The sequence below is a fragment of the Dermochelys coriacea genome, chromosome 12 (assembly GCF_009764565.3).
Source record: "Dermochelys coriacea isolate rDerCor1 chromosome 12, rDerCor1.pri.v4, whole genome shotgun sequence".
Taxonomy (NCBI): domain Eukaryota; kingdom Metazoa; phylum Chordata; order Testudines; family Dermochelyidae; genus Dermochelys; species Dermochelys coriacea.
Window position 1 is genome coordinate 6468824 of NC_050079.1, and position 65221 is coordinate 6534044.

A 65221-nucleotide genomic window follows, 5' to 3' on the forward strand; every position below is an offset into this window, starting at 1 on the left:
AAGCTTTTCCAGTTAGGACCACTTCCCCCAGTTCAAAGGTTTCTTTGTCTTTCAAACAATCTTGTTGCCTTCAGTGAGGTGTAGGAGGAGAGGTGAGGTAGTGATGTCATTGCCCCTTATTTTATCATCTCCTCCAGGTGCTGGAAAGATCCTTGCTGTGTCATGAGGGCTAGGCAGCCTCATGGTGTACATGATCGAGCAACTGTCTTTCATGTGAATTGTAAACCTCTTGTTTACAACTCCCCTGCTGATGAATGGCTGGTGATGGTGGCTAACCCCTGGCTGGATGTTGGTCACCCCTTTGTTGTCACTATAGAGCTAGTCTGTGGGCATTTCTCAGACTCCCAACATGTTTCAGTAACAAAATAAGAGCAAAACTTCATGTACAACAATGTTATGAACATTTTAGCAGGATAATGATGCTCAACAGACTGACTTTCCCAGTGATACCTCACAAGGCATACTTGGTACAAAACATATCGTAATCATATAACAGTCGTGAATATGGGGCTGCTATGTTGAGATACAGTGGGTCACAGATATAACATCATTCCCTCCCCTACGGGTGCACCCTGGGTGACATAGATCCTCCTTACTGAGATGCTCCTGTGGAAGCCCTGAATGAGCATGGAAGCATAAACATTTTCCTTTGGCTCCCAAGTGCATTCCTTTGGGCCACAACCTTCCCAATTGATCAGGTACCATAAATTGCCCCCTTTGATCTTACAGTTGAGGATTTCATGTACAATGTATTCCTCTTGACCCTGTACCAGTGGGTGTGGTGATTGGGCTCTAAGGGGAAATACATTGTCAGTAGAGCTGTCGATTAATCGCAGTTAACTCACAAGATTCACTCAAAAAATTAATTGCGATAAAAAAATTAATTGCTATTAATCACACTGTTAAACAACAGAATACCAATTGAAATTTATTAAATATTTTGGATGTTTTTCTACATTTTCATATATATCTTGTATTCTGTTTTGTAATTGAAATCAAACTGTATATTTTGATTACAAATATTTGCACTGTAAAAATGATAAACAGAAGAAATAATATTTTTCAATTCACCTCATACAAGTACTGCAGTGCAATCTTTGTCCTGAAAGTGCAACTTACAAATGTAGCCCTAATTTTCAGTTTATGATTTCAGACGTGACACATGGAACACAGGGTGGACTCTAAGAGATCTAAGGAGATGAAGCTCGAAGGTGACCAGGTTGAGTTGTCACTGAATATGGTGTGGGCCAAGGAACAGATAGTCTAGTTTCCAGGAGGTTCTGTCCGTGTGTCCATTCACCTCCTCTTTGATTAAATGGATGTGTTCCACTAGGTCTGAGGCAGATGGATTTGGGGAGGATGTTGGTATTTGTAGGTGAAATTGGAGGTGGTACCCATAGTTGATAAAGAACAGGCTGTGGCCTGTGGATGTGTGGTCTGCGTTATTGTATGAGAACTGTGCATATGCTAACAATGAAGACCAGTCCTCCTGATGATGATTGATGTAGCATCATAAGTATTGTTCAAGGATCTGGCTGATTCTTTCCGTCTGGCCATTTTACTGCAGATGGTAGGCAGAGGACAGGTGCACATGGACTCCTAATAAACATAGGGCCTCATGCCAAAAGTGGACAATAAACTGTGGTCTGCAGTCGAAGGTGATATGATCTGGGAGGTCCTGAGGATGGACTACATTTTTTATCCAGTGCCAGACAGTTTCCTCCTCAGAGGATAAACCTGGGCAGGGATAAAAGTGAGCCATTTCAGAAAAATAATCTGCCACTTCTTTCTGGTGGTTTCATCACAGACTCCAAAGAAATGGCTTCCCATGGCTGATATGAGTGTGACAGGTTGGACCCCCCCTTCTGGGATGCCACCTGATGTACTGGGGTTTCACAGAGCCCCGCTTGCTCCATCAGCCTGGATTCCCTCTCCCTGATTGCTGAATTAGGCTCTCCGGCCTCTTGCAGTGCACACACACAGGTAGGACCACACTCAGCTGCAGACACAGACTGAAGTCAGCTCTGTATGAGAGGATTCACTCAGCACTCACGTGCACATCCCCTTTGGGGAATAAACCCAAAATAATACTGTCTTTTGCAGTATAGAAAGATCTACACAGCGCAAGCTCATAAAAATTTGCCCACTCCCTCAATGTGAAGAGAGACATGCACAACTTCTTGCCCCCACCCCCAGTTAGAAATTGCACAAATTGTGTTTAATAATAAACCAAACAAATTTATTAACTATAAAAGGCAGATTTTAAGTGATTATAAGGGATAACAAACAAAATAAAGCAGATTACTGAGCAAATAAAACAAAACACGCATATTAAGCTTAAGATCTTAAAGGGACTAGTTTCAAGAAGTAATTTCTCCCTCTAAATGTTATTTTAAGCAAGTTGTAGAGTTTCTGTTGCTTAGAGTTCCAGTTATTTCTTCTTACAGAGTGGACCCCTGTCTCAGTCTGGACTCACCCCTGCCTTTCCCCTCAGGTTAGTTCCTTTGTCCCTTCAGGTACTTTCACCAGTCCTTCTTCTTGGGTAGGCAATGGAGGAGAGTCCAGATCAATCCCCTCCCCAGCCTTAAAAAGGATTTACCTAAGGTGGGAAACCTTTGTTTGATTCCCATTCCACTACAGAGGAAAAGTACCAGTAGTGTCCAGGGTGGTATATTCCATCAGTGACATTATCACCTGACCTTGTAGTGTCACAGCTATGCCCCAGGACACCTCTCAGGAAGGAGAGAGATTAGTATCTTCACAGTCGTCTTGTTTCTTCCTAATGGCCCCTCAAAGCTGTGATGGCTGGTTGTCTGGTGGGTGTCTCCCAAATACACACACACTTGTAATTGTTACATAGTCAATATTCCTAACGTTAGATACAGAAATGATACATGCATACAAATTGGATAATCACATTCAGTAAATCATAACCTTTCCAATGATACCTTATATGAGCCAACTTGCATAAAGTATATCTTAGTTATGTCAAATTCATAACATAACCATATTTCTATAAAAATATGAAGTGTAATGTCACAATAAGCTGTCCAGAGGCTGGAGGAGACAGTAGGGTTTCTGGTGAGGGATCTTGGTGTAGGAACACACCTGGTAGGAAGGTCTTTATCATGGAGCACAGTCAGGGCCACCAGAAGAAATGGGATGTTCATTGTTGGGTTTTATATCACCCTAAGTGTCCTGCCAAGCTGGTGTCATGCACAGTCAGAGAACATACTTGCAAGCCCAGAGGGGACCATAGATGTGATCCTTCACAAATGTGATTCTGCCCTCTCCCCCGCCCCCCCCGGGTATCATGAAGTTCTTGGTTGACAATGGTCAACTTGTCAGATGGTATTCTGGAGACAGAGACACAGCAGATGAGTTTGAGCAGGTTGTGGCGGTGAGTTGCATTAAGAAAGTTATGTGATTTGAGAACGTCCCTTCAGGTTCCAGACTGGGGCCTCATGGATCAGGGCCATAGCTTTGGAACAAGACATCAGCCTTGCCAAGGACACCATTTAGGGAGGGCAGGGGAAGCAGGAATCCCACACCCCCCACCCCTCCCCATGTTTCATACAGGAAGTATGCAAACTCCTAGCTGGAGCTCTTAACTACAGCACAGCACTAGTGTAAAATGTCAGTTCTGCAGAGGTGAGGTGCCCCTGGGGCAGGGAGTCAGGATTTTGTTTACAAACTGAGGCAGGGTGATTAAAATAAGAAAGGGCTGGAGATTAAATTAAGGATCTGGAAGTAAAACAGGAATTCCTCGGGGAGGGGGTGGGGCAGGAAGGGTTGTTTTAGAGGGAACACAGGGGACTCAGAAAAATACAGTCATGCCCTCTGAGTCAAGGACACATTCGGAAAAGGGGGAAAGTTGGAGGCATAAGTGAAAAGAAGGGGCCAAAACCCAGGGAAGGGCAAGCAGAGGTATGGAGAGGTTCCCACTCTGCCTGTGGCACTTATGTGGCCCCATCACCACAGTATCTGAGCACCTCACAGTATCTAACCAATTTCTCTTCTCAGCCCCTCGGTGAGGTAGAGCAGGGCTGTTATCCCCATTGTACAGGTGGGACACTGAGGCACAGAGAGACTAAAGGGCCAGATTTTCAAAGGTAGGCACCTAGTGGGATTTTCAAAAGCACCTAGCAGGTTAGGTGCTTTGTAAACCCCACTAGATACCTAGCTGCATCTTTCGGTGCCTAAAAGACTTTGAAACTCTGTCTTTAAGGCACTGGCCTGAAGTCATACAGGATGTCCAGGGGTGGGGTAGGGGGAAGTAGAATGCAGGTCTCTCAGGGCCAGCTTCTTATCCAGGGGACCAGCCTCTCTCTCTGCTGCATGCTGGGGAAAAAAGAGACTGTTAGATGGTATAGAGGGCGGTCAGTTCTCGGAGACTCCAGCAAACGGTCCAGGAGGCTGGGATGGCTGTCACGATCGACAGCATGAAAAGCAGCACAGAAGTTGGGAAGGCTGGAGAATGAGAGGCAGATTAGAGGACATCACATAACTCCCCGTGGGGACAGGTTCTGCCCCAGGCTGGGTCATAGAGCAATGGCTGTTGGACAATTTTCATTTTAACGGAAAACTATTTTGTTTTGTCATTTTTTTTGTTCTGTGTTTGAGAAAAGGAAGGAATGAGACAGTGTCATATAAGTATCCGATGTGTTTGTGACTCAAATTTTTAGGATTTCAGCTGTATCCAGGCCAATTCCAGAACAAAGAACAGAAATTGAATCCAGAATCCATAAAGTCGACGATTATTGTCATGATTTGTATTGATTTGTATTATTCACTGGGCACCATCTGTGTGCACAGCACTGTTCAGAATATGTCAGAAACTGTAGTCCCTGAGCTAATGTGTATAAAATGTAAATCCCTGGATAAGATGGTTCAGATAGTTAAGCATGAAGTTTATAGTTATTAAGCACATGTTAATATCTATGAGTGGAGGCACTGATGGCAATAAAAGTTTTACTGAATTAAGGACTAGAAGACCAGCCAACTTTCTTTCAAGAGGAAGAGCTGCCCAGAGCTGTTGTGCCTGTTCATTTTCCTTCCCTGCCTGCAGTGACCCTGAGATACCTCAGACGGCTCAACTTTTTTCTCAATTTTAAATTGAGGAATTTTCTTGGTGTTTGGTTTTAAATAGTCTCCTGTGAGAACTGCAACTCAATCACTGTAGTGTTGTGTTTTAAGAGCCTTCTGGAAAGTAACTAGAAGTAAAAGTAATGTTGCCAACTCTCATGATTTCGTCACGAGTCTCATGATAATTATTGTTTTCCTTAAAGCCCCAGCTCCTGGAGTCAAGTGGAGATGTGGTGATTTCAGCCTTCCTTCTTATAGAAAAATGAAGTTTTTAGCCCTCGTGGCTGTGGAGAAAGCTTCAAAATGTGATCGCAGTGCATCCTAAAGGCTCAAAAAGCAGAAGGCAAATAAAAAGAACACCCAATCTATTATTTTTACATAATCTCATGATTTTTGGTGAGCCTGGTTCATAATTTTTTTAACATTTGGGGTTAGCAACCCTGTGAAAGTGACCTGAAAGTGTCATATCTCAGGGCCTCTCCTTCTGCCCCTCCTTCTGCCCCTCCACCCCCAAGAACATGATACAGTTCTGTGGTGACCTAGAATCCTATTTTTGATGTCTCTGACTCAAGGAATATTTCCAACACACCTCTGACCAACATATTAACTCACAGAGACCTTCCTACCAACACTACAAAAAGAAGGATTCTGGGTGGACTCCTCCTGAAGGTCGAAACATCAGCCTGGATTTCTACATAGAGTGCTTCCGCCGACGTGCACGAGCTGAAATTGTGGAAAAGCAGCATCACTTGTCCCATAACCACAGCCATGCAGAACACAATGCCATCCACAGCCTCAGAAACAACTCTGACATCATAATCAAAAAGGCTGACAAAGGAGGTGCTGTCGTCATCATGAATAGGTCGGAATATGAACAAGAGGCTACTAGACAGCTCTCCAACACCACTTTCTACAAGCCATTACCCTCTGATGCCGCTGAGGGTTACCAAAAGAAAATACATCATTTGCTCAAGAAACTCCCTGAAAAAGCACAAGAACAAATCCACCTTGTCACACCCCTGGAACCCCGACCTGGGGTATTCTATCTGCTACTCAAGATCCATAAACCTGGATGCCCCATCATCTCAGGCATTGGCACCCTGACGGCAGGATTGTCTGGCTATGTAGACTCCCTCCTCAGGCCCTACGCTACCAGCACTCCCAGCTATCTTTGAGACACCATTGACTTCCTGAGGAAACTACAGTCCATCAGTGATCTTCCTGAAAGCACCATCCTGGCCACTATGGATGTAGAAGCCTCTACAGCAACATTCCACACAAAGATGGACTACAAGCCATCAGGAACAGTATCCCTGATAATGTCACGGCTAACCTGGTGGCTGAACTTTGTGACTTAGTCCTCACCCATAACTATTTCACATTTGGTGACGATGTATACTTTCAAATCAGCGGCACTACGATGGGTACCCGCATGGCCCCACAGTATGCCAACATTTTTATGGCTGACTTAGAACAACGCTTCCTCAGCTCTCGTCCCCTAATGCCCCTACTCTACTTGCGCTACACTGATGACATCTTCATCATCTGGACCCATGGAAAAGAAGACCTTGAGGAACTCCACCATGATTTCAACAATTTCCATCCCACCATCAACCTCAGCCTGGACCAGTCCACACAAGAGATCCACTTCCTGAACACTATGGTGCTAATAAGCGATGATCACATAAACACCACCCTATACCGGAAATCTACTGACCTCTATTCCTACCTACATGCCTCCAGCTTTCATCCAGACCACACTACATGATCCATTGTCTACAGCCAAACTCTACAATACAACCGCATTTGCTCCAACCCCTCAGACAGAGACAAACACCTACAAGATCTCTATCAAGCATTCTTACAACTACAATACCCACCTGCTGAAGTGAAGAAACAGATTGGCAGAGCCAGAAGAGTACCCAGAAGTCACCTACTACAGGACAGGCCCAACAAAGAAAATAACAGAACGCCACTAGCCATCACCTTCAGCCCCCAACTAAAACCTCTCCAACGTATCATCAAGGATCTACAACCTATCCTGAAGCACGACCCATCACTCTCACAGATCTTGGGAGACAGGCCAGTCTTTGCTTACAGACAGCCCTCCAACCTGAAGCAAATACTCACCAGCAACCACACATCACACAACAGAACCACTAACCCAGGAACCTATCCTTGCAACAAAGCCCGTTGCCAACTGTGTCCACATATCTATTCAGGGGACACCATCACAGGGCCTAATCACATCAGCCACACTATCAGAGGCTCGTTCACCTGCACATCTACCAATGTGATATATGCCATCATGTGCCAGCAATGCCCCTCTGCCATGTACATTGGCCAAACTGGACAGTCTCTACAAAAAAGAATAAATGGACACAAATCAGACGTCAAGAATTATAACATTCAAAAACCAGTTGGAGAACACTTCAATCTCTCTGGTCACTCAATTACAGATCTAAAAGTGGCAATTCTTCAACAAAAAAACTTCAGAAACAGACTCCAACGAGAGACTGCTGAATTGGAATTAATATGCAAACTGGATACAATTAATTTAGGCTTGAATAGAGACTGGGAGTGAATGGGTCATTACACAAAGTAAAACTATTTCCCCATGTTTATTCCCCCACCCCCCACTGTTCCTCAGACATTCTTGTCAACTGCTGGAAATGGCCCACCTTGATTATCACTACAAAAGCTTCCCACCCCCACTCTCCTGCTGATAATAGCTCACCTTAAGTGATCAGTCTCCTTACAGTGTGTATGATAACACCCATTGTTTCATGTTCTCTGTGAATATAAATCATCTCCCCACTGTATTTTCCACTGAATACATCCGATGAAGTGAGCTGTAGCTCACGAAAGCTTATGCTCAAATAAATTTGTTAGTCTCTAAGACGCCACAAGCACTCCTTTTCTTTTTGCGAATACAGACTAACATGGCTGCTACTCTGAAACTTGAAAGTGTCAATTTCACTCATGTTTAAGCTCAGTTTCTAGTCTATTATTTGTAGGGAAGAAACACTCCTAGAGTCCCAGGCAGGTCCTCTATAAACTCATGGGGCCTTTCTAGTAGGATGTTTCCAAAGTTAAATGATCTATTCCAACCATGGTGAACTGCAAAAAAGTGACAGTCATCTAGATTTTTCTAAAAAGAAAAAGAGTACTTGTGGCACCTTAGAGACTAACAAATTTATTAGAGCATAAGCTTTCGTGAGCTACAGCTCACTTCATCGGATGCATTTGGTGGAAAAAACAGAGGAGAGATTTATATATACACACACACACACACACACACAGAGAGAGAGAGAGAGAGAGAGAGAGAGAGAGAGAGAGAGAGAGAGAGAGAGAGAGAGAACATGAAACAATGGGTTTATCATACAGCTGTAAGGAGAGTGATCACTTAAGATAAGCCATCACCAGCAGCAGGGGGGGGAAAGGAGGAAAACCTTTCATGGTGACAAGCAAGGTACGCTAATTCCAGCAGTTAACAAGAATATCAGAGGAACGGTGGGGGGTGGGGTGGGGGGGGAGAAATACCATGGGGAAATAGTTTTACTTTGTGTAATGACTCATCCATTCCCAGTCTCTATTCAAGCCTAAGTTAATTGTATCCAGTTTGCAAATTAATTCCAATTCAGCAGTCTCTCGTTGGAGTCTGTTTGTTTTTGAAGCTTTTTTGTTGAAGGATAGCCACTCTTAGGTCTGTGATCGAGTGACCAGAGAGATTGAAGTGTTCTCCAACTGGTTTTTGAATGTTATAATTCTTGACGTCTGATTTGTATCCATTCATTCTTTTACGTAGAGACTGTCCAGTTTGGCCAATGTACATGGCAGAGGGGCATTGCTGGCACATGATGGCATATATCACATTGGTAGATGCGCAGGTGAACGAGCCTCTGATAGTGTGGCTGATGTGATTAGGCCCTATGATGGTATCCCCTGAATAGATATGTGGACAGAGTTGGCAACGGGCTTTGTTGCAAGGATAGGTTCCTGGGTTAGTGGTTCTGTTATGTGGTGTGTGGTTGCTGGAGAGTATTTGCTTCAGATTGGGGGGCTGTCTGTAAGCAAGGACTGGCCTGTCTCCCAAGATCTGTGAGAGTGATGGGTCGTCCTTCAGGATAGGTTGTAGATCCTTGATGATGCGTTGGAGAGGTTTTAGTTGGGGGCTGAAGGTGATGGCTAGTGGCGTTCTGTTATTTTCTTTGTTGGGCCTGTCCTGTAGTAGGTGACTTCTGGGTACTCTTCTGGCTCTGTCAATCTGTTTCTTCACTTCAGCAAGTGGGTATTGTAGTTGTAGGAATGCATGAGAGAGATCTTGTAGGTGTTTGTCTGAGGGATTGGAGCAAATGCGGTTATATCGTAGCGCTTGGCTGTAGACAATGGATCGAGTGGTATGATCTGGATGAAAGCTAGAGGCATGTAGGTAGGAATAGCGGTCAGTAGGTTTCCGATATAGGGTGGTGTTTATGTGACCATCGCTTATTAGCACCGTGGTGTCCAGGAAGTGGATCTCTTGTGTGGACTGGTCCAGGCTGAGGTTGATGGTGGGATGGAAATTGTTGAAATCATGGTGGAATTCCTCAAGAGCTTCTTTTCCATGGGTCCAGATGATGAAGATGTCATCAGTGTAGTGCAAGTAGAGTAGGGGCATTAGGGGATGAGAGCTGAGGAAGCGTTGTTCTAAGTCAGCCATAAAAATGTTGGCGTACTGTGGGGCCATGCGGGTACCCATCGCAGTGCCGCTGATTTGAAGGTATACATTGTCCCCAAATGTGAAATAGTTATGGGTGAGGACAAAGTCACTAAGTTGAGCCACCAGGTTAGCCGTGACAGTATCGGGGTTACTGTTCCTGACGGCTTGTAGTCCATCTTTGTGTGGAATGTTGGTGTAGAGGCTTCTACATCCATAGTGGCTAGGATGGTGTTTTTAGGAAGATCACCAATGGACTGTAGTTTCCTCAGGAAGTCAGTGGTGTCTCGAAGATAGCTGGGAGTGCTGGTAATGAAGGGCCTGAGGAGGGAGTCTACATAGCCAGACAATCCTGTTGTCAGGGTGCCAATGCCTGAGATGATGGGGCGTCCAGGATTTCCAGGTTTATGGATCTTGGGTAGCAGATAGAATACCCCAGGTCGGGGTTCTAGGGGTGTGTCTGTGCGGATTTGTTCTTGTGCTTTTTCAGGGAGTTTCTTGAGCAAATGCTGTAGTTTCTTTTGGTAACTCTCAGTGGGATCAGAGGGTAATGGCTTGTAGAAAGTGGTGTTGGAGAGCTGCCTAGTAGCCTCTTGTTCATACTCCGACCTATTCATGATGACGACAGCACCTCCTTTGTCAGCCTTTTTGATTATGATGTCAGAGTTGTTTCTGAGGCTGTGGATGGCACTGTGTTCTGCATGGCTGAGGTTATGGGGTAAGCGATGCTGCTTTTCCACAATTTCAGCTCGTGCACGTCGGCGGAAGCACTCTATGTAGAAATCCAGGCTGCTGTTTCGACCTTCAGGAGGAGTCCACCCAGAATCCTTCTTTTTGTAGTGTTGGTAGGAAGGTCTCTGTGGGTTAATATGTTGGTCAGAGGTGTGTTGGAAATATTCCTTGAGTCTGAGACGTCGAAAATAGGATTCTAGGTCACCACAGAACTGTATCATGTTCGTGGGGGTGGAGGGGCAAAAGGAGAGGCCCCGAGATAGGACAGATTCTTCTGCTGGACTAAGAATATAGTTGGATAGATTAACAATATTGCTGGGTGGGTTACGGGAACCATTGTTGTGGCCCCTTGTGGCATATAGTAGTTTAGATAGCTTAGTGTCCTTTTTCTTTTGTAGAGAAGCAAAGTGTGTTTTGTAAATGGCTTGTCTAGTTTTTGTAAAGTCCAGCCACGAGGAAGTTTGTGTGGAAGGTTGGTTCTTTATGAGAGTATCCAGTTTTGAGAGCTCATTCTTAATCTTTCCCTGTTTGCTGTAGAGGATGTTGATCAGGTGGTTCCGCAGTTTCTTTGAGAGTGTGTGGCACAAGCTGTCAGCATAGTCTGTGTGGTATGTAGATTGTAATGGATTTTTTACCTTCAGTCCTTTCGGTATGATGTCCATCTGTTTGCATTTGGAGAGGAAGATGATGTCTGTCTGTATCTGTGCGAGTTTTTTTCATGAAGTTGACAGATTTCCACTCTATACGGCTAAATTCAGTGCCTTGCATAATGACAGGTTTCAGAGTAGCAGCCGTGTTAGTCTGTATTCGCAAAAAGATTTTTCTACAATTTTTTCAATTGTTGTATTCAAGAGTTAGTAACAAAGTAAGAATATAAATTAAAATTTTAAACCTAACCAGTGTCCCTTAAGTGACTTGACACAAGATGTGAAAACATGTTAGTATTAGAGCTGAGTGGATCTACTGTTTATTTAATTTTTTTTATATAGGAATTAGGTACAGTGGTCCTATCCGCTAATTTCTAAGTTATTATCTACAAAAAAAACCTAGAGTTTTCAGGTGCCTAAATAGCCCCTGGAATCATGGTTAAATTTGACCCCTCCTCCCCCCAAAATCTGAAATGGTGCCCCTGGGCCTTGTCTTTCCTGGTTCCAGGGCTGTAGGTCAGGGTAAAGTAGAAGCAGGAGAAGAATAGGGCCCATTGGAGCTGTCATTATTTCAGGGCCTTAACCTCACCAGGTACTCCACGTTCTTGTGATCTATAAATACTTGGACCAAATGACAGGATCTTTCAAGTAGTGTTACTATTCTTCAAAGGCCATCTTAACTGCCAGGTGCTCCTTGTCCAGGATCTCAGAGTTTCACTCAGCAGGTGTGAGCTTCCTTGAGTAGTAGGCAATGGGATGCAGTATTTGCTTAGGTCCAGGCCTCTGGGAGAGGACTTCACCACTCACTGTACTAGAGGCATCGGCTTCCACAACGAAAGCTTGCGCCATGTCAGGGTGGGCCACTCCTGGATCAGTGGTGAAGGCAAGTTTCAATTGCTCAAATACGTGCTGGACCTCAGGCAACCAATGGAATTTGGCATTTTTTCAGAGTAGGGCAGCGAGGGGCTCGTGCATTGCGATGAGATGCCCAGTCACTGACAGCCTGGATCTTGTGCAGATCCATCTTGATGCCTTCTATGGATAGGAAGAAACCCAGGAATTCTGTTGAGGTATAATCAAATGCTCACTTCTCTATTTTAGCTTACAGATCGTGTTCTCGTAGTCTCTCCAGGACTGTGCGGCCATAAGTGGTGTGTTGGTCCAGGTCATCCAAGAACATCAATATGTCATCTAAGTACACTACCACAAACTGGTCCAGTAGTTCTCATAGCACATCATTAGTGAAATGCTGGAATGTTGCTGGAGCATTAGTCAGTCCTAATGGCATAACTAAATATTTGAAGTGGCCATAGTGGGTCTGCAAGGTGGTCTTTCATTTGTCACCTTCTCGGGTACAGATGAGATTGTAAACTCCATGAAAATCTAGTTTTGGGCATATGCAGGCAGCACCCATGTGGTCCAACAACTCAAGGATCAGTGGTAGCAGGTAGTGGTTCTGGATTGTGATCTGATTTAGGGAGTTCAATAATTGACACAGAGGTGGAGGCTTCCATCCTTTTTTTTTTTTTTTTTTTTTTTTTTTTTTTTATGGAAAGCACCAGGTGCTGACTGGTGAAGTCAATTTGCAGATGAACCCCCAGACCAGGCTCTCTCAGAGATATTCACACAATGCTGCCAGTTTGGGCATGACGTTTGTATTTGTCCAAATTGTATCTTTGCCCCTGGCTGAAGTTCTCTGGGACAGTTGTAGTCTCGATGTAGGGGGTGGTTTTCTGCTTTCTTCTTCTCAAAGGTGTCAGTGTAGTCACAGTGCTTGGGGGAAAGTTCCGTAATTCCCCCAGTAGATGTTTCAATGCAGGCAACTACCCCTACTCCAGCCTTCTTGTCTCTGAGTGCAATGTTCATTGGTCCCTGGCCATGCTGTTGGCAGAATTCTGATGAAAAGGTGAATTTCTGTTCTCTCCAGTGAATGAGGGTGTCATGAAGGATCAGCCAAGAGATGCCAAGGATGAGGGGAGAATGCAGGGAATGGATCACACCGAATTGTGTCATTTCTCTGTGTCCCTGAATAACGGCCTTCAGGGGGACAGTCTCCTTCACAACTGGACCTGAGGACAGTGGGGAGCCCTCAATCGTTTTGACTGTGTCAGGCATGGCCTTGCACAGCAGGACAATCTGTAGGATCTGAGCTGCTGCTGCATCCGTGAAATTCTCCACTGCTTCAGAATCAATGAGGGCCTGTTGGAGGGGAATCTGTCGGGGTCCCACAGGCTGCACATCTGGATAGGCACCTGCAAATGAGAAGCCTGTGATGGGGTTCAGGGTGCAGCTCAGTGAGAACTAGGATACAGGGAAGTTTCCTTCTCTCAAGTTCCAGTCGTATTCCCCCACTGGACCTGGGTCAACTTGTTTCCCCATGCTCTTCAGAGTGGGCGGGTGAAAGATGGCCTGGCCAGTTTCATCACCGTAGAAGCAGAGAGAGTGCTTTTCTTCAGATGTGAGTTGCTGGCGAGCCAGATTGGCTTGCTTGGGTTTGGCAGGTGGTACAGAAGCTGGAGACCTGGTACGTGGCCAGAGAGGCTGCAGGCCCTTTCTTCTCCCTTCATTCTAGCCTCGTCTAACGCATCCCCTATCAGCAGGCCAATTACCAGGGCCGCTTTGACCTGGTCAGAGGACACATCAGAACACATAGATTGGAGGACACATCAGAAATAGAAGATGGCATTGGTTCATGGACCCCCAGAATTGCCGGCATGTCCTGTCAAACCATTGGGGCAATGGTATTGAAAGCCCCTGCTTGGGATCAGGCACTGCATGCTTGGTTCACAGCAGAGGATTCGCAATGTTAAACCACCTCACTTGCTCCTGCAGTCATTGGTTGTCTGAGGTCAGCTGCACAACAGTGCTTAATTAGCCACCTGATAGAGGAGGGCCCATCTGGGTGAGTCTGGTGCTTCTAAGTTACCAAACTCTTAAATATTGACCTTTTACAAGGGCAATGGACCTGTAATATCTGAACTGTCCAGAAGAGGGCTGGACAGTGCAGAACACACGTTTTGGGAAAAAATTGGGACTGGGAGTGTGTTGAGGTCTCCCTGCCATTAGTAACCCAGGCTGGTGGAAGCCAGAGAGTGACTGGAGTGTTGCGAACAGGCTGCAGCTCTACACAGACACTCAGGGTGTTACCTGCATGCTTGTAGGTGGTTTTTAAGCAGCTCAGGTTAGAAGCTACAACAGCAAAGCATTATGAGGCACTCAAGGTTGCACAGCCCCTCGGTGGTCTGGATTGCACCCCAGAATGTGATAATAATGCAACCACAAGAAACCTGACATGGCACAAAAAATTGCACTTCCATATAATGCAGCAGACAGGGCACAATTCTTATGTTATCTTCCACCAGACATTAGGAGACTTTCACTGCACCTTTGTAAATGTCCAGCTCTCACTTGTATCCAGATTGCTAGAAGTTCAAGCTGAGGTAGATGGAAGCATGTTTCCCTTTGCCTGACTCATCAATTCATCCAAAAATTACAGCAGTCCCAAGGCAAGTGGAGGCCACAGAAGAGATGCAGAACCAGCAGCAGGCAAGGGAAAAGGTGAGATACACATTACCACTGCCCAAATAAGCAGGAAAGCCAGGTCTTTGCTTGGGTACTTGTTTTCAACATTACCAAACTTCTACTGGTCATTCTCTGTAAATAAACCCTTCTCATGTACATCCAGCCTCTGTGATTCTTACAAGGGGACAAAAGTGCACTTTGGGAATTGATCCACCCTTCTCTGTTTGTCCTGGGTGCACCCTGCTTAGCTTGGAGGGGTGCCACAGGTCGGTGGTGGGAAGAATATGAGCCCAAAGTCCTAGGCAAGTGCTCCCAAGTGCCAGGGATGCCTCAGGTGGTTTTGGAGATCGGGGTCTCCTTTGGAGGAAATTGATGTGGGGGGGTGTCAACACCTGCTCCCCTGCTCTAATTCCCTCTCAGGCTTGGCTAGGCATGGGTGGCAACTGGTAGCTTTGAAGTGGCTCTCTGTAGCTCTGGTGGGGAAGATGGGGTCCTAGGGCTACCAGACCTTTCCCCCCCAAGTGCCACGGATACCTCAAGTTGATTCTGTGGGTATGTTTCAGGTGATCCAGAGAACAGATGCTACCTTATGTAGACACTCCCTTCCTCCTTCATTCTGGCCAGCCTGGCTGGGACCTCTGACCTCACCCTGCCTGTGGAGCCAGGGGCTCAGGATGGAAGCTGAGTTATCCAGGGATCCAGGCCTGCTTCCCCAGGTGCATCCCTGTACTCCTGGTCAAATTGGTGAGACACAGGTATCAGCTGTGGTGGGCCGAGGGGAGACGGGGGGAAAGAAAAAAGCAAAAAGAACAATTGCAACAGGAAGAAAGAATTATAAAGAAAATCTGCCTATATCTCCTGGGATTCCCAGATGTTCTCCCAACTAAGTACTAGCCAGGCCCACTAGAGTTCAGCTTCCGCCGTCAGACAAGACTGGGCGCATTCAGCCTGGTATAGCTGTAGGCACCTGTCTCCTTGCCAGCTTTCCTGTACTGACACACAAGCCTGCAAAAACCAAAACCAAACCAAACCCCACACGCCCTGCCATGCTTGGAGGGTGGGATTGGCGCCCCCTTCAGTTCTTCAAATTGGCTTCTCTCATTCTCCCCAGGAAGCTAGGTGTGGTGGCTGTGGGAGAAAATACAGACTTCCAGGGGCCCGATCCTGGCTGAGAAAGAGGCTTCCCGTCGCTACTGCTGGGGAGGGAGAGCCCTAGACAGCTTGTTGGGTGGCAGGCAGCCTGTCCCAGTGGGCTTGATCTTTTTTCCCCTTTGAGTTCTGGGGCTCCCTTGGCTAGTTCATCAGTTTGGACTGGATCCTCCCCACACCGTCAGGCCAAGTCCCGCCAGCCAACAGGTCAACTGCAGAAAAAGTTGGAAACATTTTCTAAGTTTAACTGGCCATCAGGTCAACCCCATTCTAGTCAATTGGTTGATGTAACGGCTGGTAATATCACAGCTGTCCACAGGAGGCCACTAAATTCTGTTTGTCACCTGTTCAAACCGCACAGGCAGATTCGTCCCCCTGCACAGCTCGACTGATGGGGCCTGGTGCCTTCCCATTAACTCCTGTGCAAAAAGTCCATGGAGACTTGGTGGACAAGGTTTTCAGCACCTGGTGAGAATAGAGCTGAGGCCAGGGGCTCAATCCCAGTGTTGTTCCTGACCTATATGAGGGGAAGGCAGACATTTAAAGGTGGGAATCAGCCCTCCGCTGCTCCTTCCAGTCGGTGCCGTTTTCCCCGGCTCATGGTCTCTGATGACCCTGGAGCCATCCCAGTGGCCCAGACTCGAGATCAGACAGTGGGTGGCCTTGCCTGGGAGGGCCGTCCATGCATTGGCGCTGCTCCCAGGATGCCAGTGCACAGGTGGGATGGGGTCATCTTCCTTTTCTCCTGCCAGACCCCAGGACAACGACTCTGTCCTCGGGGAATGGGCATGGGTGCCCCTCGGGGAATGGATTTGGGTGCATGCCTTGGCTCCTACCCCTCTCTCCATCTGACCATTCACTGGAGTGACAGGGAGGGCCCTTCATGGGCCAGCATCTCTCCCAGGGTGCCAGTGTTGAAGCAGATTGGGACCACTGGTCCCTCTAAGTTGTGCGCGTGTGCGCGCACACACAGATCCTAAACCCCACGCACAACAAAACACCACACACCAATCATTTGCACAGAAGAATTTTTTTTATGCACATGGCCTGTCAAAAATTAGAGGGAACACTGATTGGGACCCTCCTCCTTTTTGTGTACCACACCCGGGGGGGGGGGGGGGGACAACCGAGGATCTCCTGAGGGAAGAGGGTCTGGGTACAGGCCCTCCCCTTCGGGGGACTGGCTGATCTCTGCCAAGTGAGGCTGAGTTGCTCTGTGAGCCCATCCAGGGATCAGCTACGTCCCAGAGATGTGAGTGTCGGCAGGGCAAAGCAGTTGCAAAAGTGAGTAGGGGCATGCTGTGGAGCCCACCACATACGATGGCTCACCCTTGTGCAGGTTGGGGTGGTCCCCTCCCCCTTGGTGGGACCCTCATAGCCCCCTCTTGCCGGAGCTCCAGTCTCCCCTGCTGCCAGCCCGGTCTCTGTTGCTGCTATCTTCTCTACAGTTGCCTCGAAGGCATGCATGGGCCCCATGCCAGCTAGCCATGTTGTCTCAAAGGGCCCTTGGGCAACAGGGAGAAGAGGCTCTCCATACCCCAGCCTATATTCTGCTGTCCTTTGCTGATGTGACTCAGGGAACTGAGGGAAATGGGGAGAAGGGGTGGGGGTCTTGATGGCTGTCCCTCTCTTCTGCCATCCTACCCTGCTGTGACCCAGACCAGTCATGGGGGAACTGCCATCCCTATCGGTCCACGTGTTGCTCTGCGGACCCTTTTCCTTCCTTCTGGGGAAGCCTGGTGGGACCTGCCAGGGCTGCCCCCTGTCCTTAAGGTGCAGCCTGTACTCTCCTTCCTAAGCATTGCTACCTGGTTGTTCCTGTCAATAGCATATGGTTGTCTCAAAGATTAAGCCAGGTATGTCTAAGTACACATGGCCGGTACTCTGAAACTGTGAATGGCTCATTAAATCAGTTACGGTTCCTTTGGTCACTGTACCCATTACCTGGAGAACTGTGGTAATTCCAGACATGCCAATGAGCTCTGATCTCAGGTAATGTGTGCATTTATCAGACCAAAATCAACCCACTCATCTGCTTTCGTGATTCTAGATAACCTTGGGCCATGCACACGACCCTGTGCTGAGATGATGCAACAATGTCTGTCCTATCAACTTTTGATGGTATTTCATGTACCTAAGATGGTGACCATGGGTAACAGGAAATCAGGGTTCAATTCCAGAGACGGAGCCTGGGAAACAGCTACCGCATCTGAGGAAGGCGGCAGGCATCCACATTACCCACACTCAACCTGGGGAGGTAGTTATTGAAAAACAGCAATATGGGACTCTTTTGAGGCCCTGTGATTGGAATGAGTACACTTTAAATCCTTTAACGAGACTCCATTGGAGTGTAAGTCTGGTGCCAGCAGCTGTGGTAATTCCAGCTCAAACAGGGTATATTTAAATTGCTGCAATTAAAAAGCTTGTAGATGGATACTGGCATAGGTATCAAGCTCCTCTCTACCCGAGGGTGCCCGCCCACCCCCTCCAAAAGCCTGCCCCCACTTCACTCCTTCTTCCAAGCTCCCACCCCTGCCTGCCTGCCTCTTCCTGCCGCCCCTCTGCCCCAGATCCCACCCTCACTCCACCCCTTCCCCCATGGCCCCACCTCTGCCCTACCTTTTCCCAGCCCTGCTCTGCCCCATCCCTGCCTCTTCTCTCCCACTAGAGTACCCCATTCCAGCTCCTCCCCCTCCCTCCCAGAGCCTCCTGCATGCCGCTGAACAGCTGTTCCACAGTATGGAGGAGCTGGGAGGTTAGGGGAGGAGTTGATCAGCAGGGCTGCTAGCAGGTGGACGGATGGCACTGGGGGGGGAGGGAAGCTTGGCTGCTCGTGGGTGCTAAGCCCTGGAGCACCCACAGAGTCGGAGTGTGTGGATCTTGGGATCGACCTTGCAGTCTGCAGTGAGGCGAGCTTCTGCTTCTGCCAGCCCCTGCCTCTCAGTGCTCCCTCGATACTCTTACCTGAGTGTCCTGGGGGTCTGAGGCATTTATTTTGAAAAAATTACAGTGTTCAGAGCAAGTCAGTAGCCAGAATACTCCAGCTCGGGATAACGGAGCAGGACCTCAGTTCTATTGTGTTAGGTTTTGGACTGGGGCCATGATTAAGGGAGATGGCCGGGGCAATCATCTTGTGTCAATGGAGGTGAAATGCTTGGACCAGCACAACACAAACCAAAGAGAAAACAGTTGCCAAGAATATTTTAATTAATCAAGAACAAAAGTTGGAGGACAAAGATGTTAAAATACCACTGTAGTTCCGCCTATAAATGATTCTGACTGGCAAGCCAGTGGCATTATTCCAATGACCTACCGGGCAGCTTATGGGAAGCCAGAGTCTTTGGGGAAAGGATGGTTGCAAAGCTAAAACTTAAGGTAACTGATCAAAGGGCACCACCAGGAGCGCAGCCTACAGCTTAATTTGACTCATCACAGGAAACCTCCCCGAATCCAGAGCTGGAAAGGATTGTCAGATTAGTAACTCTTTCTTGTTCCAGCAGGTGCTGGTGGATGGTTGTTCTTAGTTGGTGGAGTGACTTGCTGGTTAATTCGGATAATGAACAAGACTCTGGCATGCTAACTACTTATGTGATCTCTGAGCAGTCAGCTTCCAACTTCTGAGTGGGACAAGTGGCGTTCAGCCACCCAAGGCTGAGCAATAAGGATACTCTTAGCTGTCCATGAACATTACAGAGGTTAGCCTAGGCTGTGTCTACCCTAGGCTAAAAGGTGTAGGTAACTTACTGAACTCCATTCATGATGGGGATTGGGGATTGCAATTATTCCCCATGAATGAGGCATTCCTAGTAGGTGCAGATCATAAGCTAGTGTTACGTCCCTGCTCGTTGTACACACCACTCGTCACTACTACTGACTGAACGGTTTAGTAAGGTCCTTGGATTGGCCCTCCTGGGATTGGTCAATGGCCCTGGCAGAGTGCCGAGAAGATGGTCAAACTTGACTATCTAGAGGAAGTAAAAGTCATTACAACGTTTCCATAGGTGAAGCTGCAGCAGGATCATTCATGGGGCTGCATGTGCTAGCTCAGTCCCCACCCCCGCCAGCAGCACAGCAGTGGTGGAGCTACACTGAAAGCCTTGGATGCCTCTCCATCCATGTGCACGGTGGGATGCCAGGCATGGGGATGTTCTGGCAGCCCCCTCACTGGTTGTCCTGTCCCCCCCATCCCCATGCCTGGGGGGGGAAGAGTGAGGCTATTCAAGGGGGTTTCTTCCATCAGTGCTGGTCCACCACAGGGTCACCTTAAAGTCTTCCTCCATGCATGTATCTGAGCTGCCCCCTGAGTGACACTGTGCTTCTGTCTGTTCCTGTTGCCTGGGCCATCCTCCCCAACTGCATGATGTTTCGGCAAGCGTGAGTGCTAGGACCAGGATGGGAGGGGGTTGGCAGGCATCTGACCATGGGTCAGGAACACTCAAAGCAGGTAGAAGCCATGATGGTGCATAGGTGTTGGTTGTGAGGTGGCCCTGTCCCATGTCTGCCTCCCCGGCAAGCTGGGAAAAAAGGAAACCCTGGATCCCTTGGAGATGGTGAGGCTATGGCGGTGGTTCATGAGAGCACCTTCTGGGATGATGCCCCCCCAAGGCACACATAGACAGCTCACAGGTGCTGTTAACCACTTCATGTTCCATCCATCATACCCACCTCGCTGAAGGCGGACCATGATGGATGGTGGTGGGCGACACCCCAGAGGGATGAGAACTGTTTCCTTCACCCAGAGCCCTCTTGCTGTCCATGAGCCTGATGGCCCAGTGAGATGGTGGTTCAAAGACTTGCATTGCCTGAGGCAGCCTGGGGACACCCATGCGGGATGCCAAGCAGGGACTACCAGAGCCTGCCACATTTAAATTTAGAGTCCAGGATTTCATGAACTACCTATTCCTGATGCCCTGTACCTGTACCAGTGAAGGAGGTGGCGGGGTCCTGTGCAGGAAAGGGTTTTCTGGGTAGAGTTTAAAAAGTGAGATGTGAAACACTGGCTGAATCTTCAGAGGGCCAATTAGAAGGAATTCAAAAGCAAAGGGATTAACCTGTTACAGGATCTTAAAAGGGCCAAGGAACCAGAAGTCCAGCTTGTGAGAGGGTCTGTCTGGGTGGAGATGATCCATGGAGAACCATCCTTTTGCTTCACTGTGTAGGTGGGGTGTTGCTGTTGATGCTGGTCTGCATACTGCTTATAGTTTGCTCTTGCCTTTTCCAGGTGCTCCTTCACTTCTTCCTGAGCCCAACAAATCTACTGTACTAGGTCTGAGGTGGCCGGGTTGGGAGACAATGCAGATACTTGCAGGTGGAATCTGGGGTGGTCCCCATAATTGGAAAAAAGAGACTTTGACCCATAGATATATAGTCTGCATTGTTGCAGGCAAATTCTGCATAAAGGAGAAGTGAGGACTCCCAGCAGCACAGGGCCTCCCGCCAACACCAGGCATGAACTGAGACCCCCAATCAGAGGTTATGTGCTCCAGAAGGCCACGGAGGCAGACTACATGGCTGGGATATCTCTTTAGTGGAGCCTTTTACCCAGGGATGAAAGTAACTTAAAGGATTTACCGGTACTCTGGAGTCCTGAGCAGGGGGTCTGGCCTCGACCAGAAGAGGCATGGCCTCAACCGGAAGAAGCAGGGCCTTTAAATACACAGCCAGCTGGGAGCCCCGGGACAATTTAAAGGGCCCCAGGCAGCAGAGCTCCGGGCCCTTTAAATCACCACCGGAGCCCTGCCACCACTACCCCGGGGCTTGGGTGATGCTTTAAAGAACTTGGGGGCTCCAGCCATTGCAAGGAGCCCCGGGGTTTCGGGGGGAGGTGCTTTAAAGGGCTCGGGGCTCCCCACAGTGGCCGAAGCCCCAAGCCCTTTAAATCAGCGCTGGAGCCCTGCCACTGCTACCCCGGGGCTCCAGCAGCGGGGCTCGGGGAGTGCTTTAAAGGGCCCGGGGCTCCCCACAGCAGCCGGAGCCCCTGGCCCTTTAAATCAGCACCGGAGCCCTGCCGCCACTACCCTAGGGCTCCAGCAGTGGGGCTCAGGGGGCTGCGGCTGCTGCGGGGAGCCCTGAGGGCTGCAGCCACTGCAGGGAGCCCCAGGAGCGCTTAAAGCCCCCCACCCGACCCCACAGTGGTCAGGGAAGCCGGTCTGGTCTGGCACAGTGTACTGGCTCTTGCCGGTATGCCGTACTAGACTGGACCTGCTTACTTTCACCTCTGCTTTTACCTCCAGTTAAATGATTCCCAGTTAACTTGAAGCCAGTTAACCGTATCAAGGCCAGTCTGGATGCTGCCTAAACATTTTTTCCAAGCTACAAACATGTAGCTTGCTCCTAGGCGCCAACTCCATGGGTGCTCTGGGGCTGGAGCACCCAGGGGAAAAATTGGTGGGTGCTCTGCACCCACCGGCAGCTCCCCACCCCCCCGGTTCCTGCTCACCTCTGCCTCCACCTCTTCCGCGTGTCCGCTTTTTCCCCCTAGCTCCCAGCGCTTGTGCCACGAAACACCTGTTTTGCGCGGCAAGCACTGGGAGGGAGGGGAGAGGAGGGGGAATGTGGCACACTTGGGGAAGAGGCGGGGCCAGGGCGCGAATTTGGGGAAGGGATCCAATAGGGGCAGGGAGGGGGCAGAGTTGGGGTAGGGACTTTGGAGAAGGAGTTGGAATGGGGGCGGGGCAGGGACGGGGAAAGGGTGGAGTCAGGGCGGGGACAGGAGGTCCCAGCGCTGGGGAAAGTTGGCACCTATGCTTGTGCTGGATGGATCCCCACAGTGAACCACAAACATTCCTTAGTTGGAAGAAATATCTCGGGTATGCGCACAGACTTGCCTTCACTAAGGTGCAAACTGCTTTGAGTTAACTGGGAATCAATTAAATCTGTTAAAACCTCAAGCGTCCATAAGGACATCCCAACCCTGCCCTGCCCTGCTTTCACCTAGGGCATGTCTACACTACAAACTTATGTCGACCTATGTTAGGTCCACATGCAGCCAGCACAGTAATAACTGGTTTTTCATGTCCACACTACCCTTCTGTCAGTGGTGTGTGCCCTCACCAGGAGCTTCCACTGACTGAAAAGGGGCAATGGGGGGGGCTGAGAGTCTGAGCTCTCAGCTTGGCACAGAGCTCCCCCCTGGGAGCCCAGCTACAGCAAGGACTCTCAGCTCTCCAGCTCCCTGTTGGGAGCTTGGCTATCACCAGGACTCTCAGCTCCGCACGGAGCTCCCCACCAGGAGCTGGGCTGCTGCCCCCATGGATCTTGGTTCCCTGCTCCTTATAGGGCTCCCAAATCCCGGCTGTGAGTCCGGCTGCTGCCTGCTTGGAGCGTGGAGCCTGGGGGCAGCCGGGCTCCTAGCAGGGCGTGGGGAGCCCGGGTGGTAGCCTAGCTTGGAGCCAGGGGGCAGCAGGGCTCCCAGCGGAGAGCCAGCCCGGCACAGAGTCAGAAGCCTGGGCAACAGCCCAGCTCAGAGCGTGGCTCCCTGGCTGGGAAAAGGGACCCAGAAACGCAGGGAACAGCCAATTTCTGTCTGGAACCCCCCCACCTGCCCCAGGGTGAAAGCCTAAGTTGTGAGTGGGGCGTGGGATTCACAGCAGGGAGCCAACCAGCCTTTCTTGTCAATTGACAAGAATGACAGCCAACAGCAGATGTAAATAATGGCAGCGTCTGCTCGGACACTGTGTCACCCTAACTACACCGACGTAAGCCCACGTCTCTCCTGGAGAAGGAGTTATTATGTTGGTGTAGCAGGGAACTTGCATGGGCGGGAGCAAGGCTGGAATGAGGACACTGACATAATTAGGTTGATGTAAGCTGCCTTACGTTGACCGAACTTTGTAACATAGACCAGACTTTAGACCTGCTTTGTTCCCCTCCTCCCCACCTGCTCTTCCATGTGTAACTTACATCCACTATACACCTGGCTTCTGGACTTGGCCCAGGGGCTCTATATAGGAGTGGACTCGGAAATTATTTGCCATGTAACCTATTTGCTTCTGAAGCCTGTCATTATTCCTCTGTTTGTGTGTCTCAACCTCCACCAGCTGGGACCTGCCTCCCCGTTTGCATTATGGAGTAACAGGGAGGTTGTGACCCCATGACACCTGTGTGAAACTCCACTGTGGGTCACAACCCAGGGAGAGATCACCTAGGTAATAAACACTGGCAGCTGAATCATGCTAAATGTTCATTCCAGGGTGGCCCAGTGGTCTGGGTGGCAGCTTGTCATGTAAGAGACATGAGTGGAATTCCCTGCTTTGCCACAGACTCCTGATGTGACCTTGGGTCAGTGCTTTAGTCTCCCCGCGCTGTAGTTCCCCGTTGCCCTGCCCAGTGAGGGGAGGGCGGATACATTACAGATTGACAGGTGCTCTGATTCTCCAGCAGTGGAGGCTATCTAGCACTTCAGCTAGATTCAGACAAGGCCATTTCAGATCCAGCCGCTCTCCCGAACCATTTATTGCTATGTAATTCTTTGGCAACAGGCTGCATCTTACTCTTTATGTTCAATAACAACTTGAAAAATTCCCCCGCCCAGCCCCATCCATTGTTGAATCCGTTTGCTTCTCCATGAGCAATGTGAGCACCAGCGTGGCACCGTGGTGAGGCTGGGGCTGTAGGAAAAAAAGTCCCTGGATTTGGGAGAGAGATGAGACATCAAGTCGTCAAGTTTCACTCCTGACTACTGTGGGGTGACCCACGCTTTGGGGGCCCGATGGAGATGCCTTAAAGAGATCAGGGTGTGTGGTCAGCCCTTTCTGAACATCTGGCCATTCAAAGGTGCTTCAATTGGGCACCTAAAAGTTGAGGTGTCTTGATAACATCAGGCCCTGGCCTCTTCGTATGAGCCAGAGCACCTGCTACCAGTCTGTACCACGGCTGTAATCTCACTTCCCTGCCACCACACCTGGACAGACGGCCCCTCTACACTAAAACCTATGACCATATGGAGGGAGGCAGCTGCAACATCGGTTCAAACCCAATTCCTGTTTGTGTGGGTCAAATGCTCCCTCCAGGTCTGTGAGACATGCTCAACCCTTGGGCCATCTGAGGAGTCAGCATTTTCCAGGGAACCAGTTACAGGGCAGTCAACAGCACAGAACGGTAGTCGTGGTTCAGCAGTGGTGATCTGTCATTTGCCACCTTCATGAGCCAGGGTAACCCCAGGGACCAATGTTTCCATCAGACGCAAAGCCTCTATGGCCAACTCCCTGTATGCTGCTCCCTCTTGTCATGCATCAGTGTTGCAAACCCTCTCTCTTTCCTCTGGCTTGACTTAGCAGGCAAACTTTGACATCATTCTCCACCAGTGGTGCCTACGGTGAAAGCCGCAGTATAGAGAGGACTTGGACATTTCTATCACCGTGTCCTCTAGCCATGCTCAAGGTGGAGTTAGATAGCGCAGAGCGCAAAGCGCCCCTGCGCCGTCTACACGGCAGCTTCCACTGTTGCTCCAGTTGGTGGAGAATTACAGCTACAAAGTTGGCTGGAGCAGACACAGCCCAGTCCTCCCGCAAAACAGATTTCCCTTTGAAAAGCACTTCAGCTTCTGGATGCAAAACAGCTCTGTGTGATGCGGGAGGATCAGGGCAGCCCTTGCTGCTTAGCCTGCCCAGAAACCATTCAGCCCCAGCACATGGCCTGGGCAGCATGAGAGACGTGGCCAACGAGTCTCCCAGCAGGTGGGAGGGAGGACACATGACATCCCAGGGTTTCCCGGATTCCATGAATCATGAGACTTTACATTCGACATATTTAGAGTTGGGTTCGCTTGCTCTTTATTGCATTTATTGGCTTTGGAGCCTGTAGGGGACACATTTACAAGCTCAGCTGCGACCAGGAGAGCTAGAGACCAGCTTTTTTCATTAATGCAAGCTGACAAGGTGCATTTATATGGTGATTCCAGGGCTCAGGGCTTTAAAGAAAGTACCAAATGTTGTAAGATAAGTGATCAAAACCACACAAGTTAGCAGCACTGAAAACAGGAGCAGAGAACTTCTTCTAAAAGGGCAGGGAGACGTGGGTCAAAGGGAGATACATGTCTCCAGGTGCCCTAGCCCTAGGCTGGAGCCAGCAAATGAACAGACAAGGCAGCCCAAAGGCCTGGTCATGAGCTCTAAGGTGCTGGGTGACAATGGTGGCAGGCATTTTAGAACTAGGGTTAGATCAATGGGCAATGGCTCACAAACACATATTGCAGGTGCACGGCTCCATCATCCATCAGCTCACTCAGGAGGGGAACCACAACACAACAAGCTCTAGGAAGAGTCTGAGGGCAGATTGCTGTTGGCACTCTCAGATCCTCTGGCTCCGCAGGTCTGACCCTGTATTCACATGCACCAGCGCTGGGGTGGGATGGAAAGTGTCTCTGTAGGTGGCTCCCTCGTACACGGGGTCCAACTCGCTCCGTGGCCTGATGTTCCTTTCCTCTTTGGTCCCCAGGTGAGGCCAGGCCAAGCGGGGATGTTCCAGCTACAGCAGCTTTGTGTTAAATGTTCAGGAGTTGGAACGTTCCTGCCGCAAAGCTGCCAATCCAGTCACAGCAGTCTCCAGGGAGCATCCACCGGATGGTCAGCATCCCTCCAGAGGCTCTTCTCTGCAGGGGCTGCTGTGTACCAGTTGTGCGTCCTGACTCAGGCATGCGTTGAGGCCAACACGCCCCAGGCCAGGTTATATCATGCTCTCTCTCTGACAACTCTTGTGAGAAAATCCCTTGCTGAAGCAGGCGTGAATGTGACGGAAGTCTCCATTTCTGCTGCAGAGCTGGCCATCGGGTATCTATTCTGGTGGGGAGCACGGGGAGCAACACATAGCCGCACCCTCAGAGCGACACAAATACAGCCTGTTCATGGCAGGAGAAGTCACCACCTTCCCTGGATTTCCCGTGCCAGAAAGATTTCCTGAGCTTGTACCCCGGCTCTGGAAGAGAAAATCCTCTGCACGCCCCTTCCTCTGCCTTTGGTCTCATTCTGCTCTAGGAGAGCCAGGCAAAGCTCCCACTGCCGGGCACCTTGGAAGATGCTTCATAGGGTGCTGGCTTCCTCTGGGCCCTGGGGAGATGGCAGGCACAACGCGACACAGAAGCTGGGGTTGTGGGGCACAAGCAGACAGGCAGCGTGACAACAAAGACCACATGCCGAGGCAGTGCAGAGGGCACGGAGAGAGGGAGGAAATGGCCACGGTCCCTTCCCGATCATAGGCAGAATCCTATTTACCTGAGGCAGGAGAGAGTCGAGGCATCCGTCATTAACACAGCCAATAGGTTGGCTGAGTGGCCCTCCATGCAGCCGCTCACAATGCCTGGGCTAGACCCATTTTCCACACGTCTCTGTGCCCAGCTCACAGGACAGGGAACATGATGGTTGGGCAGCTGTCACAGCATGCAAAGGGCCCTCTGTACCCTGCAGATCTGCTCTCCTGGTGCGTTCACAGCCTCTCTGCTGATATGCACTGCCCATGGCCAGGGGTGCCAGAACAGGGGCACCAGGGGCCATGGCCCCCTGACTTTTACTGGCCGTAAGGGCGAGCAATGGGGGGAGGGGTGGAGATGAGCGAGAAGGGGGTGTGGCCTCCAGGAGAAGGAGTGGTGCCAGGGCGGGGCCTCTGGGAGAAAGGGTGGTGCAGGGCGATGCTTTGGGAGCACCATGGCATTGGGAGTGGGGCCACGGTTCAGGCACCTGTGGCCCCCCACTTTTAGGGCGTTTCCATTGCCCTTGCCCATCGCCTGGGAGCAACACCAAAGTGATCAGCAGGCTGGGGTTTCCCCACCAGAGCATGGACTCCTCACCTCCCCAGATAGCCCCCTTCGTGAGCTGGGAGCTGCCTTGGCTTATTCCTCCCTCCATGCTTCCCTGGAAGGGATCTCTACTCACATGATTCGCTGTACAGCATCCACATGACCTTGACGCAGTTATCCAGCAGAGCTTTGGGGGGCACGGCCTTCTGGCTGCTCCCTGCGTCACCAGTGAGAACCTGCTCTACCATGTCCTGAACGTTTGCGTCCACATTCCCCTGAAGAAACAACATACATGCAGGGGAGTGAATGGCCTGCTCCCCAGACACCTTCCCCCCCCCCCGCCGCCTGGCGCCTCCTCCCTTGCGGGCCTGAACTGCACAGCTCCCAGACCTAGAGCGGGATTTAAAGGTGGGATGTTGGATGGAGTCACCCAGCTGCATCTTGTTAGCACCTCCCCCAGCTCTAGTCAAGGCAGGGCAATGGCACTTTACCACACACTAAACCGAGCTGAAGCCTAGACTCAAGTGTTCGGTGTTAACCCGAGTCCGCACTGGTGATAAGTGGGGTTTCCAAACCACTCAGGACGCGCCTACATGTGAAAGTTTTTCCAGAATGAGGCAGGGTGAGAGCTCCTGAGGGGTGACTTCATGTGCAGGCAGGCCCTTAGGTTGGCTCAACTGAGCTAACACAACTGAGAACAGCACTGGTGGGCTAGATCCCACCCCGGGACGATTCCGTCCACTCCCCTCCACACCATGAAGGCATCAGGCCCCGTGCCATTCTGCTATATTAAATGGTGTCCTCCAAATGGCGTGACCTCACAAGCACTGTATGGGCGCGGTCACGCCGTGTGGGAGACCCCATTTCGTTTCTGTCTGTTGCCTACGGAGGTGCCGCTCAACTACGCATGTGACTGAAAAGCTCAGACCGTCCTAGCCTAGCAGCTGTCTACACACAAGTTGTACCACTTCACCTGTACTGGCACGGGCAACACAGTACAACCCCCTGGTGTGGCTGCAGCTGTAGGTACACCGGTGTCTACACCACACGGATTATTCCTGTTTGGAGAGGGGGGCCAGACTGGGACAAGGTACCTACCCCCTGGGTTATACTGATATACCGACACCAGTCAAACATCACCCCCCTGACCACTCACACAACCGACAGTTATACCGAGACAAACTCTGTGTAGACCAGGCCCTAATCTAGTCCCAGCCTGAAAGAGCAACAGAGAACCACCAATGCTCCAGCAGTGAACCGACGCTTTCAGACATACTTTGGTGTCTTGGCCACACAAACCAGCAGCATTGCTTCAACTCTCCACCCAGGGTCCTTGTCCTTCCAAAGTCACCTCACGCTCAGTCGGACATCCGCAGAGACATTTAGACACTCACCCAAACAACAGGCCTGGAGCTTTCATCACAATCCTCAGCTGCTAAAACAAACACCGACACAGACAGACTGGCCAGAACAGCAGAACTTCAGGTCAGGCTGACCAAATTTTTCCACCACATTTGAATTTGGAGGGAGGAGAAAGTGATTCTTAGCTTGTTGTTTTCAGCTTGTTTTCAGCTTCTTTTTGTTCACATCTACATATTTGCTAGCTTTGCTCAAGTGTAGAGCATTTTTCTACCACTTTAGAAGTGACTGGATACATGATTCCTGAATTACAATTCTGAGTGTTCCCTCACTTCCCATACGCAGATGTAAGGACAATAATACCCCTTCAGTTTAGGGCTAAGAGCTGCCACGCCAGTTCTCATCCAAGGCCTCCTACAGAACCAGAAAATATCAGATATGAGATTCACAATACTAAGACAAGAAAACCCTCTCAGGAACCCAAGTCCCCTCTTGGTCCTTCTCTATCGACAAATAATAAAGGGAACATGTCAGCTGATAGGTCTCGCTCTATAAGTCATCTTGAAAGTGACGCTTACCTCAGTGACTGTGGAGCCCCTGGGCCTGTTGGAGTTTTCTAGTTTAGGCATTTGGGTGAGCTCACATCCTAGTTTACCCTGGCCTAACCTTGGTTTCTGTTCCTAACCTAGACAATCCTGAAGAAAGGGAACCATGAATCCACCACTGGATGGTAGAGTCTGAAACAGGCCAGGGATGTGTAGCAGGAAACCAGCAGCTCAATGGTGCCCGGCAGGAGGGTACGGGGGAGAATTCTCCCCGGCCACACAGGAGGCTCTCACCCACACTGCAATTTAGCCAGGTTCCTCGCTTGTGAAATGGGCTGTGGGATCTTTAATCAGCACCTCCATTTCCCCTCTCCCAATGGCCAGCACCTGGCCCCTGAGCACAGGCTGTGGCAGTGCTTCAATGCTGACTCAAAGGGGAGGGTGCCAGCTGGCTGGTCCCAAAAGGGGGATCTGACAGGATGACAGCTCAAGGGCGGTGACACCAATTACTGGTGCTAGTAGGACTTGTAGGTGAAGCAGTGACAGCAAAGGCAGGTCCCTGAACAACAGGCATTACCCGAATGCAAAGACAATGCTTGTATCTTCATAACTCAGGTCCACCATGGTCCTGCAGCAGGATTGTACAGAGACAGGACATTAAAAAAAAAAAAAAGTCATTTTCAGTAGCTGAGCCTCCTATGTAGCAGGGGACAATATTGCCACAGAAGAACCAATGCTGCAGCTGTGAAGTTTCTTTCACTTGCGGTTTGCTGTTTCGCTCACATGAGTCACCATCATCTATAAATGTCAAAGATGACCTGCCAAAAACCCCAAACAAGACAGGCTTTCTGCCCTTTGCTTCTGGCTGATGGATAAAGGAGCGCTGGCAATGAACATTTTCCTTTTAAAAAGTTTTTTTTCCCTTCTTCTTTACATTAAAAATTCAGTGGTGCTCACTGAAAACCGGAGCACAATTTGGGCAGAAATTTTCATGACAATTACATGAATTTTTGTTTTTTAATTGGGTCAAAATTTCAATGAACATGTGTCAGAATTTTCTCTCTTTAGCTGGTCAAACAAACGGGGCAAAATATTCACTATAACTTTCACCAGGAAGGTCACCCTTTTATGTCAACGTTTGAAATGTCGATGAAAAATTTCATTGAAATTGCATATTTTAAATGATTTTGACCAGCTGCATGTGACCCCCAAGGTCATGACAAGGCCCCCACAACTCACGTGAATGCTGACATCTGTGCACCTAACTTGGCTCAGTCTGGCTCACCTGCATGTTAGTATTGTTAAAAGAGGTATTAAGAGTTATAAAAATGTGCTTAGTGTTTAGACTTTATTGAATGCTTGTGAATTGATGTATGCATTAATCTCCCTTATAGCATCTGTAGCCCATATTATAAGGTAATATCTGAGCAGTTGCATTGTGAGCCTCTGTGACTGCGTATATCACCAGACAGGAGAGAGACATTAACTAGCATGAAAACATGGCCTGTTGGAGGCCGCGTATGTCCTGCACCACATGGAAGGTCCATCCCAAACTATAGTGGAACATCAAAGAGGACAAAAAGACTTTGTGGATTGCTCTCCCCTCTCACCCCAACGAAGAGGAGACTTGCAAGTGAATTCCTCCTAACCTTTGAGTTTGCAATTTCAAGTGGGGGGGTGAAAGAGGGGGAGGCAAACAAGGAAGAACTGGGGACAAGGATTACTAAGCAAAAAATCCCCAGTGCTTGGCTTGGATTAGCCCTGAAGGACAGATACAGCTTGCTTATCATATAGACCTTTTATTACTTTTTGAAACTTAAGTTTGGAACTCCTTTGTGTGCATATAGGTTTACCTGCTTTAACCTGTAAATAATTTATTTCTTTTTTCCTGTATAATAAATCTCTAGATAGTTTATTATAGGATTGGCTACAAGCATTGTCTTTGGTGTGAGATCTAAAGTGCAACTGACCTGGCAAAGTAACCTGAGTATTGCTGTGATCTTTGGTGTAAGGGACCATCTATCACAAAGGTAAGCTTACCTGGGTGGCAAGACAGATCGGTGTACCCAAGGGGACTGTCTGTGACTCTAGGGGTACGGTGTTAGAATGCCTGAGGAGTTTACACTAGTTCACTCAAGCAGTGGGGCAAACAGCTAGCCCCATGAATCATTCAGCACCCAACCCCTTCTGAGTAGGGCTGGAAGAACTGCCCGTTCTTATTGGAGGCCTTCACAGGACACCCCAGCTGACATTCCTAGCACTCCCTTCCTCTTATACTCACTTGTAAGAACACAAGAAATGAACAAACCATAGTGAAAGACCCACCCCTGGAATTCCTGGAGAGAGTGGAGAGGGAGAGCATGAGACACCCTGTCTGCACTTACAGATCTCCTCTAAGGGGATGGCCCAGGCCTGCTTTTCTGGTCATCAATGGCACTGGGCATCAGGCACTAGCTGTAGTGTTTGCAGGTCCCCTCTCCCATCTCAGTGAGGAGCCCTCTACCCATCACTGGGTGACAGAACCAGGCCAGGTGCCTTTACAGGGAAGTCAGCAGAGACACAACCCAGAGGGTGTGTTGGTGTTCAGTGGCTAAATTTGTACCTCCCATACCCGAGATGCGCGTTTTATTTGCCCTCCATTCGTCCCTGGAGTCGCTCCTGGCCACTCCGGACTGGGAGCGTCCTCCTGTCTGCTCGGCGGGGGCTGATGGTGGGGTGTTCCCCTCTTCCCCCCCCCGTGTACCGATTTCCCCTAAGCTGGGGTGAGGGGACGGGGGAATCTGTGTGCGCTGCTGCCTCTCTGGGGCTTGAGCTGCTGGCAGCTGCTTGTGACTGAACAAGCCAAGTTCAGGCTCCTGACCCTGAGTGCTTTCTTAAAGAGACAGGCACTCATTCACTCGGGCGCACACACACACACACCCCTTCACACAGTCCCCTCAACACACACACCAGGGCTCCCTGCATCTAGGTCACTTCCCCACCTGGGCTGGGCTGAGACATCAGGAGCTGCTGCTCTCCTGCCCTCCCCTTATGCAGCCTGCAGGGAAAGTGAACTAGATGCAGGGTGCCCTGACAGCTCCTTGCTCCCCCCTCACAGGCCCCTAGGGCTGCAGGGGGCGGAGGAGCAGCAGTCCAGTGCCCAAGCGAGCAGCAGTGCCAGCTGCTTTATGCATCCAGGTCAGTTTCCCTACGTGGGTGCAGGAGGGGGGTGCAGGGGTTAGGGGCACATGGGGGGCAGGTTTTGGGGTGCAGGAGGGGGGTGCAGGGGGTAGGAGTGACAGGGGCACAGGGCAGGAGTTAGGGACACGGGAGGGGGCAGGTGTTGGGGTGCAGGAGGGGGGCAGAGGTTGAGTGAAGGGGGTGTAGGCATTAGGCGTACAGCAGGGGGAGCAGGCACTGAAGCAAAGGGGACACACAGGGGCCAGGGGCACCAAAACGCAAGTTTGCCCAGGGTGCCATTTTCCCTAAGGCCAGGCCTGTTCCTGAACCATGCAGAAATTAGCCCCTGGGTCGCACACAGAGCCCTGCAGGATGGTAATGTCAATTAAAACCACAACCTCTCCCATAAAAGCCATTTAAAAAAAAAAAAAAAAGACCTACAAACTTTGCAGCTTAGCTTAGGTACTAGGAGAGAATTTTTCTACCACAGTAGAAGTGAATTGCACACAGTAGAAGTGAATCAGCATTCCTGAATGATGATATCCTGATTAGAGAGGCATCCTCCACACTTCTCATCTGTATAGACACACACCCAAAGGAGTTAAGGACAATAACAGCCTTGTCTAAATCAGGGTGCACAGCTCCCAACAGCTGAGGGTTTCTACTAAAATGATCGGCAGTGAGATTAGCATTGTCTCTTGATTGTCATCATTGGGCTTCAGAGTTAACACTGCATTGTAATGACTAGGCACAGTTCACACCGCTGAGAAGTGTAGGAGGGCCTGTCACTATGCCACAACTGATGCCCCCAACTGCTTAACTGCCACGCAGGGAGGATCTCAAAGTTACAAACCACTTCACCCAGCACTAATACGCAGCAACCTCTGGAGTGGACTGCAGCTGCTAGCTAACAGCAGCAGCAACAATGCCACAAGGAAAACAGTACCTAAACCCACTGAATCTGCAGGAGGAATTCCTGGGCTGCAAGAGGCACTCACCCACACTGGAATTTAGCCACGACACTGAGGTTCCCAAAGCTATGCTTGTGAAACAGGCTGTGGGATCTTTAATGAGCACAATTGGTCAGCACCAACATTTCCCCTCTCCCAACACCTGCCCCTGAGCATTAGGCTGTGGCACTGGCTCAAGGCTAACTCAAAGGGAGGCTGCCAGATGGTCCTGCCTCGCCCTGGCTGGTCCTCGGTACAGACCAGCTCCAGTCCTCCCCATACTGTCGATCTAAGAGGATCACAGCTCACGGGGCTACAGCTGCCAGGTGGCGACCCCAAGGTGCTAACAGGACAAATGGGTGAGGCACCGTTTCTCTTTGCAAGTCAGTTCTTCTGGACTCTGATCAGTGACAACCAAGGCGGGTCCCTGAACAATGGGCGTTTCCCAAATGCAAAGACAATGCTTGAATCTTTGTCAGTCAGCTCCATTGTAGTCCTGCAGCGGGGCTGTACCAAGAGACAGAATGTTAATAAAAAGCCACTTGTATCAGCTGTGAATTAAACCCAGGCCTGCCAAGTAACAGATCAAGAATTCTACTGCTGAGCCACCATCTTGGATCTCACCAGAGCGCTCACTGACACGAGTGAGGAGTATATTTCTCTCTTGCCTGTGAGAGAACCAGCATCTCCCACACTGGAGATAGGGCTCACTCCCCAGCCAACGCAGAGAAATCGGATTTCTGTACAGCTTGGAAGCTCTTTGCAGCAGGGACTGTTTTTTATTTTCAGTTTATCAGTGCCCAGTCCCGATCTGGGCCACTGTTTTCATATAAATAATAGCAACAGCACCATGTTTGGATCTAGACCAGGGACAGCATCTGGGAGGCATTTTTGCAAGGGGATTTGGCCAGGAATAAGTGCCTGGGAAAGTCCCTGGGATTTTTAATGACAAATGCTCAGGGTTTTCATTTAGCTGAAGGCCACAGAGCTAGAGCAGCATGCTGCCATATTAATACGATGGGGTACCTACTCAACCTGCCATGCCAGTGATCACAGAACCTGGGTTTCCTTCAGGGCTCAAATAGCCCCAAGCTCTGAGCAAGCCTAGGCTCACAGCCCATGATGGAACAGATCCGAGTGACAGGATAACCGCATGTGATGTCAACAGCCCTTAAAACTGTATTAGGAAGTGTTAGATTTCTACAAGGGAATAGCGGGGGTGAGAAATATCCCTCAAGAGGGACCTTTATTTTAAAAGATTGCAGCTCCCTTCCCTGGCTGCAATTCAACAGGGCTTCAAAAGAGAAAAGAAAAAAAAACACAGCTGCATTGGCTGGGAATTGAACCTGGGCCTCTCACATAGCAGGCAAGAATTCTACCACTGAACCACCAATGCTCAGTCTGCCCAAAACCTCTTCCCAGCTGGCTGAAACCTCAAGAAAGTTGTGCTGGAAACCCCACCAGCAGCCCCTGTCTCTTCCCACAGTTTCCTCTCCCTGTACAGTTTGTGCATTGCCACATTGGCAAACAGGGGCCAGCTGTCCAGCGAGACAGCACTGAGCCAGAGTGAACCACCTTCAGGGCACCAACAACTGGTTCAGAGAGATCAACACTCTCCCCCTTGGGATGACTGCTGGTTTCGCCCTAAGACACCCCACAAGGAGCCAAGGGGAATGCTCCTGGCTGTACTGGGAACCAGCTCGCTGCTCCCCTGAGCACTTCTCCCTGGCAGGGAACTTGGGGGTGCCTCCTGCAGTGGGAAAATCACCCTCCACAGGCAGCAACCCACTATCAGGCCAGGCCCCTTTGGAGGGCACTGGCCCCTCTCAGCATCTGCTCAACAAGGCTGCACTTCCGCAGCATCTGCCCTGCAGCCCAGGGCCCGGATCAGGCTCCTTCCAGACTGTACACCCACGAGAGGGTGCTCCAGTTCACTGCACGCACGCACACACGCACCCACCCACCTCCCCGTGCCCAGGAGCAGCAAGGTAGAAGGGAGCAGGCTGCAGGGCCAGCCCACAACATTTTGGCACCTGAGGCAGGGAGTTCAAATGATGCTCCCATGCCTCCTTGCTTGGGCCAAAACTTTGAAAAGTTTCCATTCTGCTTTCTTCCTGTTCCACTCCTCTCATGGTACGGCTCTGCTACCTACCCCAATAAAGGAGAACTAACAACTTAAAATGCCTTGTTCAAAAATTTTAAGTAACACTTCACTTTCAAATGCCTGAACAGCAAATGTAACTTTTCTTGTCTGGCATTTTTATCTGTTTGAATAACCAAAGTGGTGCTTTCCGGGCCTTCCTGGTTGCAAATATTTGAACAGCTTCCTGCTGAAAGTCCACAGTCTGGGCCAGCTCATGCTCTATTGAGATGGTTGCAAGGCCGACCAGCCTCTACCAGGACCGGCTCTAGGCACCAGCAAAGCATGCATGTGCTTGGGGCGGCACATTTCCAGGGGTGGCATTCTGGCCATCCTTTTTGGGGGGGGCAGTTGCGCTCTCGGAGCTGCGCCACTGAGACGGGGCGAGGGCGCCGCACCGCCGGCCGCAGCGGGAAGGGGAAGCCCCAGCCCCGGGATGCTGAGCTGCCAGGGCCCAGCCGCCACCTGGGGCGGAGAGAGATAGTCCTGCCGGGGAGCTGGGGCTGCGCCGCCTTGTGCCACCCCTTATATCGGGGCTTCTCTGAGCGGCCGGGCGGGGGAGGGGGAAAGCCTCTGCAGGCACTGGGAGAAGGTGACATCACTCCCTCTGCCTCCAGCGCCGCCTGCGAGCCCCAGCCCCACCTCAGCTTGGGGCGGCAAAAAACTTAGAGCCGGCCCGGGCCTCTCCTGTGTCATTGTGGAGCGTAGATGTGTTTTTATTAACTTCCGCTGGAGAAGCTGCGTTCTCCACTGGCAACTGTTACAGGAAGTGCTAGAAGTATGCGCAGAGCAACAAAAGCATTTAGAAAGAGGGTGGTCATTTTATTTGTGCACATATATTCCAGAACAGCCTTTGGAGTTGATTCTGCTGACACGTATCTTGAAAGGGCTTTCAGTTCATCACCTAAATCACTCACATCAATATTACGCATGTCATCATGTGTCAGCACTGTCTCTAGTGCCCTGCATTGCTGCTGTAGGTCATCTTCAGGTATAGTGAGGAGTTTTGAAACATCAGACAACATCCCAAATACACTGCTGTGTTCCTTGAGCTACATAAAACGTTCTTCAACTGACTGTATTGCACAATCTAGCACCTGGTTAAAGAATTCAACTTTGAATAGTTGTTTGGGGTCTCTTATGGAATTATCCCGTGCCTCGTAATCAAAATGTCTTCTTTGGTGACTCTTGTATTCTTGAATGGGTGGGGAAAATAGCTTCAGTGTGAAGTTCCTCTGCCAACTTCTGTGCACTCTTCAGAACGTTTTGAAATCTCTCATCTGACCGGTAAGACTGTAGCTATGACTTTGCTTTGTCCAGTTGTTCCATTGCTCCAGATATATCAAGGTCAACACCTTGGAGTCTCTTGCTTACAACGTTTATTTCAAACAGTATGTCATGCCACAACACTAAGCCACACAGAAATTTGAAGTTATGTACGTTTCTTGTGATTCTATTTCCCTCTGTCACTGTTCTCCCACAAACAGTTCCTGTCATAGCAGTATCCTCCATAATGGCAACTATGGCATTATCTATCTTCCCAATTTGGTGTCTGATAGGCTTTATCGCCTCCACTCAACTTTCCCTTCGTGTGGCACTTGGTGGTTTCAGTGTCAGAGAGGATGTTCCCAGATGTTGCTTCAAAATTTGCCATAGATGAGTTGATGCAGAGAAAAATACATAGATGCTTTGAATTACATTAAAAAAATTCAGCAGCCTCACTAGAAGCTGATGATGTATCTCTGATCACTAAGTTCAATGAATGAGAATTGCATGGGACAAAAAAAGCTCGAGGGTTTAATTTTCGGATCCGTGTCTGCACTCCTCTGTTCTTTCCTCTCATGTTGGCACCATTATCATAGCCCTGACCTCTCAAGTCCGCTATTGCAATTCCCGTATCTTCCAGCTTTTTAAGAAGCGCATTTGTCATACCAGCTCCTATAGTATCATCAGTGTCAATAAATTCTAGAAAATGCTCTCTGACAGTCACCATTGCAGGGACATTTTCACTAGGTTCTTTTGTTGTTACAAAACGCACCATTAAAGTCATTTGTTCCAGATGGCTGAGGTCAGGTGTGCAGTCCAGAATAACAGAGTAATATTGTGCTGACTTCAGATCTGCCACAATCTTCTGTTTGACTTTTGTTGCCAGTAACTGTATGATCTCATTTTGAATTGTTTTTCCAAGGTAGTGGTATGTGCACATTTCTTGGATGGTGACTCTTCTTAGATGCTCCTGGAGTACAGCATCAAACTCAACCATCAGCTCCACAATTTTAAGGAAGTTTTTTGGCACATACAGCTGATCTGCAGTGCCACGCAGTGCTAGGTTCTGGGTAGCAAGCATTCTCACAATGACAATGAGCCTTTTCAGAACATTTTGTCAGTAAAGAGACTCTGACGCAATTTTCTCTTGATGCTGATCATCTATGGTGGCCTTTAACCATAGTCTCATCTCAAGCTCTTTCCACCTGTGGAATGCTCTCTGGTGATTTGCTGCCTTCTCATGGCACGCCAGATTTCTAGCCAGATTTTTCCAGTCCTTTGTTCCTGTGGAATCCAATGTGGCTGGAACATTAGACTGGCAGAGTTTGCGACAAAAACAGTAGGCAGCATTCTGGGTTTTTGAGTACATAAGCCACAGCCTCTCCACTTTGTCACCATTGGGGATTTCACGCCAGTAATGTGTTGGATGGAAACTTCTATTTTCATTGTGTTTGGGGAACATGAAGTTTTTCACTTGCTGTGGCCCATGCAGTACAAGGAAGTCCCTCAGGCTACTGCTCAAGTGGGTCCACAGTCCTGTATCATCTAGACTTAAGGAACTACACTCAGCAGCAGCTGTTTCTTGCACCTCCACCACACTCTTCTCTGATCTACACTTTTCTTCAGGAATGTGCAGGGTTACATCCATTTGAGATGGAGATATGGATGCTGCAGCAGCTGCCAGGTCACCTGCACTCTGACTAATTGGAAGATCAGGCATCTCCTCACCACTCACATCCTCACTGGGACCGGAAGGCTCACTGTGAACATTTGTATCTCAGGAGAGCTCCTTCCTGCTTAGATAGAAAAGCTTCCTTTGCTTTCTTTCTTTTTCTGAATGCTGCCCAGAGGGGAGTTTACTTCTTTGACTCATGGCTGCTGTTCTGGGCCAGCTATAGTGGCTCTCAACACTCAGCTGAAGGGGACAAATAAGCAGGCTGGTAGCAGGGCCTGAGTGAGGAAAGAGATCAGCATCATAAGGGCCTAACTGGCTCCTACTACTTCAGTTGACTGCCTGTTCTCAAGTGGGTTCAGGGAAGCAGCAGGACACAGGAAGCTTCCTGAGAAACTGGGGTTAATCAGTCCAGGCTCCTGGGGTTGCTAGAGGGGTACATAAAAGGCTCCTCCTCATCTCTCCCTGCAGCTCCTGCTGCTTTCTGTTATTCCCTCTCCCCTTTTCTCCTGCCTGCCTGTTCTGTTCTGTCTCTTGTGCTCTCCTCCCTCCAGCACAGCTCTCCCCCCTCTCTGTGCATCTCGAGCAGAGAGAATACAGATGCACCAGCAGCAGACACCATTTTCTACACTCTGGGTCCTTGTGGCGCCCCCACTACCCCCCCAGTCTGGCACCTGAGGCGGCTGCCTCAGTTTGCTCATGGCAAGGCCAGCCCTGGGAGGCTGGGCCATAAAGCTACCGCGGGGCTTAGCAGACAGCAACTGTGAAAAAATGGGAGAGGGGGTGGGGGGTAATAGGCGTCAATATAATAAGTCCCCAAAAAAGGGACTGTCCCTATAAAAACGGGACATCTGGTCACCCTAGTTAGGGCACAAGGGATGGGTAAACCCCAGCAATGAGCAGAATGTGGCTACAGGGTCCTTTCTCCCTCTGGTGTCCCTCCTCAGGCCTGGCTCTCTCCTCTCTCCCTGGCTCTTGCTTTATCACTGATTTCAAGGCTGCCCCCTCCGCAACAGCACTGCCCCCTCCCCGCCAGCCGCCCTGCACCCATTTTCTGGGGAGGCCACCAGTCCCCTGAGATGTTCCTGCTGTATGTGTGATGTTATTAATGCTGAGATCGGGGCCCCACCGTGCTAGGCGCTGTACAAACAGCAGTAGAAAACCCCTGCCCTGAAGAGCAGACAAACACATGGAGTATGGGGAGGAGGGGGAGGGAGGTGCTCTTGTGGGCCAGCTGCCATATCCACAGCACAGTGTGCCGTGCAGAGCGTATCATGTGTGGGGTGCAGGGAGCCAGGTGCACACACAGCACATGTAGCTGGTGTGGTGTGCAGGACATGGGGAAACAGTGGACCAGAGGCGGGGCGTGGGGTAATGCAGCAGGGTGCACAGCGCCATGGGCAGCTGCAGCCCAGCATGCAGGACATGCACATGCACCAACCCACGTGTCTCTGCATATCTCACGTGTGCATGTACAGAACCCCGCTCTGCGAATGGCACAGGGGCCACAGGAGCGTGTGCGTACAGCCTGTGTGAGTGCCAAGTGCACAGGGTATGTCTGGCCCATAAACAGCATCTCAGCTCCCCCATTGCCCACGGCATCCCCAACCTGCCAGCCAACCCAGGAGGAGGACACAGCCACACGTGGGCTGGGGCAGGCCAGCCCCTTTCCATGCTACCCTGTAACAGCAAGAGTCACCCCAGGGCAGCTCGTCCACACTGGCGCTGGCCACCGGGGTCTGCCCTGGCTCCCCCCTTCACTTTGCCCTCCTGTTTGGCCCCCGGACGGTTACTTGCTGTGCACTGTGCAAGACACAGGAATTAAACCCAAAAGGGGGCGGGGTGCTGGGGTCCCAGGAGGTTCCCCACCTGGTTGTAGTTCTCGTACTCCTCAGCCAGCTGCTCAAAGAGGTGGCAGAGATCTTGGGTGTACTCCCAGGACGGATGCTTCTCCAGCAGCACAGCCCAGATCTTCAGCAGCACCTGGGAGTTCACACTGAGCCACAAGTAGCGAAGGGACAGCTCGCCGACATTCTGATCCCGCTGGGGAGCACGAGGGGACAAGGTTCACGCACGGCCGCCCTCTGGCGGAGCCTCCCAAGGGACTGCTGCCCTGGGCCCCAGCAGGTCCTCTGGAGAGCACCTCACAATCCACACCCAGCCCCTGCCCCTGGCTGCTTTGCCTTTTCCACTGCAGCCTCCAAGAGCTTCTGCTCAGCAAGCACCTGTGTCTGGTGCGTGCCTTGATCTCTGCACTACTCGGATTCAGTGGCCCTGCCTGCCAGCTCGCTCCTGCGATCAGATCATCCCTAAGCCCTGGGGAAAGCTAGACCCAGACTTGGCAGCTGCCCCCCGATCCTGACCCCCCTGGGTGTGAGCAAAATTCAGATCCCAACACCCCTGGCCTCTGCGAAGTTTGATGCCTCCTCAAAGCATCCCTCCCACTCTGGTATTTAGTAGGAACCTATCAACCCAGCATTTAACCTTCGCAGCTGCTCCCTAGCTGGAAACTGGGGAGAAACGAGCACTAACCTAGAAGTTCACGCTGCTATAGGACTGTTCGATTTCTGCTTGGGGCCAATGAGAACCAGGTATAGCCACAGCTTCAGTGCACAGTAAGGGATGATTGCTGAAGTGTCCTGGATGAAAAGCCCTAATGCCCAGGGCAGGTGTCAGATGCCATCCACTCCTGGCACTTGCTGGGATGTCACAGATTTTCCTGACACTTGTGGTACCACCTCCAGCCCAGAGGCAGTGAGGGATTTTGAACAAGCCATGGGCCAGTATGGCTGCTCTAGAACGCATGGCCCTTGAGGCCGAGAACTGGGGTCTCGACCAGCTGAGCTAAGGGAGCAGCTGTTCAGGGCGCCTGTAGAAAGACCATGGAGCTTACAGCAGAGCTGTTCCCAGGTGAGCTGGGACACCGGGATAGTAAACAGCATGAGGATGGAAAGTGAGCACCGGACACCTTACCAGCCTGGTAATGTTGGCCGCCCTGAGAACCTCTTCAAACTGGACATTCACGGTATAGTTGATGGGGAAATAGTGTTTCTGCAAAGGCAAGAAAAATAAAATCCTAGTGGCAAAATAAAAGCTTCTCTTTTCCTTGGATCCTCCTGGGCTGTGCCCACATCAACAACCGCTCCTGTCCCCTCCCCCTGAGTTGATGTGGAAGCATGTACCCTGCCAGGCACCTTGGGCATGTTTCCTTGTGGGTAAACAAATGCTGAAAACTAATTTGGGTTGTAGCACCTGGAACAGGTGTGCAGCCGCCTAATGCCATGACACTGTCACTGTACACCACGGGGACCTTCCTGCTCCAAAAGCACAAGTCCCAACCACTTGAGCTAAAGGAGAATCATCAGGAGTCACCTGCAGTCTAGGGCCTGTGACACACAGCTGGGCAGAAGACTCTGCCCGTTAGAAGGCAGAGTTGCACGTATGCACCAGTTTGCCCTCCCCGGGGGCTGCAGCCCCCTCTGGGATGTTTGAAAATGAGCCAAATAGTTTGCACTTGGGTACCTGGTCATGCACCTAAATCAGGGCTTGGAAATTAACCTACCAGCAGCCCGAGGAGGGACCTTGCTAGGCAGGGCAAATGTCAACAGGAACTGCTGGGGGCTCAGCACTTTAGAAAACCAGGACTCCTAGCTGGCGTCCAAAATGGGCAGTTAGCAGGTTAGCATCGGGCTGCTAGTTTGGAAAATCTTGGCCCTGGAGAAGCCGAAAGGGGATGAAACAAGAGATGTTTCTGATTCCATGGCCCCCAGCATTCAATGCGCTATGGGCAGAAAGGCAGAGGCTGCCCTACTGCCAGAGATGCATGTCTGGGCCATTGGAAAGGGAGACACAAATCAACCGGTAACATAGCCTGAGCCTAGAGGGAAAGAATTACCATGTACTGGAGCCGTTGCTGATATGTCAGCTTGTTCTGGAGAGCCTCGATAATCCTGCATTCCTTCTGCATTGCAGCCTCCAGCCCCAGGACAGCCACGAAATCTGCAAATCATCGTCCCGTCCCCCCCACCCGAGGGTGAACGAGAGGTGTAAGACCATGCCCCAACTGGCTCCCATCACACATTGGGGGCCAGGAGGAACAGGCTTATGTTGCAGAGCAGGACTCGGGAAAGGAGGGGAAGGAGAAGGGGGAAATCTGTCAGTGTTTTGAAGCAGCAGCATGGGGAGGGGAGGACGAGAGACCTGGCCACCACGGCTCAGGGTCATTTGAATGAAGGGGAGCGTGGAGAACATTCCCCCCAGTCCAATGGGCCCGGCTGGGTTCCTGAACAGAGCATTGGGTCCCACCCACTGAGTGCATGGACCAGCACTGGGACTTCAGCCCCGGGTGGCTGTTATCCAGATCCGGCCCAACAAGGAGCTTGTGAGCTGGGCTTGGCAACAGCTCTGCTGCCTCCCTTGCATCCCTGCATGGGCCCTCTAGCCATCCCCACCCTGGCTTTCCAGATAGAGCCCTCTCTGGGGCAGCCTGGGGTCCACAGCAGGTCAGAACGTGCCAGCCAATGGGAGGCACAGGAATGGGCTGGCACAGCCAGGGGCTGCCTGGGGAAAGGGTCTTGGCCCCATGCTGTTGTGAGGGTATTGGTCCCGGCGCTCTCGGAACCAGAACAGGGCCATAGGCGCGTCCGACCCCTTCCCCTGCCCTGCATGTGACAGGAGAGCGAGCACCCCATCATACTCACAGAGGAAGGGTGCGTAGCCCCACTGCATGCTGATGGCGTGTGTCTGGGCAGCAAGCAGACGGACAATCTGGCCTACATGACAATGGCTGTGTCAGCGGGAACAGCCTCCCACGTGCCGGGAGCAGCAATTCATGAGAGAGAGACCAGTGGGTGCCCTGGTACACTGCTGCTGAGGAAGGATCTGCAGGCTCCCTGCAGCCCAGGGAGGCCGATTCCTTCCCTGGGTGAGGGGCTCTCCCCTCCTCTCTAGGGTGCCGTGCGTGTTCGCTGCAATTGGGCAAAAAGCTGCTGCCAACGTTTTCCCATCGCAAGGTGCCAGAAGGAAGGAACGACCCAGCCCCACTGTATGTGGGGTCTAGGGTGAAGGGCTGGAGGCTGCGGATCCACGAGGCTGTGTGTGGGGGCAATGCTAGTGTTATCCTCCGTCTGCCCCGTCCGTGTCTGAAGCTGGGCTCTGTAACAGGAGACAGGAGGTAAAACCAAATGGAACCAATGTTAGCCTAGAGGCTGGCACACCGAGCTGGGGTAGAGCACCTCAACCGTTCACTAATAAACAGAGCCCCTCACCCTCCACCCACAGCTGGCCACATTTCAGGGGCTTTGTACATCGCCGGGGTCAATTTGTTAGACCTTCTTCTACTGATCAAACCATTTTTGCTGGTCCCTCAGGCAGTGGCTTAGACAGGTCTCAGCGTGCTAAGATACAAACATGCTGTCTTGGACAGCTAGAAGCCAGCTCCTGTTATGCTCTGTGCATGCCTCATCACCCCAGAACTTGTACCTGGTGCTTTGCCAGCTCTCCTAATGTCTGTGCCAAGGGCGAAATGCCTCCCTCTGATATCCTACGGCAGAGATCCCCAAACGTTTGAAAGTCATGCCTCTCCTTATCCTGTCCGCGCCCTGCCAGAGCTGCAGCTGTGGGGAGCGGGGACATCGACAAGGGTAAGGGGGGCAAGGCTGGGGCTGCAGGTGAGGATGGGTCTGGGGCCAGGAATGGAGCCGCAGCCAGAGCTGGGGGCAGAGGTCAGCCAGGAGCGTAGCCACACCGGGACATAGGCACAGGGACAGGCGCCGGGTTGGGTGCCAGGGACGTGGCTGGGGGAAGGACCGGAGCAAAGCTGGGGGCAGGGAGGGGCTGGATGGCACTCCCTCCCCGACCATACTCAAAAATGTTGCTCCGTGCCCTTCTAGGCTCCACAGTTTGGGGACCTCTGTCCCACAAATTTCCAGTGCAACATCTGCACAAGTGCCATTTGGATCAATCCTGCACCACGGGCAGAACAATCACCAATCATACAGCAGAGATCTGTGCTGCTAGTTAGAGCCACGAGAACCCTGCCCTCGATGGGTCCAGGCACAAGCCCTGTTTTAATGCATTACATGGCCGTGTGCAGCTGGGCACATCTTCTAGGCAGCGGCAAGGCACGGTAAGAGCAAAAACGTACACATACACAACTGATTCAGATGACCTAGATTCGCTAATGCTGGGTGATCTGGCCTTGACTCAGAACTAAGGGAGTGAGTTCCAGGGAACTTGGGATGAGGCCGTTTGACTGGTGAGAGAGAGTCCAAAGAGGAAATCCCAGAAACAGGCAATATGCCAACTAGAATCTGCTACTATCACAAGGACCTTGTCTGGGAGGAGACAGAACAAGCAGGGTGCACCCCTCAACACCAGACACACTGTGGCTTGCTTTCTTCCTGTAGGACACAGGACATCTGGACAGACAGATAGCTCAGGAGCCTGAATGGCCACTGGAGATCCCCCCCTACTGGTAACAACCTGTTTGAAAACAACCATGTTCTTTAATGGCCTTGCTGCTTCGGTCCATTGGTTATTAGAAAAAGCTGTAGTCATGACACCGAGTTCTCATAGCCTGTCGGACCGAGAGCTGGCAAAGTCACATCCACCACCACTCTGAACCAGAGACATTTGCACGTGTCTAGATTATCACTGGGACAACTTGGTCAATTTAAACTACTCAGACAGGGCCCCTGGGCTACAGAAACGTGCACCGGGCTCAATGGCTTCAACCACGTAATGGGGCATTTTCTTGTGGGCAAACAACAAGTTTCACATCCGGCCCAACAGCAGCAAGAATTGATCCCAAGTGACTGATCGGAGTCCCTAAGCTGAGATGTTGAAACTTGATCCATGTAATGTGAAAGCTGAGATAGTAGCTAGTTATTAAGTGGCTCAGTCCTGGGCAAAGAGGAGTCTGTGCCCTTTGTGCCAGATGAGAGATAAGGTAGCACAGAACTCAGAGAGTTCATCACTGCAGGGAGCTCAGACTAGCTGCTAGAAGAGAGAAAAGCAATGGCACGTGGTAAGTGAGGTACTGCAGCATGTAAGAACATACGAATGGCCGTACCGGGTCAGACCAAAGGTCCATCCAGCTCACTATCCTGTCTACTGACCATGGCCAATGCAAGGTGCTCCAGAGGGAATGAACAGAACAGGTCATCATCAAGTGATCCATCCCCCGTCGTCTATTCCCAGCTTCTGGCAAACAGAGGCTAGGGACATTGATGGACCTGTCCTCCATGAACTTATCTAGTTCTTTTTTGAACCCTGTGTGACGAAGCGGGACTGTTCTTAATGTTTCCTCTGAATATTGTGCGGGTGCCTCAGTTTCCCCTATGCAGTTCTTAAGTATCTAGGTGATGGGATAAGGGTGTATGATCTTTGCAGAGCCCTAGAGGGCAGGTGTGTGCGGGGGGGTCTGGACACAGAGAATGACCGACACCCTGTTTCCTGGCAACTGATGGCCTGGCCCTTCCCCCCCTGCAAGGTGAGAGCTAAAGGGTTGGAGAACAAAGGGATCCGGTGACCTCCTGGCCTGGGAAAGGGACAAAGCCCAGAGGAGGAGGGACTGGAGAGAGTTTCAGTTTGGGGCTGGCTGGGGACATGGAGTGAAGTGCAGACGTGGTTGTCTGGCTCACTGCCCCCCCAAAATGGACCCAGCTGAGGGGTCCTGTTCTCTGCACCTACAAGCTCTGTTTTAGACCATGTTCCTGTCATCTAATAAACCTCTGTTTTACTGGCTGGCTGAGAGTCATGTCTGACTGCGGAGTTGGGGTGCAAGACCCTCTGGCTTCCCCAGGACCCCTCCTGGGTGGACTCGCTTTGGGAAGCGCACGGAGGGGGAGAGGATGCTGAATGCTCTAAGGTCAGACTCAGGAAGGGGGAAGCTGTGTGTCCTGCAGACAGTCTGCTCACAGAGAGGAAACTTCCCCAGAGTCCTGACTGGCTTCGTAGGGAGCAGTTCCAGAGCATCGCTCAGGGACTCCGTGACACCCGGTTATAGTCTTGGCCTTCACAACATCCTCTGGCAAGGAGTTCCACAGGTTGACTGTGCATTGTGTGAAGAAATACTTCCTTTTGTTGGTTTTAAACCTGCTGCCTATTCATTTCATTGGGTGACCCCTGGTTCTTGTGTTACGGGAAGGAGTAAATAACACTTCCCTAGTCACTTTCACCCCACCCGTCATGATGTTATAGATCTTGAGCACATGCCCTCTTCGTTGTCTCTTTTCCAAGCTGAACAGTCCCACTCTTATTCATCTCTCCTCAGACGGCAGCCGTTCCATCCCCCCAATCATTGCTGCCCTTTTCTGAACCCCAATATATCTTGTTTGAGACGGGACATCCAGATCTGCAGGCAGTATTCAAGCTGTGGACATACCATGGATTTATAGAGAGCCAATAGGATATTTTCTGTCTTATTCTCTCTCCCTTTCTTAATGATGCCCAACATTCGCTTTTTTGGCTGCCGCTGCACCTTGAGTGGATGTTTTCAGAGAACTATCCACAATGACGCCAAGATCTCTTTCTTGAATGGGAACAGCTAATTCAGATCCCATCATTGTGTCTGTATAGTTGGGATTATGTTCTCCAGTATGCATCACTTTGCATTTATCAACATTGAATTTCATCTGCCATTTTGTTGCCCAGTCACCAGTTTTGTGAGATCCCTTTGTAACTCTTCACAGTGTGCTTGGACCAGGCGTGGGCAAACTTTTTGTCCTGAGGACTACAACAGGGTTGCGAAACTGTATGGAGGGCCAGGTAGCAAAGGCTGTTTCTCCCAAAACAGCCTGGCCCTCACCCCCTATCCACCCCCTCCCACTTCCTGCTCCCCTCAGAACCCCCAATCCATCCAACCCTCCTGTTTCTTGTCCCCTGACCACCCCCTCCAGGGACTCCTGCCCTCTAACCGCCCGCCAGGACCCCACCCCCTACCCAACCCCCCCTGCTCACTGTCCCCTGATTGCCCCAACCCCTATCCACACCCCCACCCCTTGACAGGCCCCCAGGACCCCACCCCATCCCCTGCTCCCTCTCCCCTGACTGTCCCCCAGGACCCCTGCCCCTTATCCAACCCCCCCCCACTCCCCGCCCCCTTACCATGCCACTCAGAGCGGCAGGAGCTCCAGTGATTTAGGGTTGATCCAGTCACTGACTTCACTGAGTTTTGGATCAAGCCCCTGCCCTGATCCTGCAAACTCTTAGCCACAAGCTGAACTTTAAACACGAGCAGCTCCATTGCCTTTGATGGGGATGGTCACAGGAGTCAGCGCGCATGGGTCAGCGAATGCAGGGGCCTTGGTCTGTGACTGTGGGGAGAATGGCTGGGGGAGAGGGGGCACTGGGAGGAAAAGGTTCATACGTACACTGCCCATGGTTATTCCTGCCTGGGGAACTGCAGAGGGAGCAGGAAAGCAGTTTTACTCTCAGCCAAAGCACAGCAGAGGCTTGGCTGGGTGTCAACAAGCTTGGCTGGAGTCAGTGGGTTTTACCAACACCTGGGGAAATAATAAAAAGAAAAGGAGGACTTGTGGCACCTTAGAGACTAAAATTTATTTGAACATAAGCTTTCATGAGCTACAGCTTACTTCACGTTAGTCTCCAAGGTGCCGCAAGTACTCCTTTTCTTTTTGCGAATACAGACTAACACGGCTGCTACTCTGAAACCTGGGGAAATAATGTTTCTAACTGACGTTGGCTCCCTTTGGAAATCCCAATCATTGACGTGGTGAGTTCAGAACATAGCCCGGCAGGATGGCTGAGCGGCCTAAGGGGCTGGCCCCCACTGCAGAGGGATCTGCCCTCGAGCAAACTCATCTCCGGTTAGCCAGGCTCTGGTGAGAGCAGCTCCACATGTTCCCTACCCAGAGGGCATTAGTAGCACAGGGGAGCTGCGTCTCCATCGGCACCAGCAGCACTCAAGCGTTGACCCTCCTGCAACAGGCTGGCTTGCTCAAGTTTAAAGCACCCCTTCACTGGACCTAGAGACATTCGTGTGTGGACGCGAGTCAGGGCAGGAGCACCACTGAGTTACAGCTTGAGCTGATGCTGCAACAAAGACCCTTACGTGCTGCCTGCAGGTCACTGTCCCCCTCTGCGGGATAGGAGCCATCTCCTTATTCTGTGTATAGACAGCACCTAGCACCATGGGGCCTGATCCCTGCCTGGCACTGGAGGCCTGATCCCAGAGCATCGTAACATAACAGAGGCACTCTCAATAATTCCCTGACAGTCAAACAACCAGACAGACCAGCCACAGCTCTGGATTAAGGGTCGCTGCTTGGACACAAATTGTCTTCCCAGGCCAGTAAAGAAAAGCTGCCCCTTGGGGACAATCCCAGGCCTCCTGGATGTTGCTCTGGATGAATCAAATGGTTATTTAGTCTGGTAAACTTTAAACACTCTCATGCACTGCAGCCAGGCTGGTGCCTGTCACAGCTCTGGCTTCATTTTACTGCCCGTAACTTTCTTATAATTGTCTTTACATTTTTTTATTTCCATTAATGAAGCTCGTAAGCACAGCAAGAGCCTCACAGCTACTGCTGGCTGAGCAGTCTGGCTTGGGAAGAGCAGTCTGGAATGGCTTGCTGTGGTTAGACCCAGCTACCTGATTTCAAACTGCACAGATCGAGGGGAATCGATCAGACAGGTCTTTCTACTGAAATGAATAATAATCCCTAGCTCGTATCTAGTGCTTCTCATCTGCAGAGCTCAGGAGCACTATAGAAAGGAGGTCAGTGTCATTATCCCAACTGCACAGGTGGGGAAACTGAGTCACAGGGACATGACTCACCCAAGGTCACCCAATGGGCCAGTACAGAGGCAGGTCTCCTGAGTCACAGCACAGTCACAAGGCCACACTGCCAGCCTGCACTAGTCAAGAAGAGACGAAGCCTACCCGGCCCATAGCACCTGTGCTAGCTCTGCAACTCAGGTTGTTCCCAGCTGCCCCCAAGGTTTCCAGGCACTGCAGATGTTGGAGCCGGCTCCACATCACTGTGCTGTGGCCATGATCAGGGAGGAAGCTGGGGCTCAAGAAAGACAGGACTTGGCACCCGGGGGTACGGGAGGCTGCATGAGTTTTTGGCACACAAGGGGCACGGGAGGCTTTTCTGCCTGGCGAGGGAGGGGCGCATTTCTGCTCTCCCCTCCTCTCCTTGGGCCGGGGCAAAGGAAGCTGCATTTTTGAGAGGGGACTTGATTTCATTACTCCCGCTCCCCAGCACCAATCTACACCAAACCCCATCACTGCCTCCAGCAATGAGAGGTAGAGGAGACGGCCCCGCTGGGGGATGTGGGGGCCGATGGACCCTCCGTTAAAGTTCTGACAGGGAACAGCTGCAGGCACCACTTGTTCCCAGAGCTGCGCAGTCAAGATCCTCCCCTCCAGGACAGGCACTTTGGCCTTGTCCCCGCACCACCACGGCACCTACTTGACTCAATCAGCTTCGAAGCCAAGGTGCTTGCGCTGCGAGGATGCTCCGGCTGCTATGATTTGGGCCTTCGCTTCAGTTCGGGGAAGGGAGCTGCTCCCCAGCGTAGGCTGGGCTCGAACACCCTCTCCGCTAGCTCAGTCCAAGCTTGGGGGTAGATCAGGCCTGGGGAGGTGGAGAACAGTTCTTGGCACGGGGTGGATCCCACAGCACAACTGCGACCATGGAATCACAAAGCACAAGGGCTCCCTGCTATAAACTCATCCGCGATGGTCAGCGTCATTAATACGTCACCGTGGAACCTCAAAGATACGAGCACCAGAGTTACAGACTGATCGTCAACCAGACACCCTGGGGAACTGGAAGTAACCAATCAGGCAGCAGCAGAGGTGGGAAAACAAAACAACCCCACACAAATCTTGTATGGCAGGGATCTCAATCTTTTTCTTTCCGAGGCCCCCCCACAAGACACTATAAAAACTCCAGGGCCCAGCGGGTGGCCTGGGGGGCTTGGGGCTTCAGCTGCGAAGAGGGGTGGTGCTCCGGACTTCAGCCCCATGGAGGCTCGGGGCTTTAGCTATGTGGGGGGGTGGGGAGTGCCAGCTTCAGGACCAACACTTCTCCTGGAGCTGAAGTCCTAAGCCCCAGTGTGCCCCCGCTCCCCAGCTGAAACCAGGACCAGAGCCATGGAGAGCCCCGAGCCTCCCACCCTACCACCTGAAGCCCTTATGTCCCGAGGGTCAGAAGCCCTGACCCACCGCTGCAGCCCCAAATCACCCATGGCTGAAGTCCACAGCGTCTTGTTCAGAGTTAGGAACAACCTCCATCCCGAGGTGTCCAGAACTCGGAGGTTCTGCTGAACCTCGAAACCCATGTGGATGTCATTGGAGTGCTGCCGAAGTACGAGCAGAGGAGCTGGGCCCTAATTTTAGATTCACTCGTGGCCACAGCATCTTCCATGGATGTGGCCACCTTGGTGCTAGTCTGACTGGAGTCATGCCCACGGGGCGGGGGTCAGTACAGCAGTGTTGTGTACGGTGGCACAAGTGGCCAGGCAGAGCAACCAGCGTCTATTCAGTGTGCAGGGAGGGCAAGTGTAACTTGCACCCGCAGCAGGAAAAGCAGCTAGAGCTGGCGGGCGAAACAATGTAAAGAGGAGGCCGACTTTATCCTGCAACTCGGGTGAGCTGCTTTGCCTGCTCAATGCCCTCCCGTCCCAGCTGTGGATCCCGTGCGCATCTTGGTGAGCTCTCACTCCTGGGAGCAGCTCCCCCTCGTGGCAACGGCACCACATGTGGCTGCGAGCGCTCACCAGCATGAGGGCCACACTGCTGCATCCAGCATTACGCTCCGAAAGCTGAGCGCCCAGTAAAGAAGCCCTCTCTTCTCCTCGCCACCGGCTGAGCTGCCCGCGCTCTGTTCCCCTGCACGCGCTCTTCCCCCCCCTCCATTGGTGACCCAACACAGACACAAACTCCAACCTGCAAACCTGGCTTTCAACCTCAGTATCAAACCTCAGTCCCAGACTTTGCCTTCTGGGGACCGGCCCTGTCCATTCACACTGTCAAACAGATTGAGCTGGAAAGGCCTTTAAACGGCTTTTGCTCAGAAGCCTGGTGCAGCGCGAACCTGGAAGCTTTTGTACACAAGTCTGCACTGAAGGATTCGCTCCAGCCCTGCCCTGAAAGGAGCCAGATCCTCAGCTGGAGGCTCCATTGATTTCAGAAAGCTCTGGTGATGGATGCCAGCGGAGGATCTAGCCCTACACCTTCGGCTAGCTTCTGCAAGTTTTGCGCCATGCTTAGTAATTGCCTTCAGGGCAGGGCACCCTTTGCCCTTGGGGCGTTGTGGCCAGAGCTGGGCTCTGGTTCTCCTTCAGAGCGGGGAGATGAATTCATTGGTATTTATTCTGTGCATGATAGCAGCACTCAGAACCGTGCCACCTCCTCCAACCTCTGAAGACAAAAGTGACATCTGGCGGAGAGCGTCCGTGCCCTCCGGCTCTTCCCACACTGTCTGCCAAGCTGCCGTTGCATAGAGAACCTTGCTCCCAAATGACAGGTTTCAGAGTAGCAGCCGTGTTAGTCTGTATTCGCAAAAAGAAAAGGAGTACTTGTGGCACCTTAGAGACTAACAAATTTATTTAAGCATAAGCTTTCGTGAGCTACAGCTCACTTCATCGGATGCATCAAATAAATTTGTTAGTCTCTAAGGTGCCACAAGTACTCCTTTTCTTTTCGCTCCCAAATGAAACACCTTCCCAGACAGCCCCAAACTGGCACCCCCCAATCCGCATGAGCACAGCACAGTGAGATCCCCTGGGGCAGTCTGAAATAACCACAACGACCCCCAGTTTCCTGCCTCTGCAGCATCTAGCAACAGCTCAAGGTGTGCATGACAGAGAAGTGTCCTCCAGCAAACCACAGACTGGAAAAGAAAAGGGCCAGGATTATGGGCTAGGATCAAGGAGCCTATTCCAGGCCTCGGTCTTTAATCTAGCTGTAAAGAGCTGGATTTGACTCTAGGGAAAATGCAAGTGGTAATGGGTAAGGTGACGGATGTTACCCGTCAGTACTGGATGCAAGGGCATCTCAGATGGTGGGACTGACATACCAGCAGGTAGAGCAACTCACAGGAGTGTACAAGCAGGGTAAATTAAACGAAGGAACCTTCCCCCACCCCAAGAAACCTTCCCCCACTGTAATGCCTGTGTTCCTCTTCCCCTGCTACATAAATCCCATCCCTGATGCACAGTGGTGAGCTGGAGCCGGTTCGCTAGAACCGGTTGTTAAATTTAGAAGCCCTTTTAGAACCGGTTGTTCCGCGGGGGAGAATCGGTTCTAACAGGGCTTCTAAATGTAACCGATCAAAAGTGGCGCCTTAGGTGACGGCTCCACAGGTGCTCCAGCCCTGAAGCACCCAAGGGGAAAATTTGGTGGGTGCAGAGCACCCACCGGCAGCTCCCCGCCCCAGCCCCAGCTCACCTCACCTCACCTCCGCTCCACCTCCGCCTCCTCCCCTGAAGGTGCCCCCCTTGCTTCTCCGCCCCCCCAGGCTTCCCGCGAATCAGCTGTTGGCGCAGGAGAAGCAGGCGGCGGCTTCCCACTCAGGCCCAGGGAGGTGGAGCGGAGGTGAGCTGGGGGGGGGCACGAGGAGGGCCGTCCACGCCGCAGCAGGTAACCCGGGGGAGGGTGGGGGGGCGCAGGGGAACCGCTCCCGCCCCAGCTTGTCTCCGCCAACCTCGGCCGGAGCGGGAAGCCGCTGCCTGCTTCTCAGCCCTCCCCGGCTTCCCGCCGAACAGCTGATTCGCGGGAAGCCGGCAAGGGGCGGGGGGGGCGGAGAAGCAGAGCAGGGGGCGTGTTCGGGGAGGAGGCAGAGGCGGAGCAGAGGTGAGGTGACTGGGGATGAGGGTGGGGCGGGGAGCTGCCAGTGGGGGCTCTGCACCCACCAATTTTCCCCATGGGGGCTCCAGCCCTGGAGCACCCAGGGAGTCGGCGCCTAAGGCGCCACTTTTGATGTGATCAGTGGGGGAGCAACTGCTCCCTGTTCCCCCCGCAGCTACACTACCCCGCCCCTAGGAGCCAGAAGGACTTGCCGGATGCTTCCAGGGAGCTGCCCCAGGTAAGCACCCCCGGGGAATCCCCACCTCGCCCCCCAGCAGGTCCCTCTGGCTCTTAGGGGTGGAGTGGGCATCCACTACGGTGGCCCACGAGACCCTCCTGCCTTGTTCTGGGGGCAGTCAGGGGACAGGGGTCCTGGGGGGGCATCAAGGAACGTGGGGGGGTTGGATGGGGCAGGAGTCCCGAGGGGCGGGGGTGGGCAACGACCCTCTCATGGGGTGAGGAGGGAACCCGTTGTTAAGATTTTGGCAGCTCATCACTGCTGATACATTGCTCTGCACGGTTCATATTTAATCAAGGCTGGAGGCAGCTCCTGGCACCTAACCTGTGTGCGTCTCTCTGTACTGCTAACTCATTGCCCTGCTGAGAGGGTGAATAGCCCAAAATTGCCAAGGCTAAACAGGGAGCTGTGCCAGCCGTAGTCAAGTCTCAAAGCCCTGTCCTCCTCTTCGAACTCAGATTGTAATCTCCTCTTTGTTAACTAGCCTGCCAAGTTCCACATGGCCCTTTGGCCCTTAAGCATCGTAGCAATAACTGTCACTGAATCATGGAGCTAGACTAGCTTATCGATTGTCTGTACCGCTGCTGGGAAAGTAAAACAGCAACCCTAGCCATGAACAGCGTACTCCACGCTGCCACTGCACTCAGCGGACAGAAACAAGGAGGAGTCCTCCACAAGGACTCCTTGTTGTTTTTGCCAAAACAGACTAACATGGCTACCACTCTGAAACCTGTCCACTGACAGAGAAAGTCTTGGCACAAACAACACTGGGGCAAGGAAGGGAAGTAATATGGGTAAAACATTTACCAGCATGAGGAAATTCCAGCTCCTGCTGTGCAAGTATGAGGCAGCTCCTTTGTGGGTAGGCACAGTGTGTGTTGGGGGGTGATAAGGATTTACACAGCATCGGAGTGAGTTCATAGGGAGCATTAAAAAACAAAGCCTATGATAAAATGCTAACCAAGCTGCAATAAATTTAGCAAACAGCCTTGGCTGCATCTGTGCTGGTGAACTGAGGTGCTAAATTATGTCACTAGTAGCAGGTGTGCACACGCGCGCACACACACACCCTGCACACTTCCTAACAGCCCATGCTTTACAAACCCAATTTCCTGGCTCCTTCAAAGCACCTATTAATGGGAATTAGGTCTCTAAAGACCTTTCAGGATCTGGGCATCAGCATCTCGGTTGCAGCATCAGGTGCGGAACCCCCCTCAAAACCTGGCTGTGCTACAACATGAGCTGCGGGGGGGCCACGCTCCTTGAACAGCCAGCCCGGAGCCATCTCTTCACCCTGCCATAAGCCAGTCTAAGCTGCCTTTGCCCTTACTTGTAATATACAGAGCTGGCACAGAGGGGGAGCCCTGGCACATTGGCATGAAGCTCCCCACATCGTCCCTCAGTGCACAGGACCTGGGGGCTTTGAGATGCTCTGGTTCTCTCTCTCAACCCTGGGCACAGCAGTTGTGCCAGGCTCTCCCACTCTGTGGTGCTCCGCTTGCCCTTGTTCCTGTAGTATCTGAGCACCTCTCCATCATCAGAGTGTTCATGCTCAGGCCTCCCTGGTGGGCAGGGCAATAATCCCATAGGTGACAGAGGGGACCTGCAGCAGACAGATGAAGTGGCCAGAGTACCAGAGCTATGTAGCACCTTACCATGAGGAAGCCTTGTCTGTGCCTGCCATGGGTTGGCTCCCCAGGCTCTGCCAACCACAGAGAGCACAAGCCCTTCCTTTCAGCCCACACTGGCTCCACTGTCCCTCTGGAGGTTAGCGATAGGCAGGCCCAAACGCCACACCCTCTGAACATCCAGCCCCTGCTCCACTGGACTGTCAGAATTACCAGGCTCGCAGTTCCCCAAAGAACAGTAACCCCAGCTGACTCATGACACCCGAGATCACAACATCGCCAAAGACACACCACTTAGATCAGTTAAGAGTGAAAACCAGAATAAGTTCACTTAACAGAGATTCAAGTACTAGGAAGTGGGTAGAAAGTATCAGAAACAACTGGTTACGTCTAACGCCAAATCATAATACACCTTTTAGCACCTAGACTTAACTCTCAACACGGTCCAGTCTCATAAAGGTTCTCTCACCCTAAGTCTTTCTCCCAGTGTTAACCAGACCAGCTGCGACCATCCATTCATATGCCAGCTGGCAGCTTGTCTCCTTAGTGAAGGATCCCGGGGGGTCTCTCTGCATTCTCCTGACCCAGACTAATTATTTGATCTTAGCCCGAACTAGGCCACCTGTCTGTGGTGTGCTCCTTCCTGTAGATTTTGTGATCTCTTGTTGACTTTGCAACAAAGTTGCTGGCTCCCTATGCAACAAGCTTTACATTGTAAGCCACACATCATAACGGTCAGCAAGGGAGATAAGCGTCTCCTGCCCCCTGCCTGAACAGAACCTGTCAATTGCCTCCAGGCGACCTATCTTAACTCACATACCTTAAGAGCATAGTTTTCAGAATAGATACTTAACTCCTTACAGATCATCCATACATCCCTTTTGCAACGATTAAGACAACAAATGTGTACCTGGAGGTTGGTAGAGACTTCATATGCCACTCTTCGGCGCATTGTCATGTAAACGTCAGACCCAGGGGATCCCTATAAGCCCTATGCACCCCTTACGCCCTCTCCCAGTTGGTCTCAAAGGATCTCTGGGCCATGGCTGGTTATCCAAGAAGTCTGTAGCAAAATAAGTTATTGAATCCAAATCCCAGGCTAGCATCCCAGTCACTGGACCATCCTACCATTCTGTGCAACTGGGAGGTAAGATCCCAGGAGGTAAAGCGCTGCTCCACTCAAGCATGCTGCTGTGGGTGGATGCAGAATCAGACACAAGCAGAAGAGGGCTGTTGGTATGGATGAATGGGCCAGGTTTGCAAAGGCCAATGCTAATATTTAAATTACATGTGGTTGATACAACCACAGTTTGTGCACAACTGATTTTTCACATGGCACTGACAGATGCACCGCTAAGAGACACAGGAACATTTTTGATGAGAGGAGCTCTTTGGGAGTGTGTCATGATCATTACTAATAATTCATCCATGCTCATGTCTGCCACCAGCTGGGAGCTCCGACACCTGCCACCAACCTCACCACAGCCATGCCTGCTAGGCAGTCAGCCGGGGAGGGAGGTGGGCGGGCAGGTCATTTCTCAATCAGTTTGCTAACTGAGGATCAGGGTGGGAATCAGACAGTAGGAAGGGGAAGGAAACATAAGCAGATGGAAAAGTTTTGGGGTAAAGGATTGAAGGCTGGATACAGGACTCCAATAGAGTTAGTCTCCAAACCTGCATCCCCACCACCATCCAATCTGCTCTATTATGAAGAGTTCCTGGAAAAGGTTTAGTCTTAAATCTCTTTCATGTTATTTTTAAGCCTTCCCAGCAGAGCCCACAGCCGACTCACCCAAATACAACTGGGCAGAAGGGGGCTTGTTTTTGCAAACGTTCTGCATTTGTCCACAAGAGCACCCACACTGCCAGCCGCATTAGCTACCAGCTACCTGGCCTCTGAGGGGGAACATGCCCCTCCGTCTGTCACAACGAGTGATGGGGTAGAGGCCAAGGTGCAGTGGGATGGCATCTAAGCTTTGGAATGCAGCAGCTCCTCTGTGCACACAGACCAAGCACTCACTTTAAGGCAGTTGTTTTCAAACTGTGGGTCACGACCCAGTAGCGGGTCAGGGAATGTCAGGCACTGGGTCGTGGCGGCTCTGGTCAGCACTGCCAACTGGGCCGTTTAAAGTCCCAGCAGCAGTGCTCCCAGCTAAGGCAGGGTAGTCCCCACCGTTCTGACACTGTCCTGCGTCCTGGAAGCGGCCAGCAGCAGGTCCAGTTCCTAGGCGGGGGGACCACAGGGCTCCGTGTGCTGCCCCTGCCACAAGCACTGGCTCCGCACTCCCATTGGCCGGTTCTCAGGCAATGGGAGCTGGCATGGGGGGTGTCTGCGGGCGAGAGCTGCGCAGAGCCACTTGCGTACCTCCGCCTAAGAGCTGGACCTGCTGCTGGCTGCTTCCGGGGTGCAGCACAATCCACAGTGCCAGGACAGGCAGGAAGCCTCCCTTAGCACCCCTGCTCCGCTGACCGAGAGCCACCCAAGGTAAGCCCGTACCCCTGCCCCAGCCCTGAGCTCCCCCCAAACCCCTCATCCCCAGCCTCACCCCAGAGCCTGCACCCCCAGCCCAAAGCTGCCCCCTCCCACACCCCAACCCCCTGCCTCAGCCCAGAGCCCACTCCCACACCCCAAACTCCTCAGCCCCAGCTCCGTTGGGGCCGGGGGCATCAACAATTTTCTTCAAGTGGGTCGGCCAGAAAAAAAGTTGGAGCCCCACTGCTCCAAGGCACTTTCTGAGACTTCAGGCGGAGGGATTTTCCAGCGCCCCTCAACACAGCCCCACTCCCTCCAGTTTTAGCTGCGTGTGCACCCAGCCCGGGGCTCGTCCGCGATCCTACCTTCCCGACGCCCCGCAGCTGAGCAGATCCTGCTCTAGGAGCCCACTGGCCCGCCCGGGGGCAGGGGGCTGCCGGCCGGATGGGAGAGCAGCGTTCGGCCCGGCCGCCCCAGGGGCGCAGCATCGGGGCCCTAGGGGAGCCGGACGAGGCGAAGGTGCAGGCGGTGAGAGGCTTGGGAGCAGCCGCCAGAGCTGGAGAAAGCACCGGGGTCTTGCACGTCAGCGGAGCAGACCCCCTGCCCCTGCCCCTGCCCCCCCGGCCCCCAAGCCCCTGCCCAACTTGTTCAGGCTGCTAAACCCGCCGGGTGGATTGGCCCCCCCCCCCCGCGAGCCGCCCCTGCACCCCCGGTTACCTGGCGGCCGCCTCTGGCCCAGGCAGGGGGGGTCTCGCAGGGCCGGGGAGCGTCTGGCGCACGGAGAGATCCCGGAGCGGTCTGCGGCGGCCAGTCCCCCTCCCACCGCTGGGGGCTGGGCTCGGGCTCGCGCACGGGGGTGGGGGCAGCTGCGGGCCGGGGACACGTGGATTCCCAGAAATCAGGGGCTTTCTCCTTGCTCGCGTGTGAGCCCCGTGCACGCCCCCCGGGCGCTGGCACTTGTGGCACAGGAGCCGCCCCCGGCTCCTGCAAAGCGCAGCCCGCGCTCCCCGCTGCTCCTTGCGCCCAGCCCGACAAGGGGCTGGACGCGCCTGTATTAACCCCGAGCAACTGAAAATGCACCCAGCCCGGGCCTCCTTATCCAGCATGGGAACGGGCCCTTCTCCCCATCACGGCTGCCTGGGGGGCGATTCAGCCCCACGCTCATGTGCGATGATTAAAACACTCAGTCCCGCATCCAGTTAACTCCAGGGGGGAAACTCCACTTGAGTTGAGCAGGAACAGGAACTTTTGTCTGTTGAAAGTCTCTTGCCACCGGAGCAGTTAGGCCCCAATCCCGCCTAGCAGATCCCTGGGGGAGACCGGCCATATGGATCCCATAAGGGAGCTGGGGCCTGGCTTTGCTCAGCAATGTCCACATGTAAAGTGCTACAGCCACAAGCCAGAAAAGAAAAGGAGTACTTGTGGCACCTTAGAGACTAACAAATTTATTAGAGCATAAGCTTTCGTGAGCTACAGCTCACGAAAGCTTATGCTCTAATAAATTTGTTAGTCTCTAAGGTGCCACAAGTACTCCTTTTCTTTTTGCGAATACAGACTAACACGGCTGCTACTCTGAAGCCAGAAAAGCTGAGCTTACAGCTGGCACTTGGGTTGCTGGGGGGTCTCTTGGGGGGAGCTGAATTACAGATCACATCCTAGGGGCAGGGACTGGAATCCACATCCCCAGGATGTGGCCCTGGGATCCCACATATTGGACCCAGATTCCTGGCCAAGCCAAGTTTTCCCCATTTCTCTCCCTCTCTTCCTTTGCCCTGTGGGATCCTGCAACCCCGAGTCCCTGATTTAGATTTAGATGGACACTCAGGCTGGCCGGCGAAGACAACCTGATGACCTCACTAATTGGGGGGTATGTGTGGTGGGAAAGGGGAGCAGCGGTGGCTCAGGCCCCAATGATTAAGGGCTCTTTCATGACAGCCCTGCCTGGAGCCACCTCCTGCAGCAGGCCAGGTCATGAGAGGCATGCCTGCCTCAGTTTCCCTCCTACAGTGTTCCCAGCAATAGTTCAACCAGTCTTCCCTGGTCTAAATATAGCCCTGGTGGGGTTCATTTGTTATAGAAGTCCCATGTACATAAACCATAACAAAAGGGACAAGTCCCCATGGCCCATCAACAAATCAGCCCCACTGTCTCTCACCTTGTTTCTTCCCCAGCCTTCAGCCCTCTCTGGCTCTGAGAGCCAGCTGGCATCTCCCTCTGCTGCTCCCAACCTTCAGCCCTCTCAGCCTTGGCTCTGGGATCAGGAAGGACAGCTGGCCAGCCCCTCCCCTAGCTCCCCTCAGCCCTTTTCAGCCTTCCACCCCACCACTGGCTTTGGCTCTTGAAAGCGAGCAGGCTAGTTCTGCCCCTGGCTTCCAGCTAATTCCTCCCTCTTTCCAGGGAGGGCCTGCACAGGGCTGTCCGCAGCTGCCTCAAGGACCCTCTCCAGGCTCCCAGGCACCTGCCCCTTTTCCTGGCTGACTCTCCCAGGCTGCTCTGACACATCCAGTCTCTCTCCCTCACCAGTCTCTGATCCTTTATAACTTGGAGCACCTGTTCTGGCACAGGGGCCCTGGCCTTGCTTCATTTACTGAGGCCAGCCAGCCTGGGACAGGTTCCATGGACTATCACTAGCAGGAACCCACCCTGAGTGGCATTGTACAAACTCACCACCATGGACTGTTACTGATTCCCTCACGTCTGGTCCCTACTGCAGAGCAGATGGGCAACTGTACTCTGCACCCACTGCAGCCTCCCTAGCCAGTCCATGGAGAGCCCACAGAGCAGAGGTAGCCAGAGGAAAGAGGAGAGACTATGCTGTGTAATCCGCCCATGCAGATTAAACATTAAGCCCATGCCCTGGCCTTGTAAAATGCCTGCAGTGACTCAAGGCATGAATACCCACCACAGGGCAGGCTGTTAAGAATGGGCACAAACTCGCAATTGGTTGTGAGTTCTAAAAGCCTCAGGCACCGTCGGCCTCAACACAGAGTCATAATCAGTCCCCTGGTGCACTCCTATCTGTCTTGCCACCCAGGTGAGCATATAGCTGTGATGGATGGTCTCTTATGCCAAGTATCACAGCAATATTCAGGACCAGTCAGTTGCACCTTAGATCTCACACCAAAGATAATGCTTTTGGCCAATCCTATAATAAATTATATAAAGGTTTGTTTATTGAATAGGACAAGGAAATAAGAGATATTTACAAAGTTAAAACTGGTAAACTGGAGCCACACAAATGAATTCCAGTCCTACGTTCCAAAAAGTAAAAGAAGCTTTTATAATAAGGTATATAGGAGCTTTAGGGCTAACTCAGTCTAAGCACTGGGGATCTCTTGCTTATGTCTAGGGCTCTTCATTTTCAGCTTTTATTTTATGTAATTTTCCCCAGGAATTTATCTGTGTTTACCACCTCAACAAAAACAGGTGAAAATCAGTGCAAAAAACTATTAATATTTTTTCTGGGTAAATATCAGGGTTTATTTTGGTGGACAGAAAGGGAGAAAAAGAATTTGGCAGATTTAATGCTTTGAATTCTGTTCATCAATGTGGTTTGCTGCAGAACTAAGACAGAACTCAGAACACAGTGCCACCTCGGAGTTTAAGAAAACAATATCTCCAGTCCCCAAATAAAACTTTTCCTCTGAATAAACAGTTTACTGGTGTAGACTTAGAACTATTAGCCTATAAATATTTACATTTAATAATTGGGCAACACCATTTGCAGCACATACACTCTTCAGCCTTTTCTCCTGTTTTTTTTTCAACTTTTGAATGCTTCCTTGTGTTCTGAAACGCATTCTGATACAGATTTTCATTTTCTTTCTATTTTAATGTGTCAAATCTTTAAACCATTATCTGCTAACAGCTTGAAATGTATACGGGGTGGGTGTGAGATTCATCAGTACATCCAGATGTGCACACACTTCAGAGTTTGCCTGCATGCCTGTTTGTTTATTGTGTGTATCTTCTAGACTAATACAGAGCCTTTTTTCACCAGGCAGCTTTGCATATACCCACAGACTAATGTATTATTGTCATACATATATCTCATGCCATCTATTGTATTTTTCTAATAAAAAATTTTATATATATATTTGAATGATACAAAAGTATGGTGAAAATCAGAAAAAAATTAATAATGCTTTTTGTAAAACCTGGGAATTTTTTGGTAAAAATTGGTTTAAACTGAAAACAAACTTATGCCTAGTAAACCTTGCCCCTCAGAGTCCAAGCAGCATAGAGATCCAGTACCTTTCTGTGAGGCATTTTTAGCCCCTTTCTCCCTCATGAGGAATCCACTTACATGACTCATCTTTACCAGAGTGGAGGGGGCAGGAGGACAGGGCATAGCAATCAACATCTTTTGTCCTCTTTATCGTCCCACGATTGTCCATCTGGTGTTGATGGGCCTTTCCTATTGGGCAGGATGTAACACCTTCTGTTGCAGATCAGCCCTTCACACTAGTTTATGTAAATCACCAGACAGGAAAGAGACAGTCACAGAGGCTCACAATGCAATCGCTCAGATGTTACCATACAGTATGGGATACAGATGCTGTGAGATTAATGAATGCAGGCAGCAGCTCATCAGCATTCCATAAAGTCTAAACACGTTCTTATAACTCTAGCACGTTTTGCAACAACACTAACACCCAGCTGAGCCAGCCTGATCCACTGAGATATGGGGACCTTGGCATGAGGTGGCACCTGGTCTGCCAGCATCACAACTCTCACCCAAGCAGCACCTCCTGCCCTAGAGCTGCATAAGCCACTTGCATGTTCCTGCCACAAGCTTTATCTCAGCCTTAGCTACACTGATCTTAAGCCAAATGTCTTTCATCCAGATAAAAACAGGATGCACTTCGCAATGGATCAGTTGTGAATCTAAATGGCCTGCCTACCCGCTGGTGAAATCTGCTGGTATGAGGCCTCCTCACAGGAGCAGGGCTGGCCACTAAACCACATTTCAGGTGCATCCTGGGTATTGGCTCCGGTTTCTGATGCTGGGAACAAACTCCAGGGCAGCTTGCAGAGAACCTAGGCACGGGCTAATCTCACTTTCAGTGAAGTCACCGGGAGCACTGCCATTGACAGAAGCGGAAGTAGGAACTGCCTGGTCTGTTGGGAGTGGGGCGAGACACCAGAGCAGTAAAAACCAGAGTTTCCTGACTGCCCTGCCGGGCCAGCCACTGGGGGAAAGGGGAAGTGGCACCCAAGCCAAACAATGGCAGTTACCTTTCTCAGAGAAGATGCAACATATAAAAGCCGATCTTTGAGCAGAAGAAAAGGAGGGATTTTTCTGAGTGAGGGCAGGGGGAGGGAGAGGTTGTTAACTGGGGAAACAGCTCTTATTGGCCATCAGCCCTGGCAGGGGGAGGGTGGGAGAGGTTTTTATGCAAATAATACAGGTTAAACTAATATCATGCAGATTCAGCTGAGCATGTTCCAAACAAGCCCACTCAGCTCCCTGGCAAGAAAAGGAGAATGATAGGCCAGGTGTTTGGTGTGGTTTGTGTTTCCCAGATTAACAGGATTTAGGTGGGAAGGCGATGACAGATACAGAGGCAGCAGTGGGAGTGACCTATGTAGTGGAAGACACAATGAAGATGACTGGATGTGGAAGCTGCGCTCTGTACATGATCCTGGAAGGGGTATCTGGAAAGAGTTTTGTCTACATGAAGTCCTGTCTGATAGAGCTGATGGAAGAAAAGATCCGAGGATTGGAGATGCAGGTAGAAAGTCTGGTTGAGTTTAGAAGGGTTTAGAAGCGGATTATGGAGCAAAGACATGAGGCAGCTGAAGGGAAAAGCTCAGACTTGCAGATGGAAGCAGGATTGAAGAATTCTGAGGGGAGACTGCTGGGTGAAGAAAATGGACAGTGGAAGCATGTGACTAAGAGAACCAGGCAGAGGAAAAGATGAGCTAGTGAAGGAGAAATAGAGCTCAAGAACAGGTTTGCAGAGTTGGAAAATGAAGAGGAGGCTCAGCAGGTGGTCACTGAAGGTGGAAGGACAAGGAAGAAGAGAAGAGCGGCTAGTCCTATAGGAAAAGGGGAAAAGTCAGTGGAGACTACTCCAAATATGAGCCCCAGGAGGATACAGGATGGGTTGAAGAGGATTGCAAGGGAGAATAGGAATGGAAAGAACTTGCAGCCAGAGAGAACAGGGGATAGACTGGAGAATAGCACCGTCACCAGGAAAACGCAGGTCTACGTGATCGGGGACTCCTTACTGAGAAGAATAGATAGGCCTGTATCCAGAGCTGATCCAGAGAATAGAAGGGTGTGCTGTCTTCCAGGTGCTAAGATATGGGATGTGGACCTGAGGTTGAAAAGGATCCTAAAGGGAGCGGGAAAGAATCCATTGATTGTCCTTCATGTGGGAATAAATGATACCGGTAGATTCTCGCTGGAACGTATCAAGGGAGACTATGCCAGGCTGGGGAAGACGCTTAAGGAAATAGAGGCTCAGGTGATCTTCAGTGGGATTCTGCCTGTTCCTAGAGAAGGGCAACAAAGGTGTGACAAGATTATGACGATCAACAGATGGCTCAGGCAGTGGTGCTATAAGGAGGGCTTTGGGATGTACGGCCACTGGGAAGCATTCATGGACAGAGGACAGTTCTCTCGGGATGGACTTCATCTGAGTAGGGAAGAAAATAGACTTCTAGGATGGAGGTTGGCACAACTGATAAAGAGAGCTTTAAACTAGGAATTTGGGGGAGATGGTTGGGAGATGTCCAGGTAATCTCCATGCTGGATTTTAGCATTGAGAGGGAAGAAAATGAAGTAAGAAAGGATACAGCCATGGGTAGGAGAATGGATATAAGGAGCGAGGGCAGTGTGGATAGTAGTCTAATAGGTTATACTGGCTGTAGAATGTCTGTGCCTAATTGGATGAAGAAAGTGAGTAAGGCCAAACAGCAAAAATTAAGATGTTTGTACACCAATGCGAGGAGCCTAGGTAACAAAATGGAGGAACTAGAGCTACTGGTGCAGGAAGTGAAACCAGATATTATAGGGATAACAGAAACATGGTGGAATAGTAGTCATGACTGGACTACAGGTATTGAAGGGGATGTGCTGTTTAGGAAAGACAGAAATAAAGGCAAAGGTGGTGGAGTAGCATTGTACATCAATGATGAGGTAGAATGTAAAGAAATAAGAAGTGATGGAATGGATAAAACAGAGTCTGTCTGGGCAAAAATTACATTGGGGAAGAAAACTAGTAGAGCTTCTCCTATGATAGTGCTTGGGGTGTGCTATAGACCGCCGGGATCTAATTTGGATATGGATAGAGCCCTCTTTAATGTTTTTAATGAAGTAAATACTAATGGAAACTACGTGATCATGGGAGACTTTAACTTCTCAGATATAGACTAGAGGACCAGTGCTAGTAAT

At 51.2% G+C, this 65221-nt stretch overlaps 1 protein-coding gene and 1 non-coding gene across 9 annotated transcripts; both read right to left on the reverse strand.

Moving 5' to 3' along the window:
- Positions 1-15685: 15685 nt before the first annotated feature.
- On the reverse strand, positions 15686-58843 carry IL34 (interleukin 34). 8 transcript variants are annotated; one of them, XM_038367852.2, is made up of 9 exons: positions 58537-58713; positions 50098-50262; positions 48031-48162; positions 43357-43810; positions 42552-42655; positions 41630-41707; positions 40526-40699; positions 27702-27840; positions 19024-27044 (listed from the first exon to the last, which is right to left on the reverse strand). In XM_038367852.2, the coding sequence occupies exons 4-9, from the start codon at positions 43382-43384 to the stop codon at positions 27037-27039; spliced, it is 531 nt and encodes a 176-aa protein (XP_038223780.1). In that variant the 5' UTR covers positions 43385-43810; positions 48031-48162; positions 50098-50262; positions 58537-58713; the 3' UTR covers positions 19024-27036. The 8 variants fall into 8 exon arrangements, 7 of the variants coding, with proteins under 7 accessions (XP_043351115.1, XP_038223780.1, XP_038223779.1 ...); XM_038367851.2 differs by lacking the exon at positions 48031-48162; XM_038367843.2 differs by lacking the exons at positions 19024-27044; positions 27702-27840 and adding an exon at positions 38942-39417 and having other exon boundaries at positions 58537-58798.
- Positions 34904-34974, reverse strand: TRNAS-GCU. The gene has a single exon. It is a non-coding gene; the product is annotated as a tRNA-Ser (tRNA).
- Positions 58844-65221: the final 6378 nt, after the last annotated feature.

Coding starts and splice junctions, on each gene's coding strand:
- IL34 (XM_038367842.2), bottom strand. CDS start 43,384: ATGCAGTGGGGCTACGCACCCTTCCTCT. Junction 42,656..43,356: donor GGGCTACGCACCCTTCCTCT/GTGAGTATGATG, acceptor GATGATTTGCAG/ATTTCGTGGCTGTCCTGGGG. Junction 41,708..42,551: donor AGCAACGGCTCCAGTACATG/GTAATTCTTTCC, acceptor TTGCCTTTGCAG/AAACACTATTTCCCCATCAA.